Consider the following 72089-nt stretch of genomic DNA (forward strand, 5'->3'; position numbering starts at 1 on the left):
AGTAACGGACACTAAATCATAGTCATTGATCAAAAAACGGTCAAATGATCCTAACCATTGAAAAAAAATACCTAAAAAACCCTCCCGGGGGTTCAAGCCGTTTAAAAAAAAAAAAAAAAAAAATTCTGCGGCTGAACCGCCGGTTAACCGGCGGTTCGCCGGTTTTACATCCAATGAACCGGAACCGGCCCGGCAACTTGCCGGGCCGGTTCCAGGTCAACGGGCAACCGGCCCGTTGACCCGGTTACGGGCCCGGGCCGGGTCCGGGCCAGACCCGGCCCGGGGTCGGGTCTAACTGGACCTGAAGCCGTCAACCTGAGTCACAAGTGTATCCTGCAGTCCTGCACAACTCAAGTATACATATCAAATAACAAGGGTGAACCTAACTTAAACACTTTGCCCAAACACCAAAACACATGGTCGCACGGACCATTGGGATTGCTCCAACAATCTCCCCCTTTTTGATGTTTGGCAATACATTTAAGTTAGGGAAAACAAATAGCAAATAAACATGCTAAAAATAATGGACTTATGATGCCAAGGCTACACACTTGGACTTACAACGCTGAAACAAAATGCAACATGAATTAGAACCTATCCCAAGGCTCCCCCTACACCTATGCTCCGCAATGAGCTAGAATTTTCCCACAAGGATATTTAAGAACCTATCACAAGACTCCCCCTACACAAAGGCACTAAGGTTTTTCCAACTAAACCTTACTTCTCCCCCTTTGCCTAACATCCAAAAAACTTTCGAACAATATCCCAATTGTTGAAAATTTATCATCCAATTGACCCTAAACTCATGTATTTATCCCCCATGGATCCCATACATCTATACGAGTTGATTCAGTCAAAATCCAGTGCTGAAAACACTTTCAGACTGGTATCAGTCGACTGCAAGAAGTACCAGTCGACTGCCCTCATGAAAACGAGCTTACCAGTCGACTGGTAACTGTACCAGTCGACTGGTACACTATTCATGAAAAAATCAACCTTTTTTGGCCAACTTCAGAAATACACCAGAAATTCCACAGACCTCCAAAAATTCTCAAATTTTGTGGAGAGGTCTATTTTATCAATGTCTACTTGGGAAAAATATATATAAAAAATGTATTTATCACAAATCCCAAGATTGATATAAAACACAAAACTAGCTAAAAAGTTCAATTGAAACTTGACCTAAAGTCCTAGTTTTAGCTTACTCTTGATGTATTTGCCCATACTAACCCACAATGCATCCCTGACATTGGTTTATATGACATCTATATATCCAAAACCAATTTTCATGCTATATGACCCCAATTATCATATTTCTTGCATGAAACATAAACCAATTGTGCCAAAACCCTAGGTTTGAGACTCAAGTTCGTCTCCAAACCACTTGGCACATTTCATGGCTTGTCTAGACTCCCAAGTAAAACCCCCTTGAGATCCATTGGCCATGGGTACCAAATTGACTCTTTGACCTCCCCCTAGAGCTCTTAACCTTAGTCACCTCCCTAGGCGACTCATCCACAATGACTAGGCCACATTAGTGCACCTCTGGTGACACTTGACCTACAAATCTAACTTTTTTAACCTTGGTTAGTTTCTCCTTACCTTTAAATGACTTTCCCTTGCCATTTATTAGCTTCTCCTTGTTATAGTCATATGCAACCCTAGCATAAGACTTTCCCTTAGCCTTGGAGACACTAGATCGGTATCCCAAACCTGATCTATCATTGTTGGGTCTTTGGCTACCCAACACCATACCTAAACAGTTAGATCCAACATTGAATCTTTCTAGGATTTTCTCCAACTTATCAAGCTTTGCCTTCAAAGCTTGATTTTCCCTTTCTAGGTTCCTAACCCTAGAATCAACATGTCCACCATGGACATTCCCAGACCTACCCTTTCTAGGCATGTGTCTCCCCTTCTTGGGATTAATGACTTGGGTCTCCTTAGGTCTACCATTACTAATTTTATCATGAGTAGGTCTCCTAGGCTTATCCCTAACATTTACCCTATACCTATCATGATACTTAAATCCAAAATTTTGCATGGGCATACTATGATTATCATTATTTTTCCTAGCATGCATGGAGGAATTTAAATTTGACTTGAAATTTAAATTAGGGTTTACCTTACCCTTTACCTTTGGAGCTCCCCCTTGACATGAGCCTCCATTCTTCCTCCACTTCTTCTCCTCCTTCTTCAAATGTGCCAACTTCTTGATTTCTTTCTTCTTTGGGCATTTAGTGTGGTAGTGTCCTCGCTCACCACACGTGAAGCACACTATATGTCATTTCTTCTTCTTCTTCTTATTGGCACCATCATTCCTACAATCCATATTAGTATCTAAAATAATTTGAGTGAGTTTAGGTTTTACCTTCTTGAGCAAAGGACATCTACTCTTGTAATGCCTCTTCTCATTGCAACCGAAGCAAATTATGTGATCTTTTGACTTTGCTTCGGTGGAGGTGCTCACTAGGTTGATTTTCAAGACTTCTTCTTCTTCTTCACTTATCTTGGATTCTTCTTCAATTCTTGAGGATGTTGATGATGCCTCAACTTCCTTATCCACACTTGTGGATGGCCTTTCTTCATTCTTTTCCTCAAATGTGACCAAATTCACTTCCTCTTCTTCTTTTGATGTTGAATTGGTCTCCACATCCGATTGATCCTTCTCTACTTGAGCTTCTTCATCCGTTTCTTCGGATTTTTCCTCCTCTTGTGTAGACAAAGGTTCTTCCCATTGAACCTTCTTTATCTTGCTCCACAAATCATGAGCGTTCTCGTATTTTCCTACATGGCTCATCATGTCATTAGGCACGATATCAATCAATATAGATATTACCTTGTCGTTTGCCTTTGATCGTGTGGTTTGCTCCTCCGTCCAATGTCGTGGTCGGAGCTTCTTTCCCTTCTTGTCCTTCGGGACTTCGAACGGTTCCTTTACCACCATCATGGTGTCCCAATCCGTATTGAAGAACACCTCCATCTTCATTATCCAATACGTGATGTCCCATAAGCCTCTACCTTCAAGCTTTGGCGGTTCTATCAAGCCGATCATCTTGTGTTTCCTTGGCGGTTAGTCCAACGGAGAGCGTCCTTACTCTGATATCACTTGTTGGGGATCGATGGCCGGCTTGAAGGGGGGTTGGATAGACGGCGCCTCCAAATCGATCGCTTCTCCTACGATGTTAGCTTGCGCAGCGGAAATACAAAACAAACAAGCTAAACTAAAGACAAGAATAAGAAAGAGTGCAAACCGCTAACAAGCTCGTTTACGTGGTTCGGAGATAACTTGCTCCTACTCCACGGATGTCCATAAGGTGGACGATCCCTCAATCCGTCGGTGGATTAATCCCCAGAAACTCTGGCTAGCACAATCCTCCTTGTCGGTGGAGAAACCTCGCCACAACTCAATCAAGAGCACTTGGATTGCTAGGCCACAACTCGATCAAGAGCACTTGGATTGCTAGGGCACTAGTTGACTACTAATTAGAGGTTACCCACCACTAATTTTGTCAACTATAACCAAGCTCCCAAGCTTTGGTTATATAGGTCGCGGGTTGAAAACCCCGCCTACTAGTCGACTGCCAAAACATGCAGTCGACTGTCCTCTGTTGAAATTAGATCGTTACATCCCAACGGCTCGATACCAGTCGACTGCTAAAACTTGCAGTCGACTGGTGCAATCGACTGCTAAAATATGCAGTCGACTGATCCCCACTGACCGAATGAATAGAATCATTCTATTCGCACCCAGTCGACTATGCGGTCGACTGCTAAAACATGCAGTCGACTGCTATAGTATTGCTACAGTAACGCTACAATAACGCTACAGTAAAATCCTAAAACTAGGATTTTACTCCGAGTACAATCTCTCGTGCACTCATACCCTCACCCTTATGACTCACTTGACGCTTCTTTGCAACCTTGACCTCTTGCCTTCAAGCCTACTTCCTTTGACTCTCGTCCCACGGATGCATTCAAGCCCGCGGCTCGTCCCCAATGCCATCCTTCGCGTATGCCTCGAAGTCGCTTCCCTCGACCCTTGTCCTCGCTGCCTTGTCCACGGTCCCTCGGATGCTCCATCCTTCACTGGACCCGAAGCCGTCAACCTGAGTCACATGTGTATCCTGCAGTCCTGCACAACTCAAGTACACATATCAAATAACAAGGGTGAACCTAACTTAAACCCTTTGCCCAAACACCAAAACACATGGTCGCACGGACCATTGGGATTGCTCCAACATAACTGGTCTATATGTGAGCATTGTCTTGCTGGAAAGACGACTAGGAAACCATTTGGTAAGGCTATTAGGGCTGAATTACCATTGCAATTAATTCATTCGGATATTTGTGGTCCGATGAATTTGAAAGCTAGAAATGGGAGTTCTTATTTCATTACATTTATTGATGACTTCACTCGTTTTGGTCATGTGTATTTGATTTCTCACAAATCTGAAGCATTGAATTGCTTTATTCATTACTTGAATGAAGTTGAGAATCAATTGGAACGTAAGGTTAAAACCTTGCGCACTGACCATGGAGGTGAATATTTGTCTGATCAGTTCAAGACAATATGTAATGAGAAAATGATTATTAGACAGCTAACTATCCCTAGAACTCTACAGTAAAATGGGATTGCTGAAAGAAGAAATAGGACTCTTCTTGAAATGGTTAGGTCTATGATGGTGCAGACTAAGTTGTCAATCTCCTATTGGGGAGATGCATTATTAGTTGCGGCCTATATACTTAACAAAGTGCCTTCAAAGTCAGTTCCATCTATCCCACATGAACGTTGGACATGTAGAAAGCCGAATTTAAGTAATCTGAGACCTTGGAGGTCAGTTGCCTACGTTCATAATAAGACTCACGAACATAGAAAATTATGACCCAGAGGTAAGAAGTGTATCTTTATAAGGTACTCTGAGACTTCTAAGGGTTATATTTTTATTGGTGAGCGACAAGATGGAACCATCTCTAAAATAGAGTCAAGAGATGCATTATTAGTTGCGGCCTATATACTTAACAAAGTGCCTTCAAAGTCACTTCCATCTATCCCACATGAACGTTGGACATGCAGAAAGTTGAATTTAAGTAATCTAAGACCTTGGGGGTCAGTTGCCTACGTTCATGATAAGACTCACGAACATAGAAAATTATGACCCAGAGGTAAGAAGTGTATCTTTATAAGGTACTCTGAGATTTCTAAGGGTTATGTTTTTATTGGTGAGCGACAAGATGAAACCATCTCTAAAATAGAGTCAAGAGATGCTACTTTTCTTGAAACTGAGTTCCCAACACGAGGTGAAGTTGATAAGACAATTCCTCTATATGAGATAGAGGAGGAGGATAATGTTCCTTTATCAACAGATCAGGAGATGCCTGAATCTAGTCAACCTAGTGGGAGTAATGTGCCACTGAATGAGTCAGTTTCTCAATAGTCTAACCTTCGAAGAAGTAGTTGTCAGATTATTCCTCGGAGAATATTTGATATTGAGAATGAGGCATTGATGGTTCTCCCAGTTGATGATGAGGAACCTCAAACAGTCGAGGAAGCTTTGAGAAGCTCAGTTAGAAAAGAATGAAAAATTGTAATGGATGAAGAAATGGAGTCAATGAGAAAGAATCAAGTTTGGGATTTAGTCGATTTTCCTCCGGGCCGAAGGGCTATTGGGAATAAGTGGATTCTCAAAGTAAAGAGGAAAGCAGATGAACCGATTAATCGATACAAAGCTCGATTAGTTGTAAAAGGATATACCCAAATGGAGAGTATTGACTTTGAAGAGACATTCTCCCCAGTTGTAAAGTTTGTGTCAATACGTGTCATCCTAGCTATAGTAGCACAATATGACATGGAATTACATCAGATGGATGTAAACACAACTTTTCTTAATGGTAATCTTGACGAAAAAATCTATATGGTACAACCAGAAAGTTATGTTGCTGAAGGCCAAGAGAAAAGAGTATGTAGACTTCAGAAGTCTATATATGAGCTAAAACAAGCATCAAGACAATGAAACATAAGATTTAATGAAGTAATATTGTCTTATGGTTTTGAAATAATCAATGAGGATCATTGTGTTTACCTAAGAAAGGAAAAAGGAAAGTTTGTCATTTTACCATTATATGTTGATGATATGCTAATAGCTAGAAGCGACATAAAGTGTGTGATAGAAGTCAAAAGTTGGCTTTCATCACAATTTGATATAATAGATACGGGAGAAGCAGAGTACATCTTAGGAGTGAAGATCGTTAGAGACTGATTAAAGAGACTTTTGGGTTTGTCTCAAGAAGCTTATATCACTAAGATGCTGCAACACTTCAATATGTTAGATTGCAACGTTGAACAGACGCCTATAGTGAAAGGTACTGTCTTGAGCAAAAGTATGTATCCCAAGACTTCTGAGGAAATATCCGAGATGAAGAAAAAACCATATTCCAGTGCCATTGGTAGTTTGATGTACACTATGTTGTGTACTCATCCTGATATAAGCTATGTTGTTGGCTTAGTTAGTCATTTCTAGTCAAACTCAGGATCGAGACATTGGAAAGCAGTGAAGAGGATATTCAGATATCTCAAAGGAACAACGGATTATTATCTCTGCTTTCAAGGATCGGATATGAGCCTAAGTGGCTACTCATATGTAGATTGGGCAGGAGACCTTGATAACAGAAAATCCACATCTGGCTATGTCTTCTTGCTGAATGGTGGCGCCATCTCATGGAACAACAAGAAGCAGACTCGTGTAGCCTTGTCGACAATGGAAGCTGAGTATGTGGCTTGTGCAACGATTGTGCAAGAGGCTGTCTGGCTAAGAAGGTTCCTAAAGCATCTGAAGATTGCTGAGGATAGTGTGAGTCATGTTACTGTGTACTATGACAGTCAAGCCGCGATAGCTTTTTCCAAGGATCCCAAATATCACAACAAAGGCAAGCATATAAAAATTAAGTATAATTTTGTAAGGGATATTGTTGATAAGAAAAAGATAATTCTTGAGTACATTCCTACACGGAAATATGCTTGCTGATCCTTTTATTAAGCCATTGACTAAAAAGTCATTTCATGGACATGTGAAGTCTTTGAGACTTCGAAGAATGTAACTAATTGTAAAGACATTTTGATAAATGAAAAATTCCATGATCTATTCAGTGTATATGTCTTTGTTACATTCGAATAAAAGTCTCGATAAGCATGTTGGCAGATTGAGATTGGTTCACTCACATGGACAATCATCTCTATTTGTTAAGTACGAATAGAGGTAAGACCGTTGCTTATGTGACAACTTATGTAGCTGTGAATAGAGACATACCCATAAGTTAAGGTCGCCTTGATAATTGTATCAAGATGAGATCATTTGTGTAATTATTCGAGTAAATGCACCCACTATTTACTGAATCTGCTTAAAGGCCAGATTAGAATTCATATGTTGAATTCAGGATTAGACATTAGGTATGTCTAGATCGAAATCTGTACGATGTTAAATTTGGGAAAACATGCGCTCTTTTTAGTAAAGATAATAACATCGTAGCATGTGATTCATACCACATGTGCTATGGCGATAAGAAGGGTAGTAGGAGAATGGATCCCTGCTTCTCTACTATGTGAGACCCTTGAGATTATAAGTTAATCTCAATCTTACCCTAAGTGACTATTTAACTGTCTACTTGAAGTTTTGATTATTGTCTGCTACTTTAGCATGTTTCTTATTGGCTATGGATGATTCGGTCTATGGAGCATAACTAGGAAAGCGACTGATTAGAATGAATAGATTATAGCTAAAAAAGAAGATTAAGATTGATTTACATCTGTGACATTTATTCACTGGTACCAGTTACATTTTAGTTCAGTACATAAAATGTAATTGTGAATAATTTGTTTGATTGGAGATGTTGAACATGCTCTTGACATATAGTCAATATGAGGGATTAGAGATGCTCATAATGATGTAAATAATTTAATCTGGGGTAAAGGTAAGTCATTTATGTCTCTGATTTGTTCTATGGACATATGTCTCTGATTCGTTCTGTGGAGCAGCTAAGTAAGGTATGCTAATCTTCTTAGCAGTTGAATGCTCAATGTGCTTGCTGTCGCACGAACCATTTTCCCTAATGTATGGAATGAATGTTCTTATTTGGGTTTTGTGATTAAATTTTGCTCTGGTCTTCGTGATTTGATCCTCATAAAGTCTATGTGACTTATTTAATTTTTGTGACTAAATTTTGCTCTAGTCTTCGTGACTTGACCCTCATAAAGTCTACGTGACTTATTTAGTCTTTGTGACTAATTTTGCTTTGGTCTTCGTGACTTGACCATCATAAAGTCTACGTGACTTATTTAGTCTTTGTGACTAATTTTGCTTTGGTCTTAGTGACATGATCATCTTGTAGTCTATATGACTCACATGGTTTATGCGACAATATGGATTGACTTTGACGAGTGGGAGATGTTGGGCGTTACTGGAGATGAAGGGGCATAGTTTCCCCTTCGTTACTCTCTTTGCTGCAAACGCCAAGGAGACGAAGGAGCGTCGTTTCCCCTTCGTCTTCCTCAACCTTCTTATAAAGGTGCGTCCAAGCCTTTGAGAAGGGAGTCGATCGTCGATCAAAGAGAGCGCAGCAGATGGTGATCAAATAGGGGCTGCGAGGAGATTTGGCCGAGCAGTAGAGAACGTTCAGAGGTCGGGATTTGGTTCGTGAAAGAGTTTGAGGAGGTTCTATGAGGTGATCTTCTCGGCGACAGCAGCAGCGACGTCTCCGGCGGTTCTTCGGCGATTTCTTCGGGAGGTCACTGTGAGTGATTACCGTATTGTTTTATTACTGTTTCATGCTCTCAAAATTACCAACAGTAGGAATACCAAAAATAAATTCAACCTGTGTTACATCCAAAAAAAAAAAAATCAGATTTGAGTTGAGTTTTTTTGAATTCAAGTTAGGGTTAAAGGATTTTCGAGTTAAAAATTTTCGGATCAAGTTTGAGTAAAATTTGATGGGTGATTTAAATTTTGAGCTTAATGGATTTTTTTGATGTTGAGTTAAATTTTATTTTAAAAATTAAGATATTTTTATGTATATTAATATCAATTGATAATGACTGAGTATTTAGATAAAAGTGAAGAATTATAGGAAAAATAGATAAAAAATTATTTTGAATTAGATTTTCGGATTATTTGGGTCGAGGTTGGATTCAAGTTCGGATTGAATTCGGGTTCGAGTCGAGTTTTGGTTGTGTTTTAAAAAAAAATTACAATCCAACCTGAACCAGAACCCGACCCATTCGAATTGACATCCTCAAATGGATGGGAGCTCCTTAGGAGCTCATATTGGAGATGCTCTTATGATTTATAGTATAAGCTATTATATTTTCTCTGATTTAGAGGGTCAATAAAATTTTATGCTGAATGTAAGTTAAAAAAACATACAAAGATGAAAAGATGTGATGCAGGATTAATATAGGAGGAGTTAAGTTTTAACGAATCATAGCTTTGATTCAGATATTAAAATAAGACACTTTACATGTTAAATCGAAATTTGTTCAGAAATCCCTATGATTGATTATTAGGTAGAACTCATAACATGTCAATTTCAGAATCTCAGAAGTTTCAATTTCTTTTACTATTTTTAATAATGTCTTATTTTGGATTTCAAGGATATCTCTGTCTTTTATAAGTTAAGAATTTGGTCTATTTAAACAGAAACTGTTGAATCAAATGATTCTCGTGTTTTATTTTCTTTATAATTCCTCTTTAAACTTCTATTTATGGAATAATTACTATGTTATTCGACTTTAAGATACGTAGATAAAGCAATCGCAGTGGTTCATGAAGCAGACGACCTATCGTATTCTCAACTAAGACTAGCATTGCTTTGAAGATTTAGCCGTGAGAATATGGCAATGCACAATCGTCTTTTAGCTCTTTTCTCACGGCAAGCTTTTTTTAACCTTGTTCTCGAGTTTTGAAATACGAAGAGAGTATCAATTAGCTAGTTCGTAGCCTCTTAAGAAATCAAATGTGTATGAACAAAAATTGTGATCGGTTCGTGGACAATTTCCAGAAATAAAATTTATAAATTATCTCATCAATAATTTTTTTATCAACTTATAAATAGGCAGGTAAACTGAACAAGTAAATTTATAATATTAAACTCACTAATTAATCAAATAAATTTTAAATATAAAAATTTTAAATAATCAAAGGAACTCAAAATAAGATATTTAATAAATTTAAATGATAAACTTGCAATTTTATGGCGATTCTGCTTGTGGATAGTTGAGATCCGACCGGTTAGCAATGATCCGACAAATTCAGTCACGCGATATGCACGCGTGGATAGCCGACCAATTTGACTCGACCACTGTCAAACGTCGGACTCACACGGTGGGACAAATAACCCCAATAACCCCTTGACAGACAGGCGTTTTTGAAATAGTATTTTTGTAAGGGTTTTTATGAAAATTAGATATAAAAGGGAAAGAACCGAAGAACGAAAAGGGCTTCTTCCGGCTTTCGAATTTGGCGTCGGAAAACCCCGGCGTAAATCCGGAGGCTATCTTCTTGCCTTTGCCCAGATTTGTGTTTCCATTCGTCGCGCTTCAGCTCCCGATTCCCTTTTCGGGTTTAGACTCTTGCTTTCTGTGGCCAAATTTCGGGGTTTATCTTTCTCCACCTTGCCTCTTTGATCCGCGGTGTGGAGGTTGGGATCGGTCTGTTTTGGTTCTCCGAAGAGGGTAAGGAATTAGATTATGGAATCTGATGGCGGAGGCGAAGCAATCCGGCCTTCCACGGCAGCGGAGGAGGCGTTGAAGAGGAATACCGACTGCGTCTACTTCTTAGCTTCGCCATTGACCTGCAAGAAGGTGCCTTTTCCCTTGTCTTGGTTTATGTTTTCTCTTCTTTTGCTAAAGATGCAATTTTTTTTTTTATTTGGGCTATGCGGGTTTACTTGGGTTTCCTATCATTCCTGATCGCCTCTTTGTGGATCTCTGGAAAACTTTTATGACGCGGGATAAATGTCGGGGATCTATTACTTGTTCGATTGTACTTTTTGGTTGAAATTCTCCAAGTATTCCTCGTCTTTGCGAAATTAGAGTTTTGCAAATTTGTGTCGACTATTTTGTTGCGCATGTTTTTTTGAGGTGGTTAAGCTATCAGCTGCTGAACTTGCTTCTCTAATAATTGTTCGGGCTTGGATATCCAAAGGGCTCTATGTTTACTAGCTGTTGAACTTGCTTGTCAAATAACTCTATTGGAACTCGGATATCCACAGGGCTCTATGGTTATTTTATTATTTTTTATTTTTCAAATTGTAGCGTGAATATCCAAATATTAGGAAATATGAGGGCGTCATTTGGAATTGTCATCAAATTAAGAAAAGCTAGGACCTTGTCCAGGGAAGCTTATATTAATTTTCTTCCTTGGCATAGTTCATATTGTGTTGGTGGTATCATATATCTGATCATTTACAGATTATACTCGTTAAATCATTGGCTCGGAAGTTTGCATCTCTTCATACTTTTGTGATACCAAGAAGCCTCCCTCTATTATAACCTGATTCCGGCTTGAGCTTTATGGTTTTAGTCATGGATTTCAACAAACATCATTTGGTTTTAATGAATTGAATGCTGTGCATGTAACATGTTGTAGTGTGTAACCATGTTAATGATAGACCTATGCATTTGTTTGTAAAACTGTAATCTCTATTGCATTTATTTACAAATTAAACTTGTAAACCTTCAACTTTTTTGTCAAACCAAAGTGTTGTTAACACAAACACATAGTCTGAAAAATATATAGTCTCAACAGTGTATGATACTACTTTCCAAATTAGACATTGCATCGAGTCTCTCACAATGGTGTTTCCTCTCCTACTTGAATGCACCTTGAAAATAAAATTTTGACTAAATAAGCATTTGAAGGGATTGAAATGTTGACAGCATATTCTTGTATTGTTAAAATGGTCAAAGCTGTTTCAGAATGTTCCAAAATTGGGCAATGTAAGAGGATGAACAAAAGACAATGAATTTATAGATAATTATCTATAATTGGGCCTAGGTTCACCTGAAGAGTGTAAGTTGTGATTTAAGGATACCTTTTCTATAGGCAGATTCATGTGTTCGGAAAAACTAATTCTAAGGATACTTTTTTTACAGCCAGATTCATGCATTTGGAAAAACTAATTCTGTGGTAGTTTCCATATCATCTTGCAATTTCTTTTTCTAGGGTGCATATAGATATTTTTTTATGCTAGTGTATTGTTGGTGCTTTCTCACTCTCTTTCCTTATTTTTCATGTTAATTCAGACTTATTAGGGTTCTGAAGAAAATTTTAATTAGGTTAGGATTCCTTTTTATGTTGTATATGCACATTAGTGCTTGGCTATATCATTAGGTGTCGATTAAGTTAAGCAACTTTTAAATAGTCGTTGCTAGTTATGGAAACAATAAATTCTTGTTTGAGCTTGTTATGTAAGTTAAAGATTCTTATTTGCCCAACTTTTGGCTTGCTGTTATTGCTCATCATTTAATTATTATCTAAGCAAACTCTAGATTTAAATAGTATACCTGTTGCAGTATTATCCAAACAGCTCCTGGTCTGCCATATCGGAAGTTCACTCAATCCTTTCCCTGGAACCCTTGTTTCTTAGAATAATATTGGACTTCACTCTATTTCTATCCTAATATAAACTCATCTCAAGAGTGAATGCTCAATTTCTAATCTATCTATTGTACTCCATTTTTATGAATTTTCATTTAATCCTCACAAACTTCAAAATTTTATGGTATTTTCAGTCTAAGGAGTCAAGAAGAAGATCAAATCATGTCATTTGTAAATCATCACCGACTCCATCTTTTGAAGCTCTCTCTTGAGGCATTCATCATCCAACTATTGTCTAGTCTTTAATTTAGTGCATTGCATCATCAAGCATTTCATTTTTTTTTCTGTTAATATGTTCTTCGTCATACCCTTTTCACTTGTATTTTTGATGTTTTCTATTTTATGTAACATGCTTGACATGGATATCCCATGCTCTAGTTTGAAAGGGAAGTGTGAGAGTATGTAGTTGTTAATAATGTTGTGTTAATTCTACATTGGATGCTTTAGTCACAGGGTATTATGTCGAGTCCCATATGTATCGTGTGGCAGCCTTTTCTTAATATAGCACCTTTTCTTCTCTCTTATCTTTTACATTTTGCACAATTAGCAACTACCCATTCTGAAACTTTTGAGCTCGTTCTAGCATTGCTAGCATTGGTTTCACATCAAAATTGTTTAATCTAATCAATTGGTTTGTTCCATTGTAGTATCAGTTTTACACCCAAACAAATTGTTTGATATGATCTATTAACCTGTGCTCTCCTCATTTCTCAATCTTTCATATATATTGTATGTACATTTTTTGAATATTCTTCTTCGTGTTGATGTTTGTATTTTGTAATTAAAAAAAAAATATAATCAAATTCTTTTTTCAGGGGAGTGAATGTGATTATCGGCACAATGAGGGTGCCAGAGTGAACCCCAGGGATTGTTGGTATTGGCTAAATGGGAACTGCCTCAATCCAAAATGTTCTTTCCGCCATCTGGTATGTCAGTTGTACATTTCTGTGCTTATTTAGAGTGCAAGTTTATCAAACATGATTTAAATGGGTGCTTTGCATATTATAATGGAGAACAATAAATTGCTAGTTTCTATTCTGCATAAGTTTTGCTTGTATTAATATGATTTTCGCTCTAATGTTTTCCCTTTTGTGCATAGAATTTTCTTTAATGCAATGATTAGGTGTCCAATGTTATCTTGATCAGTTATTAATTATTGTTTTCATAAGAGAAGTAAATGGTTCTTAGATGATCAGGATTACACGTTGAGTGCCATAATAGGAAATCTTCTAATTCAAAACTCACAATGTCATTAACTGCCAGTTTGGGTTCCAAGTTTGGATGAAGAATTATTGATGTCTACATTGGGACAAATAATAGCCACCCTCATCTAATTTGGACAAATAATAGCTCATGATGATATCAATAATCTGTACTAATCTAAGAACGGCAACCACAGTTGCCATGTAGTTTAGAAGCTCAATTTGTTTCCCTTAGTTTGATGCTGTTGTATTTCTATGTCATCACGATATGAATTGAAATAAATATTGAACGGTTGCCTGTACTTTTAGTGCTTTAACTCAGATTAGTTTAGTAGCATTTTTTTTGCTGAGTTCATTGCTGTTGCATGCAATGGTCACCTGTACTTTTACTGCTGTAACTCGATCAATTTAGTAGCGTTATGTATGCGGAGCTTATTACTGTTGTTTGTTCTTCAGCCAGTTGATTCCATCTTCGGAACACCGATGCCCAACTCAACACAATCTCCAACACCAAGTCAAACTGCAGTATCAGCATCAACCCAAGCTGCTCGGGCTCTGAATAACACCAATAAGCAAAGTGTTCCTTGCTACTATTTCCAGTGGGGTCAGTGTTTAAAAGGTGAAAGGTGTCCATTTATGCATGGACCACAGGCTTCAGTCGACTTGGTTTCACAGAATGCGGCGAAGGTTTCAACATTTTCTGCTGAACCACAACAAAGAAATGAGAAAGATGCACAGAAGAAAATCACTAAACAGCAAAATGTAAGTGAAGCTAATCTTGATAATCCAAAGGTGGTTAGCAACAAACATGTTGGCATATCATCTGCAACACCGAAATTTGTTACAAAAGTTGAAAATGTTTCCAAGTATGAACTGCCTGGAAATAAAATTTTGCCCCCATCATTAGGCAATGAGCCTCGTGCACTGCCACAGAATGGTGTAGTTGTTAACAATAGCTACTTGCAAAGCCAACCATGGGATCGGCAGGTGCAACCTACTGATGATGAACCAGATAATGATAGGGATGCTGATGAGATATTGCGGGAACATTCTCCTGGTTTTGATGTGCTTGTAGATGATGATGTTGAAGACCCTGATTACTATCACAGTGAAGATAATTTCAGAAGATTGTCTGCTCGTGGTGGTCAAAATATGGAAGCTGAAGATGAATACGATTATCATCACAGTGATTATGAAACAATGGGAAAGTTTGAAATTGATCAACGCAACGACATTGGCCAATATGAAAAAGACTATGAGCAACCACATAGCTGGTATGGCTTGGAATCAAAGACTTCTCGCAGACTTTTGGAAAGATCACCATCCCTTGAAAAAAGAGTACTTGATAGAGAGAGAAAACATAATGCAATGGATGGGTCAGATTTGCGCAATCAATTAATGAAACGGAGAAGGTTCAATGATTCAAGGTCTACCAGTAATCATGATGGTCATAGCGAGCACAACCGAAAAAATGAACATTATGCTAAGGAGAGACATTATGGTCGTCCTGCCCGAAATAATGAGAAATTTTCTTCTGAGAAGTCCATCAGTAGTCGTCTGCAAGGTCGCATTGCATTTCCTGGGAGATCTTCTGATCTAGCGAGCAATTTGCTCTTAGAGAAGGGAAGAAGACCTCAGAGCAGACTGTCACCAGTAAGGCGAACAGGCTACCAGACCAGGAATCCGGAAAGAGCATGGTCTCAACCAAGTGAGGAATTGAACAAAGATGAGAGGATCCATAGAAACAAAATAACTCCTAGAGATGGCACAAACTCTTTAGATTTTGCTAGCCCCAAGTCTCTTTCAGAGCTTAGAGGTACAAAGATTAAGAATATTCATGATATCAATGCGACTAGTTTTAATCTTACAGTGAACAAAGTCGAGTCCATAAAGGTAGAGGGGGTTCGTGAATCACAAAATCCTCTATCATTCGAGGGTCCAATGCCACTGAGTGCCATCTTGCAGAGGAAGCGGAAGTTAGCGAATGTGGAAGATAAATTTTCTACTGGTCGCCATGAAAACAATCAAAGTGGTGGAGACTCTGCTATCACTGAATCAGTTCCTCGACTGGAAGCCAAAAAGGAATGCAATTTCACAATAAGTAGCCATGAAGCAGGAGTGATCCCTTCAGAAGATGAACTAGCTTACAATGATGTCATAGAAGCTGAAGATGGCATATTTCTGGAGAATGAAGAAGAGGAGCTGGAAGATTGTGACAAGCAAGATGGTGATTTCCATTATGAATCAGGAGAGTACAAAGTGGACGACGAAAACACAATCCACTCTGACGAAGATGATCAAGATGATGATGATGATGATTTTGCTAGAAAGATCAGCGTCATGCTATCTTGAACGCAGATGGAGAATGTTTTGCTTAGCTTATTGTGTTCAAAGAAGCCTCCGACAATCTTCGCACCTGCCATACCCATCAAGCTTTAGAAATAAACAATGCAGAATCTTTTCTTTTCTATCCTTTTTTTCAGTCTTAGCACTGAAAGAAGGCTGCAGATGGAAAAGCTGATGTGTGGTTTGGCTTTGCCAAGATTGAAGTCATGTTTGTATCACTTATCTGGCCCTTAATAACATTATTTTCTTAGCTCCCCGAATGGGTTTATTTAACCACTTTATTCGAAGTGTGTTCGTATAGGTAACAATTTGTTGAGGGTCATAAGTCTCTTTTATTATGAATGCTTTATTAGGTATTCAATTTTTTGAATTAATCTATACAATTTGCTGAGGGTCATCATTCTCTTTTATTATGAATGCTTTATTAGGTATTCAATTTTTTGAATTGATTAATTTTAGATGTGATCGACCTGATTTCAAAATTTTTTTTTTATCGGTTATTAAGATAAATTAGAAGGCGTTAATGGAGGTCAATTTAAATTAGATGTGAAAGTGTTGTTTTAAAAAAACATTAAAACTCATTTTTATCTTTTTTTTTTTAATTCGTGATGAAATCGTGTAAGAAGAAAATAATTGATGGAAGAGTTTCTAGTATTACGTGGATTCTATCCCCATTCTCCACGCGTATACTGAACGTACGCGTGCGACGTTTCTCCTCGCGTAATATTTCCGCGTAGAAGACGCACGTGAATTACCATGCCCTGCCCTATTTTGGTATACCGACGACCGGCGACCATGAAGTTTTCAGTTGACCCTTTCTCATTTCATTCCTCCGCGTTGATTCGCAGAAGGGAAAAGGCTTCTTCGGACGGAATTCCCACACCCCGAAACTCTACGGTGATCTCCATTTCCTCCTCCACATGGACGAAGAGTCCTCCAAGGTAATTGCTTGGATTCTCTTTCTCGTTCTGTTTCTTCTGTTTGAAATCCCGCTTTGTGGGAGATTTTTGAGGCACTTCTTGATTTATGAGGTTTATAGGTCTCAGGGGGGGGGGGGGTCTAGTCTTTCTGCTTCTTCCATAGGAGTCGAGGGTTCGAGATACGCGAAAGCCTGATTTTGTGTGCTTCCCTTATTACCGCGATTAAGAGTTGTTATTCTTGGATTGGAATTAGTTTCGTTCCTACCTTTTCTGCTATATTTTGTTCAATTATATTTTGCCCTTAATATCAAGTTGGAAAATTTAGCTATTTGTGCGAATATCTCGTTTTGGTGATTCTTTACTGTGTTGGGGGTGTAAATTTGGCATTTGAATGCATCGGAAGCTGTATAAGAAGGAAAAAAAAAAGTCATCATGCTAAAAATGATGAAAAGGAAAAAAAAAAAGAAGAGAATTTGGTCCTTCCACTTTATTCAGGTCAGTAAGCTTACAGTGACCTGTTTATCATGCAGTGCCTACTGCATAGTTTACTCGAGGCCGTAAGGGTCTTTCTTTTGTGCTAGTGTGGGTTAGTGAGTGGAGGATTCAGGATTCAATGGTTTTTTGTCCTTCTACTTGATAAGTCTGGTGAACCTTGGTAACTTAGTTATGGAGGTTCACAATCTAGGTATGCCGTTGAATCACAAACTGTTAGGACAAACAAAACAGAATGAGATTGAATCTCTTAGGCTTTGAGGTGTGTTTAGCTGCACTTTCTTATGTGTAATTCAAGAAACTTTGCAAAAATTGTGAAACTTCAGAGAGAGATCAATAGAGAAACTTGACTTTATTTATAGATTCAAGAAATCAAGTTTAAAAAAGTTTCTTTGCCCCTCCTGGAATGACACAAAAAACTGCTTTATTTGAAATTTCAACATAAAATGGCGAGTTCACAACAACTACAAAATTCTTACAAATTATGATTTCTGTCTAACTTATTTCCCAAAATCCAAATTGCTCAAGTGCCCTTCCTCAAAAGTGCCCATCGGTGACTAATTAATTATAATTAGACTCAAGCCTAAACCCATTGTCTCATGATATCTTAAGATATCTTTTAATTCAAATTAGCACTTATAAAGGCTTTTGTAGGCCTTGCACATTCAAATGGGGGACTATACAACATTTTCCCACTAGTTTGTTATTACAACTAGATTTCTCACAATAAACACGATGCGTACAAAAAGGTAGTTTAAGATGTTAACAAAGTACATGGTGTCCTAAGATTAAACCATGACTTCATGCCATTAGGATCAAAAATACCACACACATCAATGCCTATCTATTTTTTCAGATTTTTTTTATCAACCCTAGCACTATTCAGTAGCCATGTGCTAAACAACCCAATTTATGTGAAAACCCTTAGAACTCCTGTTGAAGCATCATAACTTTATGTTCACATAGGTAACAACCTCTAAATCTAACAATAACACTAACCTCATGTCTTATATAGGACTTTGATTATTTAGTGCTAAACAGACATTGCTAGTAACTTAGTTATTACCCATTAAACTTTATCAATTACAATTTTTATAATGCAAAGTTGGGTTATCATAATTGTTGTGGATGTGTTTAGTCCTACTTGCAATCCTCCATAATCTGTCTATCGGCAAGGCTTTAATAAGAGCATCAGATAATTTTTTTGTACACTTTACATAAATAGTTGTAATGGTGCCATTTGAGATTAATTCTCTAATATAACTATATCTCATGCTTATGTTTTTTGACTTTCCATTATAAACATTATTAAAAGCACTAAACATTGTAGCCTCACTATTACAATGCAAGGGAATGGGTGGCCTTGGCTTTGTCCATAAATCAATTTCAAACATTTTTCCAAACCACTCAACTTCCTTGTCAGCAGCGGCCAATGCGATAAACTTAGGTTTGACACTTGAGCATATATGGCAAATTTGCTTCTTTCAATGTAAATAACTAACTTGTGGTTGAAATATTACCATCTGTTATCCAACTTGCATCTGAGTGATCTTCAAGTGCTACAGAAACCCTATATAGGACAATTTTAATTTTTCAGTACCCTTTCAATTGCCTTCCAATGAGCTACACTAGGATTTGTTGTAAATTTAGATAATTTACATACAATAAATCTACAATGCATGACATACATTAAGCTTCCTATATAACTAGCATATTTTAGTTGCTCTATTGGTCTAGCGTTACTTTTTTCAAGTTGTACACTAGTCATATTGAGTACTATATTATTTAAATTTGAGATATTGATATTTTTATATTAGCTTCTTTATATTGAAGTACTATATTCTTTAAATTTGAGATATTGCTATTTTTCTAAAAATTTCTCTATGACATGTTTGACTCAATGTAAATCCACTATCATGCTTGGTTTATTTGATACATGGAATTGTATCCACCCCATTAAGATCCTTCATCTTAAATTTTAAAGATAGAGAGTTCTTTGTTTCATTTATTCTAAGTAAGTTAGTTCCAAATATATGCATTACCTACATAAAAACTAAACAATTACTCCATAGTCACTAGTGAATTGAGAATGAATGCAATTATCATTAGTATATGCCTAAAGACGAAAGACAAAATTGTTGAATCAAATTTTTTTATGACTCTTTGGCACCTTGTTTAAGAGCATACAAGGCATGCCCTTCAACAATGTCGCATGTTGTATCCCATCTTATACATGCTGAGTAAATAATATAGCTGATGTGTCCATTGATTATGGAGTTTCTTTGGGGGCATTCATTCACATGGGCACACTCTTGTTTCCCTTGATTGCTTTAGCTAAGGAAAAGTTTAACATGGTGGTTCATGGTTAGGCGAACTTACAATGTTACCCATAAAATATATTTTTCTTTTCTTTTTTTTATTAGTCTCTTTTTTTTTTGACACTTTCTAGTCTTGACTGAAAATCTGCAGGGTTCACAAATAACTAGCATCATAAACTTTCTACAAATCCTACATGAAACATTTTATTCTTTCTATGATGCAAAATTTATCAATATTTATGGTAAAATATTGGTCAACTTACGTATAACTTTGGGTTCTTAATTTTTTCCATTTTATTCACCAATCATTATGGTAACTGAATGCACGTCTGGAGGATTGGTATCTCTTTCTTCCTGTTTCTTTATCTAAATAGGTTGTAGAGGATGTTTGCCTGTACAATGCCCCTAGTAGAATGATTTGTTTGCTAAGTTTATCATTCTATATGAATGCTCTTTAATTTTTTCTGCTAAATTTCTTCGAACAGTAAATGCTGTTTATTACTGGAAAGTTGATTTTTATCCTTAAACACTTGTAGGAAGAGCACTATGCTTCTTCAAGTTTGGATAGTCACAAGGTAAAATGTTGGGGATGTGGATTAAATCTTCTCCTTGAATCATTTTCCCCAATATTTAAATGTGGTTGGTGCGGAGCGATAACAGATCAAAGCAGAGCTTTGAGGAAACCTGATAGTGCTTGTTTTTCACGGTGGAGATGTTTACGAGACCGCCTTTTTGTTACTCTTCTTCTTTGCTTCATGCTATTTGTGATATGTAAGATGCAAACCTATCTTTTTTGAGATGCATTCTACAGTCCTAATTAGAAACATTAACTTTGTAAATTATCTTCTGCTTTTATTGGATGTGAAGATCAAGTTACATTTGGAAACATTGAATTATTTATCTTTACCCATAACAGGTGCTGGTGTTTGGGCAATCTATCCCATTATTTTCTCCATCAGCATGTTTTATGGAGTTTTTCACTGCTTATTAACAGCCATCTTATCCATCCTTACCATCACTTATTTTTGCATGGCTTCCTTTTTCCCTCCTGGTTCACCACCAAATATAACATGGGGAAGCTATCCAGTAGTAGGGAAGGATGGTCTAGACAACTACACATTTTGTGCTTATTGTTCCAAGCCAAAGCCTCCAAGGGCACACCATTGCCGTTCCTGTAGAATGTGTGTTCTGGATATGGACCACCACTGTCCATTTGTAAGTATCATGAAACTCTAAGTTTACATTTTTCTTTAGATCATGATATTTGCTTGAATATGGATCATCTTTGGTCATTTTCAAGTACCAAAGATGTGACTTTTGTTTTTCTTGAGATTCATTGCACTGAATTTTGATGAATATTGAAACCATGGGATGATAAGCACTGGCATGTTTTGAAAATTGGTTTAATGGGTCTGATCCAAAAGGTTAGCAATATATTCTCATATGTGCATTTAATGGTCATTAAGGTTAGACAATCGTCAATTGACAAGCACAATGTGCATTTTGAACAAGGAGAAGACAATCGTCAATTAAATGCACAATGTGCATTTAATGGTCTCTTCGATCGTTTGACATGTTGTACCAATCAAAATATTCTTCTATTGCTGTAAGCCAATCAACAAATAAAGTGGGGTTCACTTTTCTTTCGAAATATGATACCTCAGTTCGAACCTTCTCTGAGATATCTTCAGTAGTATCTTGGTAATTATTTTCTGCTTCAAGAAATCCTCTAGCCCACTCAGAAAAAGGTTGTTGTTGTTGAGCTGTTGATTTCTTGAATCAAATTGTTGTTTGCTTGAGACGTTTCTCCTTGCTTTCCTTGGACTTGATCACCTTTAGATTGAGAAATCATGGCTTCAACAACATTTAGACGAATTTGCATACCATCAAGTTGTTCCATCACGCGAATAAGTATCTCATCACATTGATTTTTAGTCAATTTTCCTCTAAAGCTGCTCCCATATCTTGTAGACATATTAACTTAAGCTCTGATACCAAATATGATGTAGCACTAGTGGAGATTGAAGGTTGGGTGGTTTGGGGAGTAGAAATATGGAATGAAGTAGTAAAGGGATTGTAGAAACTTAGGTATCACACCTAAGGGTTTTTAGGCATCACATTATAGGGAGATGGTATAAAGAAATGTAGAAACTTAGGTATCACATCTAAGGGTTCCTAGGCATTACACCATAGGGAGATTGTATCACACAACCAAAGAGAACTCTCAAAACTTTGATATCTATTCCATACTCCAGCATTACAGAAGTACACATATTTATACTAGGACTCACAAAGGACTCAAGCAACATAAATGCTAGTAGATGGACTCATTGAAAATATAAAGGACTCATAAAGACACATATGAAACATAAAAAGACTCATAAATATGCTACAATTTTCCAAGTATGGGAAATTAAAGCACATTGGAATTATTGGACATTAAATGTTGGCTTTTGACTTTTGACTTCAACCGGTACTGATGAATTTTGTATCATTTCCCAAGTAGGTTTATCATCTTCCAAGACATGTCAGGTGGCGTTTGGTTTAGGGTAATAGGAGTGGGGAATGGGAATGGGAATCATTGATTCCCATTATTAATGTTTGGATTATAGGAATAGGAATACAAATAAGGGAATGAATCATTGAAATTGGGTAATGACTCATTCCCATGTACCTCCCCTTCAATGAGTCATTACCCTATTTTCATCAATCAAAATATTCCCTTATTCCAAAAATACCCTTGACTTAAAACTAAAATTTTCTCCATTAATATCAAATATCAAAATATATTTATTTATTTTTTTTTTCATATCACTTATCTCTCTTTATTCTCTCTCATTATATTTTCTCTCTCATCATTTTATCACACACTTTCTCTCTCATTAATCTCTCCTATCACACTCTCTTTCCTCTTTTTTCGCATTACACTTTCTCTCTCATCATACTTTCTCTCTCCTCAATCTCTTCCATCGCACTCTCTTCCTTCTTTTGTTCCTCATCACACTTTCTCTCTCCTCAATCTCTCCCATCACATTCTCTTTTCTCTTTTTTCTCATCACACTTTCTCTCTCATCACATTTTCTCTCTCATCATACTTTCTCTCTCCTCAATCTCTCTTATCACACTTCCTCCTTTTTTCCTCAACACACTTTCTCTCTCAGCACATTTTCTCTCTCATCACACTTTCTCTCTCCTCAAACTCTCTTATCACACTTACTCCTTTTTTCCTCAACACACTTTCTCTCTCATCATACTTTCTCTCTCCTCAATCTCTCCCATCATATTCACTGTTCTCTTTTTCTCTCACCATACTTTCTCTCTCCTCAATCTCTCTCATGACACACTCTCTCCTCATTTTTTTCTCACTATTTTTCTCTCTCTTCATCCTCTCCTATCATACTTTATCTCACATCATATTTTCTCTCATCATGCTCTCTCCAATCACACTCTTTTTTTTCATTTTCTCTCATCACACTTTCTCTCTCTTCATTCTTTCTTATTACACTTTCTCTCTCATAATACATTCTCTTTCATCATTCTCTTTCATCATATTCTTCTCTCACATCTCATTTTTTCTCTTATTTTCCTTTAAGGGTAAAAAAGGAAACTTTGATTTATTCCGATAGAAGATATACAACTAACCAAACATTGCTTTTAAGAGTGATATCCATGCTCATACCCATTCCCATTCCACAATACAATGATTCCCATTCCGATTCCTATTCCTAGGAAAGAACCAAACGCCCCCTCAAATTAATAGTAGAATTTTAGAATCTTTATTTCTGCTTTATAGACTTTTTATGGAGTTTGCCACTTGTCTCCGTCACCTACTTAGCTTCATAAAACATGGTAGCTGTTTGATATAGTGCTGAAACTTTTTTTTTGGATTGAGGGAGCATCAAACACTGTAGCTTTGCTCATAATGTGATTATGATCTTTTCTGAATGCTTGATTTACATGAAGAGATGTAGTGGGCGTTGTCAAATAAATCATGTCTAGATCATCATTTATCTGGCCAAGGACTTTTGTGTCAGCTGGATGCTTTGTTGGAATGATCTACATTGTTGCATTGAGCCATAACATTCAACAAACCTTTTGTTCTAATTCAGAAAAGAGGGGAAGGGGGTCTAAACATGAGCATTTTATGAGGTGAAAAAAATGCCACTATCTTCCCAGTTGAGTTTGAGAATTATTGTCATCCATAACTAGGTGCTTCCAGTCTTAGTTCCTTCTTCGCTTGTTGTCATAACTGTGTTAAATTTGATGGTATATGGTGTCTACATTTCTACAGACAACTTAACAAGATAGTTTGAGGATTTGAGCTTCTAAAAGGATCTTAATGGTTATGGTGATTGGACTTGTTGGTCAATCTTTACTTGTTAATGTTGCAACAAAGTGATGTATTACCAAAGATTGAGAGGGAGCATGATCATATGACCATACTTTTGATGCACAATTTGCAGTTAGTCATGTGGTCAAATTCATATTCAACTTTTGCTGGTGTGGTGTTCTATATTACTGATGGACCTATATTTAGCAAAGCACCCAACATATATATTTTTAATCACACTTTTAGTATAAAATTATATTAATTTTGTACCACTTGACTGTGTCACAATGGAATATCATGTTTGCGCATCATTGGAATTCAGTTTATTTGCTTCTTGTTATTTTGTTAGTGAGATCAGTAATGTACTAATATTTTTTAACCATAGGATGAAAGGGTGTTTGAACAATATTACTTGTATGTAACTTAAAAACAATCTTAACCACAAGTGGCTAAACATGTAATTATTCCAATTCAAATTGTTTCTGCTCGCATCTGCTCTGGAATAAAGCAACAACACACCCTTGAGTCCTGATTCCCGACCATGGATTATGTGTCTTTTCCTGTATGATCGCATGGATTTTTGAGGATAAGCCCTCAGTGTCAGTACTATAGTTGAGCAAAATTCCATCTGGAAGAGCAAATTCTAGACATTTCGGTAATCTTTTGAGCAGTTGTTTTTAGCTATCTTGTTCTTATTTCTAATTCTTGGTACACTAAGTTTTCCATTTTAGGATACTTGTTTTCTAATATTCCAAAAACAATTTCTAGTGTTTGTACGGACTTCTGGTTTTTAGATGGCACTATTGTTAGAAGAATCAGATGTTCACCTTATACTGATTAGAGAATATGTGTTGATTTAATTTTGTTGCATTTACTTATAGTCAAATGCATAATGATCTAAGTACTAGATTTCTTTCTAGTCAGATACATGAAAATTGCAGAAACTGTCAGCTTTAGGTAGCAGTTGAACTATCATCTATGAATTTACATTACTTTAGTTTACCAATTCTCATGCTTATTGTTGCTGTTTTACTTTCTGAGCAGATAGGAAATTGTGTTGGATCTGCAAATCATTGGTACTTTATAATGTTTCTTATTAGTGTAATCATTAGCTGCACCTATGTTTTCATGATGACACTATATGCTGGTTTTCATGTATGGCCACCATTGGTACTGAGAAAGCTCACCATATCATCCTCTGGCCCTCGAATTGCTGCCAGTATTCTAAAGGAGATAGTTGCTGCATTAGCTAGCTCAGCACTTCTTTTATCTGCAAGAGGTCTCGTTCTTATGTATCTGGCATTTGCAAGTGTCAGCGTGGAAATTGGTATAGTTGCATTATTGTGGCAGCAACTCCATTGGATATATGAAGGTAACACGTATATAAACCAAATAACTTCACATAACAGTGCACGTAGACAAGGGGGCTGCCAAAATCTTTTTCGTTTTTTTGGTTGCCCACACTCAGTTCTTAGAGTATTTTTGGGTTCTGGAAATTCTGGAAAACTGCAAGATATATCAAGCTCCAAGCTCTTGTAGAGGTATGTAATTTACATCACTAGCTTGGTTGCATGCACTTGATTATACATCTTTTTGGTGTTTTTTCCCTCCAATTCCAATTCATATCTTAGTGAAGCATAATTTTTTCTTGTCATTGAGAAAATAAAAAACTCTTTTAAGGATAGTTAATGGGAGTGAAATTCTTTATCAATTTAGCATGTTACTTACCCATATTTATGTTACAGCTAAATGAACTTAACGTGCATCAATGTTGAGTAGTTTAGGTTCATCAGAAGTCATAGTTAAGTATTAACCCAATTTAATTCGTTACTTCAGGATCCTAACTATGCATATTTCAGTTTTACTGGGGGTTGTTGATGGAAGTTTCTTTGTCTTAATACTACTACAATATTACGAGCACGGTCCAAAATTTCGTTCTGTGCAGGGCGGAACGGGCGAAACTTAGCGCCGAAAGCGTCACGGGATGCTTCTGGCGCCGGATGTATCCGGCGCCGTTTGAGGCATCCGCAGGGAGTCGGAGGTGGCGTGGGTGAGTTGCGGGCGTCGGGCGTGGGAGTTATTGTGCAAAATTATAAATCAAACAATTCCCACTCCCACTTAATTGTGATATTTTAAAGAGGTTTTAATAAACCCTAATTAAATTATCTCAATAAAATATAAAAAATATATTTAAAATTAAAAAATATATTTAAAATTTAAAAAATTAATAAATTTTATTAAATAATATTCTGAAATTGTTTTTACTATTTTAAAAATTCTATTTTTTTTTAAATATTTATAAAAATTCTAATAAATCAAATTTATATTCTTATATATATATTTTAATTATTTTATATTTTTTTACTATTTTATTCTAATTTTTTTACTATCTTAAATATATATTATTTAAATTATTAATTAATTAAATAAATAAATAGTTAATTTATATGATTCTTATATATAAAATAGTATTTTGTATTAATTTATATAATTATGATCATTTAATCTGGACATTGGAGAACTATAAAGGTTATCTAAGTAAAATATTATAAGAACCATTGCTTCCATTTGATTCACGCTATTCTTTTGTTAAGTAAGGTAACATATTAGGATATTATGATGAATCAATTTTAATTCAAGTTATTTATACATCAATTGTTTTTTTGTAAAAAAATTATATTTAATTATTTTTTATAACAATATTAAGTTATATAATAATGGAAGGTTACGAATTGATGACCACTTAAGGAGAGCTAGTATAATAATCTCTATTGGAAGAGCATCACTATATCATATAATATGGTTCTAATAACATGATTCAACTTGATTTTACCTCTAGTTTTACTCGAGTCTAACCAAGATTGAGCCTGCTTGCCACATAATCCTAATTTCGCCTATTGGTCTAATTAAGTCACAAGTTGACACTAAATTAGTGCTCATGTCCAAGATTTAGAACTTGTATATGTGACTTCTGTTCATGGTTTAAAATTTTGTAGCAGTGGTATTTCTGAAATGTAACGTTCTAGTTAATTATTGAAACTCAATATTGATCAACACAACTAATCGCTCTAGTAAATTATTGAAACTCAATATTGATCAACACAACTAATCCCTCCTATAATATTTTTGCTGATCGTGCCAATGATGATTTTGTGGTGTCGACAAGTTACACACATGTAGAAGAATTCATATAGTAATTGCTGTTTTTTATACCATGTCAAAAATAGTATTGAGACTTTACCACTCTACCCAATGACAAAAACTTTGGTACATAATGATAATTTAACCTTGCCCTTATGTATGTAATTATTTTATCTTCTTTTTCTTTTCTTTCCATCTCCAATTCATTATCTACATCATATGTTGACACTTCGACATGGTATGGAGACCATATTGTTTCGGTTAAAGGCTGAAATTCTGATGAAACTCTGATACAGCTTGAGAATTCCAATCTCGTGCACAGTTTGAAATCTTATACCACATTGTTGTCGTGGTCGACAAGTATTGATTCAATAATTTCCCAAAATTCAATAACACAAGCAATCTCTTCTATATGGTTTGTTTGGGCTAGTATTGCTGTTGGGAATTAAAATTTCAATCTTTAATCACCGAAAGCGATAATAATTTGCGCGAAAGAAAAATAACAACACAGAAGAATTTTTGTGGTTCACCCTCGATGTGAGAGCTATGCCCACATACCATTGCTGCAAATTTCACTATAAGGAAAACAAAGATTATAAAGAGAATTTCCTTACAAGAACCAGTTCTCTACAAACTCTTTTCTTGTGACTCTCTGTTATTCTCTCTTGCACTCCATGTCTCAAAAAAAAAAAAAAAAAAAAACCAAGAAACCACCTGCTACCAGAAAATATAACTTATTTTAGGGCTACAACACAATATATGTCAAATGCCTAAAATATCCTTAAATAAATAATTAGGGTCCACATATATTAACAATCTTCCACTTGGAGACTAATCCACCATCAACCGTTTCCATTTGTAGCGGCAGCGACTTCTCAATCTTCAGATTGAGAAGTCCAACTGAAGTTGCACACAACTTCAGTTTCTCAGTCTTTGTCAACATATCAGCTGGATTACGACTTCCCTCTATGTTGTCAAGAGTCAAATTCCATCCTCCAAAGCTGATCTTATGGAGTGATATCAAACCTGTATATGTTTAGCCCTGGCTTGATTTACAAGATTCTTTGCCAAATGATAGCACTCATGCTGTCACAATATAACACACTTTTATCATATTTGTGACCCAACTCTTCCAAAAAAGACCGTAACTACATCATCTCTTTACTAGCCTCAGTTATTGCAACATACTCTACGTTAGTGGTAGAAAGTGCAACTATCTTTTGCAATTTAGAAACCCAACTAACTGCCGTACCGCCCAAAGTGTAGATAAATCTAATAGTACTCATCCTCCCATCCACATCGCCGGCCATGTTCCCATTAACATATCCATGCAAGTCAAAATCCAACTTTTTAAAACATAAAGTGGAACTCTCAGTGCCTTTCAAATACCTGAGAATCCATTTAACTGCCTCCCAGTGTTGTTTTCCTAGATTGCTCATAAAATGGCTTACAACTCCCATTGCATGTGCTATGTCCGGTCTAGTACATACCACAACCAATTGCAAAGGCATACAGTACCTTGTTCATGTTGGCTTGCTCCTCTTCAGACGAAGGTGACTGATTCTTGGATAGACAAAAATGACCAGCCAAAGGTGTGTTCACTTGTTTTGCTCTATCCATCCTGAATCTGCAAAGTACTTTATTCACATATTCTTCTCAAGACAACTTTAGGACTTCTTTATGCCTGATAATTCTCATTCCAAGGATTTGTTTTGTAGCACCCAAATCCTTCATCGCAAATTTATATGCCATTCTCTGTTTCAATTTCTGAATCTCCAGTAGACTGGCTCCAACAATCAACATATCATCAATATTTAACAATAGAATAATATAAGAGCTATCAAACCTTTTGATGTAACAATAGTGATCTGCGTGACATCTCAGAAAGCCATTATTGCACATAAAACTGTCAACCTTTTTATACCACTGTCGAGGCGTCTGTTTTAAACCATATAGACTTTTTTGAAGTTCATACACCATGTCCTCCTTTCCTTTTACCTCAAAACCCTGTGGTTGCTGCATGTAAATTTCTTCCTCCAAATCACCATGAAGAAATGTTTTTACATCCATCTGCTGGAGATGCAGATTTTCTTGTGCCACTAACCAAAGTATGATTCTGATTGTGGTCAATTTCACGAGAGAATTTCAGTGTAATCAACTCCTTTCTGCTGAAAACCTTTTACCACCAGTCTTGCTTTATAACGCTTATTGCCATCATGTTCTTCTTTTATCTTGTAAACCCATTTATTTTGCAATGCTTTCTTTCCCAGAGGCAACTCTGCTAACTGCCATGTCTGATTAGACATCAAAGAATCCATCTCATCTTGCATGGCTAACTCCCATTTGATTGATTCTTCAACTTGCACCGCCTCCTCATAATTTTCTTGTTCACTTTTGTCAGTCAACAGAATATAATTAAGTGATGGAGAGAATCTAAGTGGTGGCCTTACAGTTCTCGAAGATCTCCGTAATTCCGGCAGAGGAGTGGTTTCTGGGGCTACATTCTCTTGGTTTGTTGGGAGTATATTTTCTTCATTTTGAGCATTTTGTTGCAAATTATTCATTGGAAAATCTTTAAAGTGAAATACCCCAGACTTATTTTCTACAGAATCAGCAATTTCTGAAGATTTACTTAGTCTGTCTTTATACAACACCTGCTCACTGAAAATTACATCTCGGCTTCTGATAATCTTTCTATTTTCATCATTCCAGAAACAATAATCGAACTCAGTATCACCATAACCAATGAAGAAACATTTCTTAGATTTCGGATCAAATTTATTTCTTGCAAAAGCATCAATATGAACATAAGAGAGGCAACCAAATACTTTCAAAAAAGAATACTTTGCGTCTTTGCTGCTCGAAACTTCCTTTAGTATGCTATAATTCAAAGGTACTGAAGGACCCCTATTAATCAAATAAGTAGTTGTGTTGATTGCATCAGCCCAAAACACTTTAGGCAACTCAACATGAATTCTAATGCTCCTTGCACGCTCGTTTAGAATCCTATTCATTCTTTCTGCCACACCGTTTTGTTGAGGAGTTCCAGGAACAGTTTTCATCATCTTGATCTCATTCTCAGCACAATACTGTTTAAAGCCATCAGAAATATTCACCCCCATTATCATATTTCAAACACTTCACTTTTAAATCTGTCTCATTTTCTACCATAGCTTTCCACCTTTTAAAAGTAGCAAACACATTAGATTCATTTTTTATAAAATAAACCCATTCCTTTATGGTAGAATCATCAATGAACATCACATCAAGAGAACTAACAGACGAAGGCCCCCAAACATCAGTATGCACCAACTCTAATTTTCCTTTTCTCAGATCTTTTCCTGACTTAGAGAAACTGACTCTGTTCTGTTTTCCAAGAATACAACTTTCACATTATTGGAGATCAACTGATTTTAACTTTGGTATTTTACCATTCGAGACAAGCATCTTCATCCCTCTTTCACTCATATGCCCGTCTGTGATGCTATAAATCTGACTTGGCACAACTATCAGCAGTAGCAATCATATCTTAGAAGTCATATAAAGAGTTCCATTTTTTCTTACCATGTGCGACCACCATAGAACCCTCACAAAAAGTGGCATTATGCCCTTCATCATCAAGTTGTCCCACCGAAATTAAATTTTGCATCAATTTCAGAACATGTCTAACCTTTTGTATTTTCCATACAACCCCATTTGACATTTTCAAACGAATACTTCCAGTACCCACAATATCCAAAGGTTCTCCATCAGCTAGATATACTTTCCCATGATTTCCAGCAACATAATTTTCCAGAATTTCACGTTGAGCAGTAGTATGAAAAGACGCACCTGAATCTAAGACCCAAGGATCAATAGGACTGTCGACTGACAAAAGTAATGCATCCTGAACTTATTCAGTGACTGCATTTGCAACATTGCCTTTGTTTTTGTTTTTCTTTGATGTCGTGCAATCTTTCTTCATATGGCCTAGTCCCCCACAGTTCTAACACTATATTTCTTCCAAATCTGGAATTACATCTACCGGTCCTTGTCTTTGATTGCCTCTGGTATGATTAAAGTTTTTGTTACTCCCTTTGCCTCTACCTTCAATGTTTAGGGCAGAATTTGATGCCAACATTTCACCAGAATCAATTATGCGAACTTCTTCTGCAAGAATTCTATCTCGAACATCATTAAAATTCAGTTTTGTGTTGCCAACAGAATTACTAACCACAGCTTGCATTGGTTCCCAATTGTTTGGTAGAGATGCCAAGAGTATTAGGGCACGAACCTCATTGTTAAAATTAATTTCAACAGAAGATAACTGATTGACAATTGTGTTAAACTCGTTTAGATGTGTCACCACAGAAGCCCCTTTTACCATCTTCAAATGAAAAAGCTATTTCATAAGAAATACCTTATTATTTGCAGAAGGTTTCTCATACATTATGACAGAACCTTCATCAGACCCATCGATGTCTCCTTTGCTACGTTATGAGCCACGTTCTTTCATAGTGTTAATCGAATAACCCCCAACACTTGTCTATCAAGGAGATTCCAGTCACTGTCTGACATATTTTCTGGTTTCTTTCCTGCAAGCGGTAGATGCAATTTTTTAATGCCATCAAATTTTCCAATTCCATGTGCCAACCTTCTTCGCTAGCCATCACTTTCAAATTCAACTTGGCTTTGATGCCAGTTGTTGGGAATTAAAATTCCAGTCTTTAATCATCGAAAGCGACAATAATTTGTGAGAAAGAAAACTAAGAACACAGAAGAATTTTTGTGGTTCACCCTTGATGTGAGAGCTATGTCCACATACCACCACTGCAAATTTCACTATATGGAAAACCAAGATTACAAAGAGAATTTCCTTACAAGAACCAATTCTCTACAAACTCTTTTCTTGTCACTCTCTGTTATTCTCTCTTGCACTCCACGTCTTGAAAAAAAAAAACAAGAAATCACCTGCTACCATAAAATATAACTTAATTTAGGGCTACAACACAATTATATGTCAAATGCCTAAAATATCCTTAAATAAATAATTAGGTTCCACATATATTAACAACTGTGTCATGCTGATGCTTGACACCTCAAGCTGAATTCAAGTAATTTTTTTTATTATTTTTTATCACTTGTATCCACGCAACACAATATTGAAACTATAACATAGCTGATGGATAGAAAGTCCAACGTGTAGAATGTTACCTTAAATTCTTATGTAGATATTTTGTGCATGATTATCTTCTTTTTGTTCTTAAACTCCTTCCTCTATCCACTTTTCATTCTCTACTTACAATATAAGTTGGGACACTTAGGTATCATTTAAATTAACGACCAAAACTCTGGCATAATGTGAAATTTTAAAACTTTTGATACAGGGCAAACATATTTTTATTATCATTACCATCATCATTATAATCATCATAACCTGTTTGTCTCTATTATTTGGGGTCAGGTATATGAATTTTATCTCTTAGTGGAGGGATAATAGTGATTTAATTAGTGATTTGTATTTATAATTGTTACTTAAAGCTTCTCAGTTTGACTAGTATATTGGTTTGAATCGATTAATCCACTCATCCTCACTGGCTTGACCGTTTATTCGCTTGGTGAAAATAAGGAAGTTGTCCTACTTGTTTTTGTGCGTTTATACTCACTAAGTTTTCCACAATTATGATTATTCACTTTGATGAAAGGCTTTGGTATAACTTTTCTTTATTGCGAGGTTGTACAACCGCGCATTTGCTCAAATGACCTTTCTGTATAACGAGGTTGAACTTTGCTTGCATTTGACCATTTTAACTTGCACTGGCATAATAACCTCATTTGCTGGTTTGGTAGATCATGCATAAAAACTAATTATGCTACAATTGACGCTTATTATCGATGCACATGATAAATAGTTATGCTTAATTTATCAACAACCACAACACGTAACACCTTTGCTATATCTATTCGTCTTCAGTTGGTGATGGAGGATGTATGCTCAGGTCACTTCACAGATCATGGAGTCTCAGCTAGTCAGTGACGATCTTCACTGTCACCTCTCCACAGTTCTTTCGGCGCAAGAATGATGCGGACGACGAGTTTTGCTCGAGTTAACATCTGATGCTGCTGGGTCCAGCTAACCCTGCATCAGATTCACAGGTACAAAAATATTCTCTCACAAAGTCATTAGGCAGCAATTTATATACTCTATTTGTTGAGTATTTGAGTTTAATGTACTCAACCAGTTTTTAGTATTAGGATGAACAGCATATGTTGTGTTTAATATTATCTTAAATGCACATATATATATGTATCTCTGGAAAGTAGTGTATACTCGTGTACAAAATTCATGGCTTCGATAATCACTTTAGGGATGTGTCGTTTTACGAAATGCAAACTTGCTCCTGTGATTAAATTAGGGTTTAGGGTCTTTCTGTATAGAGCCCAAGATCACTAGTTGATGATCCATAGACCTTTAATAGCATCACTATGTCGTCTTGTTTGTCTTGGGTTCTACTTGGTTATTGTCATATTTTGATTTTGTTTAACATTTAAGTTCTGTACATTGCTAATGCAAATCATTGTATAATGTGAAATTTTAAAATTAATGGTTGTGATTTTGTAGTCTGAATTGCCTATTAATATCATATTTAATTAACTCATCTCAAATTTTGGTGACTTATCCTCATCAGCAATGTTTTTCTCAGCAATCTCATCATCCTGAACGATCTAACTCATAGCAATTGAAAGAAGGATATAAAGTTAGTTCATTGTATCTATTTTTTTTTAAAAATGGTTTTTATATCCATTAAAATAATATTTTAAAATATGTAAACAAATATGTTTTTAAGATATTTTTTTAAATAAGTTTTAATTTTCAACTATAAAGAGTCTGCTTTGGCGAATTTTGCCATAAAATTCTTTTCTCGTCGACTTAATCAATGGAATGACGAATTATGCTCTTTTTAATAGAATTGATCTACCAAAATAGCTTAAATAATTTCTTTAAAATTAACTAACTCAATTTTTTTTTATTATTTTAAATGATTTCTCAAATTTAAAATCTTTTCATTTTTTAAAATTTTGTATATATTAAAATTGAAAATTCGTTAATCTTCAGTTCATCAATTCGTCCTTAAGGCATCTTGCTAACTTTAATATAGTTTTATAATAATTTAGTTATATCTATAGAATATTTTCTTTTATAAATTATAGAAGTAAAGCGTAGTATTTTAAATTATGAGAGTAAAATAAAATGTTTTTAAAATGGCAAAAACTATAAAGCGGCTTTATGTTTATTCTAAAAATTGTATGCTGTTAAAAAATATATATTTATTCTTTATCTTAAAATATTCTTATTCTAAAATCATAATTGATATGGGTCGTTAGACGTAGTGGTTAAAGTTAAGGTGATGTGTCAATTAAAGTCAAAATGGATGAACATTCCATATCTAGTTGTATTGATTGTTCAATCTCAGAGTTCTCTGATCTTGTCTGTGTAACCCCACAGCAGAACGTCCAGATAAGGACGACTGGGGCTGAACTTGGTTGAATATAAGGATTTTAGAGTTTTATTCTGGAAATAAAAAGGTAGTGTATTTAGTCAGTTAATGACCTGTCGAGTTCAAGGAAAGCTAAGTCGGGCAAAGGGTTAGCCGAGCTTAGCAACACTTAATCCCACAAAAATATAAGATTGGTCGGATGAAGGCTGATAGAACACAAGGATGTCTGTGTACGCCTGGCCGGGTAAGGATCGGACGGACTTAAAGATATTTGGCCTTTTAAAGCTCTTAGTATAAGATCGGTCGGATGAAGGTCGATCGAACATAAGACTGTCTATATACGCTCGACAAGGTAAGAGATCGAGCATGTTTAAAGACACTTGGTCTTATAAATCTCTTAGTATAAGATTGGTCGGACGAAAGCTGATCAAACACAAGGCTGTCTGTGTACACCCGATCAGGTAAGGACTGGGCGGACTTAAAGATACTTGGCCTTATAAAGCTCTTAGTATAAGATCGACCTGATGAGAGCTGATCGAATACAAGGTTGTTTGTGTACACCCGGTCGGGTAAGGATCGGGCAGGCTTAAAAGATATTTGGCCTTATAAAGCTCTTAGTATAAGATCGGTTGGATGAAGGCCGATTGAACACAAGACTGTTTGTGTACACCTGGTTGGGTAAGGACCAGACTAGCTTAAAGATATTTGGTCTTATAAAGCTCTTAGTATAAGATCGGCTGAATGAGGGCCGATCGAACACAAGGTTGTCTGTGTACGCCCTGCCAGATAAGGACCGAGCGGGCTTAAAGACACTTGGTCTTATAAAACTCTTAGTATAAGATCGGCCGGACGAGGAACAATCGAACACAAGATTCTTCGTGTACGCCCAGCCGGGTAAAGACCGAGCGGGCTAAAAAAACACTTATCCTTAGAAAACTCTGCATATCAGGCACAGGTTAACCGAGTTTTAGTTACTTAATGTCATCTTGTCTCTAAAATAAAGCTCTAATATACATAATCTACCATGTGATTTCTTGAATGAAGCTTTGACACACTGTGGATATATTAGAATAGCTTCCTACAATATTTAACAATTGACAGGGCAGATTGATACAATGACAACTAATATAGCCAGCCTTATGGACTGACCGAGATACTATAATAGAATACAATGACAAGCAATATGACTAGTCTTGCGGACTTGTCAAGATATATTCAGCAGATAAACAATTGACAATATTTTAACAGTCTGACATAGTTGTTGGGGAATATTCCTTTGGAAACTCCTTCGGAGTCTATCTGGTTTTTCATTGATGATTTATCTATAATGACATCTCCCTTCAACGATTTCAAAAAAAGTTTAAGTTATAAACAATAAAAGAGGTACATATATGGGTATAAAAAAGATTCCTCGGAAGTTCTACGAGGAACTACCTAACAAACTCTGACGCATAAAGCCATCTCATGGTCATAGAGATCATGGGAGGTGGTATAAAAATGGGGGTCATCTCCGTTGGTAAGGTACATAATTTTCACATCTGAAACTTTCATTCGCGCATCCACTACTATTTTTCTTCTTTCACTTGCAAGAAAATTGTACTGACTTGAGCGTCGGAGGACCTTACTAGGAGCCCCTTCTCTGGTCTTTGGTTATTAACGCTTCATTAGATCGGCTAATTGTGCGTAGGATTGTTGAGGGGTTTCATCCCAGATGAAAGAATCAATTATTCGTCAGCAAACCATCCACCTAAGCCAGTGCGCTATATATCTCATCAGCCTTTAGACAAGATCAATAATATTTTTTGATTAAAATTATTTATCATCAGTTAAATTTATTTACTACTAATTAAAATTAGTATAACCTAATTATAATTGATTCTATTTGGTTAAAATTTATTAAATATCGTTTTAGTAATTTTTGATGTAATATTGAGTCGTCTTAATCACGGCTACACTTGATTAAATAGATTGAATTATTTTGTAAAAATTTAAATAGCTTTAGTTAAAAATTTTATTTTAATTAAAATTATTATAATATAAAGTATTTTTTTTATAAAATAAGATTATGTTAAAAGTAGTTTAGTTAAAGGATTAATCAACACGACATTCCTTTTAGTGGAATTTAGATGTCTTTGTGATTTATTATCAAAATTATTCAATTGTTAAGGTTAATGGTCATCTATAATTTTTTTTTTTTTTTTGGTTGGCATAGGATGGAGTTACGAAGATATTAAAGATGAGCAAATTATCTTTTACCACAAAAAGAGCATCCTATTTCATCTCTATCTATTTTTTTTTTTTAAAATTATCCTTACTTTTAATACTATTGTAGTAGCTACATGTCATAGCTACTACTACAACTAGAGGTGTAGTCACAACTAGAGGTGTAGTCACGATTTAAAATTATTCAGGTTGACAGTAACTATGGGGGTTGCTTATCTGAGATTGGCTAATGGATTTGTGAAGGAACTAAAAAATTATTATTATTATTATTATTTTAAAAAAAAATAGGCTACGCTCTCCTAGCAAGGTGGCTCCGCTCTTATTACAATATAAACATTTTAATTTTGATCAATACAATACAAAAAAATATATTGTAGTAATTATGAATATAGACACTTCAATTCTAATTAACACTAATAAACTGTATTGATATTGTAGTAGCACTTTAACTCTGACCCGTACTAATAATACTCATTATAATTCTTGTATTTCATTTTTAGTCAATATTGACCAACATTACTTAGTTAGTCAATATCATATTATAGCAGCTAGAGGATCATACTACAATTATGTAATTATTGTTAGGATACTTGAGAGCTAGAGGGAGGGTACTTTAGAATAACTGGCACTTCCAAAATTAACCTATCTGACAGGGTAATCCTAACCAACCTACTCGAAAATGGTAACCCCAACCAACCTACCCGATAGTGTAATTAGGACAAGTTAAAGAGGGTTCAAGTTTAACTTGAAAAATGGTACTGGTGAAGTTTTGGATGATAGTACGTTAGGGAAGCTTAGTCTATGCATGTCTAGGAAGATATGGCTTCGGCCTGGTGCATCTGGCTAAGTGGAACTGACCGAAGCTACCCTTAATGAATCCTAACCAGTTAGACCAAGGTTTTGTACTAAGTCCAGTGAATAGGACTATTTGGAAAACCTCGAAGGCATGATTATTTTAATGATGTCCGAGTGACTCACCATAGCCCAGAAGTTTATCCAGAGAACGCCTATTTGTTGAACCCAAAGCTAAACCTGAATCTAACACAAGTTAAAAACAAACCCTAAAATTGAACCTAATTCATCTCACAAAATTATAGGATTCCCTGATTGAAAATATAGATCGGGTGAGATTACTAAGGACTTAAATTAAATTAAAATTAAAATAAAATAAATTAAAATTAATATTAAAATTAAACTTAAAACTTATTTTTTTAACCAAAAAAAAATTATTTTAAAACTTAAACTTAAATTTTTTTTAAAATTTTTTTAACTTATAAATTATTTTAAAAAATTATTTTAACTTAATAAATTACTTACAAAAAATTATATTTTAATTATTTTAAAAATTATATTAGCTTAAAAATTATATTAACTTAAAAATTATTTTGAAAATTATTTTAACTTAAAAATTATTATTTTAAGACTTTTTTTTTAAAAAAAATTATTTTAAAAATCCATTTAAAAATTATTTTAAATATCCTTTTAAAAATTCTTTTAAAAAGTATCTTAAAAATCATTTAAAAAAAAAAAATTAAAAATTATTTTAAAAAATCATTTTAAAAATTCTTTTAAAAATATTTTAAAAAAATATTTAAAAATTCTTTTAAAAAATATTTAAAAAATTCTTTTAAAAAAATATATTTAAAAATTCTTTTAAAAATTATTTTAAAAAAATATATTTAAAATTTCTTTTAAAAATTCTTCTAAAAATATTTAAAAATCATTTTATAAATTTTTTTAAAAATATTTAAAACACATTTTAAAAATTCTTTTAAAAAATATTTTAAAAATATTTAAAAATTCTTTTAAAAATATTTAAAACTCTTTTTAAAAATTCTTTTAAAAATTATTTTAAAAAAATAATTAAAACTCATTTTAAAAATTCTTTTAAAAATATTTAAAACTCATTTTAAAAATTCTTTTTAAATATTTAAAAATCATTTTAAAAATTCTTTTAAAATTTATTTAAAAAAATATTTAAAACTCATTTTAAAAATTCTTTTAAAAATATTTAAAAATCATGTTAAAAATTATTTTAAAAAATATTTAAAACTCATTTTAAAATTCTTTTAAAAATATTTAAAACTCATTTTAAAAATTCTTTTAAAAATATTTAAAAATAATTTTAAAAATTCTTTTAAAAAAATATTTAAAACTCATTTTAAAAATTCTTTTAAAAATATTTAAAACGCATTTTAAAAATTCTTTTAAAAATATTTAAAAATCATGTTAAAAATTATTTTAAAAATATTTAAAACTCATTTTAAAAATTCTTTTAAAAAATATTTAAAAATCATTTTAAAAATTCTATTAAAAAATATTTAAAATTCATTTTAAAAATTCTTTTAAAAAATATTTTAAAAATATTTAAAAATCATTTTAATTTTTTTTTTTAAAAATTATTTTAAAAATTATTTAAAACTCATTTTAAAAATTATTTTAAAAATATTTAAAAATCATTTTAAAAATCTTTAAAAAATTATTTTAAAAAAATATTTAAAACTCATTTTAAAAATTCTTTTAAAAAATATTTTAAAAATATTTAAAATCATTTGAAAAATTCTTTTAAAAAATATTTAAAACTCATTTTAAAAATTCTTTTATAAATTATTTTAAAAATATTTAAAAATCATTTTAAAAATTCTTTTAAAAATTCTTTTAAAAAATATTTAAAACTCATTTTAAAAATCCTTTTAAAAAGTATCTTAAAAATCATTTAAAAAAAAACTAAAAGAGTAAGTGAATGAAAAACAAAAGACAAATGATAACTATTATCCATTGATATTAAGATAATTAATACGAAATTTAATCAGATAAGTTAAGTGAAATAAAAGTTAATCAATAAACTATTGATAATGATTAACTATTATTAAGTTTGCAATAAATTACTTATTACTTATTATTAAGAATAATTGATTATTCATTAATTTCAATAATCTTATTCTTATAAAAAAACTATACCAAGTATATAAAAATACTTATATAAATAATATACTCGATAAAACATAAGTGTTACTAACACTTAGGTACAAAAAATGTATTGAAGCTATAAAATTTAATATAACAAAACCTTGGCATTAACTTAAGGGGGAGATATTAAATTAAGGGGAATAACAAATTCGGGGGAGGTTCAATTTTTTCTTTTTACCAAACTTTCTATTTAAATCCCCTAGAAAAATTAATAAATTAAGGAAGAGTAATAAATTAAAGGAGTATCAAATTTAGGGGGAGATTTATTTTTTTAAATCTCCTTAAGTGTTATTTTTTTCTCTTTAAAATCTCTTTAGAAAATTCTACCCCAATTACTTTCAAAAGCTTTATTTTAGATATCAGGTTTAGGGGGAGGATTCTAAATTATTTTCTCCACCTTAAACATATTTAAACTCAGTCTTGAAAAGTAAATTTATTCAAACTCAGTCTTGAAACTTTGAGTTTGAAAACTCATGGTTGAAAAGTGTTTCAAAGTTGAAACGTATTTTGAAAATTTAAACCTTGAAATTTTGGTTTTAAAAAACACATGTTTTAAAAGTGTTTTAAAAGTTGAAACTTACTTTGAAAATTTGATCTTAAAATTTGTAACTTATAACCCTATGTTTGGAAATTAGAATATCTAAACTTAGCGTTCCTAAACGTAAGCTTGAAAATTAGCTTTTAAAAATTTCTCTTAAGTTTACAAAGTCAATTAATTTTGCAGATATTATCTTTCAAAATTACTCAAAATGTACTAAATACTAAGTTATGTTGCTAAATTAGTTATTTTCAAAACTTAGTTATTTTACAAAAGTTAAGAAACAAAAGCTAAATTACTATTTAAACTCCCCCAAGTTACCTTGACATTTTTTTTTTTGCAAATTTTACTTTGTCTAAATTCCAAAATTACTTGACTTACATCCTTATTTGATGAATGTCAAAGGGGGAGGGATAGGTGGTTAAGTTAGAGAAACAAATTTGACAATTTAAAAACTAACTTAAATCTTAAAAATCATGCTGGTTTCTTTTACTAGCATATTTTTCACTAACTTAACCAGGTTGTCATTCCATTAAAAAGGGGGAGATTGTTGGTGCGGTTAGCACTAACGGTCTAACTCAGGTTTTGATGAATGACAAATCAGGTTAAGTTAGGTTTGTTGTGATCTAACACTCTGACCGAGTGTGCAGACGAAGTCCAAGCGGGTCGACGGGCTGACCGGACACTTGGCGAGAAGTCCAGCTAGGTCGACGGGCTGACTGGATAGCTGGCGAGAAGTCCAGCTAGGTCGACGGGCTGACCGGATAGCTGGCGAGAAGTCCAAGCGAGTCGACGGGCTGATCGGACGCTTGGCAAGAAGTCCAGACGGGTCGAAGGGCTGACCGGACGTCTGACAGGTAAGTAAGGTAAGTCACTGGAGGGGAGTGACTGTGAGGACGCGTTCCCGGGAAGGGAACATTAGGCGTCGATCCGGCTTAGATCCATTTCGGATATCTAAGTCGAGATCGTGACTATATTCCGGTCTCGGAAAGACGAAATCTAAGTCATACTTCTTATACTGAACTCATAAACTGTGCTAACACTTTATTTTGCAGGATCTATTTGTCTCGGACTAACCTTATTTTGCAGGAAAGCTGTTCGCTGGAAAAAGGTGGTCCGGGCGCTGGGGGGGGGGGGGGATCCGGGCGCCTGGGAGGCACCCGGGCGCCCTGGAGGCACCCGGGCACCCTGGAGGCAAAAATTATCCTGATCGCGCGTTGCCACTTGGAGCTCGCTGGTTGGACTTGCCACGTCTAACCAGGGCGCTGGAAAGGGATCCAGGGCGCCCCGAGCTTCATATAAAAGATGGGGCGGAGGCAGAGCTGAAAACACAATTCAGAACTCTTAGATTGCTTGCTCTGCTGCTCTGCGCTCCAACGACGCTAACGAAGCTCCGACAACGCGCTCTTTTCCTTGTAGCTTTCCTTTTGTCGGTATGGCTTTGTTTTACTGTTTATTAGCATTTCTTGTACTGCCTTTGTAATTATCATTTTGAATTACTAGTAAATTACCCAACGAAAGTACTCACGGAGTACGGGCCTTCGAGTAGGAGTCGTCATAGGCTCCGAACGAAGTAGAAACACCATTCATTTGTCTATTGTTTTTAATTCCGCTGCGCTTAACTCTTTACAACGTGGTTTTTCGAATCGATATTCACCCCCCCCCTCTATCGACGTTTCACGATCCAACATAAGGTTGATCGGACACCTGCTGTTCGGAAGCCCAAGTAGGTCAAAGGATTGCCTGGATACTTGACACGAGAAAATTTAGATGGGTCAAGGGTGACTGAACATCTGGTGGAAGTCCAAGTGGGTCATGGAGGACCGGACACTTGACAAGAGACAGTAAGTCCAAGTGGGTCAATGTTGACCAGACACTTGGCACAAAGGAAAAAGTCTAAGTGGGTTAAGGGATTGACCGAACACTTAACGAAGAAATCCCAGCAGGTCAAGATTGACCGGATGCTAGGCACGAGGAGTCCCAATAGGTCACAGTTGATCGGATATTGGGCTTGGGGCACCTTAGACTTGACTCGGGCAAGCTAGGGTTGGTCAATTTGATCAAGTGATCAAATTGGACTAAGCCCAATCGATCAGCTGATCGATTGGCCACAGTGCTGTGACAAACAGCAGCCCAATCGATCAGCTGATCGATTGGGAAAAAATGTCGCAAGCATAGAACGGTCCCCAATCGATCAGCCGATAATCGATCAACCGATTGATTGGGGATTGGAAATCGCGTGTGACGCAAGAGAGCTGAATCAATCGGGCGATCAATTCATGTCATTTTTCAGAGAGCATAGAAGAAGGTTGAATCGATCAACCGATCAATTCTGCCTTCCCAATCGATTGGCCGATCGATTGGGAGACGACTGTTGCACAAGATAAAGCCATTGTCGAGCGTCTTCCTCAGCATCTCTTCCTCTCCACTTCTTACAACGATTTCTCATAGGTTCATGCTAGATCTTGAAGCTTCTTGGAATAAAGTGTTGCTACACTTCCAAGATTAAGAGGTGTTCCACACAAGGAGAAGCAAGCTAGGGTTTTATAAATCTTGTAAGATTTGTATTGTATAAGCTTGTTTTTCTTTCTTCTTATATTGAGAGATTGTACAAGGCTTCTCCGCCTTTGGTAGTTACTGAGAAGGAGTGTTTTATTAGTGGATGAGTGAGTGAGGGTCGGATCCTTGGATTAGTCACCTCTTCTTGAGGTGGATACCAAGTAAATCCTAGCGTTAGCGCTGTGAGTGTGTTTTGTGTGTATTTCCACTGCATATCATCATCATTAAAGCAAGACAACGAAGCGCGACGAGCTATTCACTCCCCTTTAGCTACAAATCGACCTTAACAAGTGGTATCAGAGCTAGGTCGCTCTTCACATGAATCATCGCCGGAATGGGCAATGAGTTAGAGGGAGAAGAAGTTGAAGCAAATTTCAACAAGTCGAAGACTTCATCAAAGACTCAACTTCAAATGGAATTCCAAGATGGACTTGGATTCGATACGAGGGTGCCTCCACCATTTATATCAATGAGCTTTGATTCTTGGAAATCAAGGATCGAAAATTTCCTCATGATGGAGATAGATCAATGGTTTACTCTAATGGAAGGCTTTGAAGCTCCAAAAGATTCAAAGGGAAAAATTCTCAAGAAAAGCAAATGGAGCAAGGAGCAAATTCAAAGGTGCGAGGCGAACGACAAGGTAACCAAATTATTGGTTAGTCTATTGCCAAGCACAATCATTTGTAAAATTAGAGAATATAAGGATGCAAATGAACTATGGAGCAAATTTGCTAAGCTTCATGAAGAACCCTCCACTGCAACAAACCAAGAGAAATTCAAAGAGGGTGACTCATTGGAGCAAGACCAAGAGGAAGAGGACTCCGAACTTGAGAGATGCTCAACTTCCGAAGATGAAGAAACTTCCACCTCTAGGATTGAAGGGGAGTATAGATCATTGACACCGGAGGAAGAAGAGGCTTCTACTTCCGGGTCAAGTAAAGAAGAAGATGATGAGGCAACCTCCACAAGTCAAGTGAAATCAATTGGAGGATCGAGTGCCATCCCTACACGTGAAGGTATAATTAGTTCAATTAATAATAAAAATCATATTATATGCTTTGAGTGTAGGGAAAAAGGGCACTACAAGAGTAATTTCCCTAAATTGGCAAGAAAAAGGGCCAAGTGGCACCAAAAGATAAGGAGAAGCCCAAGAAGACCACCCCCACAATAAAGAAGAGCAAGAAGCACATTGTGTGTTTTTCTTGCAACCAAAAAGGACATTACTGGAGTCAATGTCCAAAGGGGAAGAAATCAGTCAAGCCTAAAGGAAGAAGCACAAGTCAAGGGGGAACTTCCAAGGTAAACCCCAAGGTAGCATTTATTGAGCCTATCCCTTTGAGTAATGATAAAAATCATGCTAGGAATAGTTTATATTATTTTAATATTATTTATCATGAAAATAGAAGGCATGATAGAATTAAAGAAAAACATGTGACTTATCATGCTAAAACAACTCAACCTAGGGCTAGGAAAGTAGATACAAACTTAGGCAATAACTCTAAGGATTTTAGTTATAGGCCTAAAAATAGAAATGCTCATAGGAATCAAGAAAAATCAAAATCTAAGGATTTAAGGTTGGAAAACCAAGCCTTGAGGTCAATGCTTGATTAATTAGAAAAGACCCTAAGAAGGATGGAAAGTATCCTTAAGGGGCAAAAAGAGCATAACCTAGATTTAGGAAATCAAAAGTCATCCAATGGTTATAGAGGTTTGGGATACAAATCTAAAACCAAGAAGGATGTTCCTTCCTATCATAGAGTTCTATATAGTTATGAAACCAATCCTAGGTCCAGGAGTCAAGTCAAGGATACAAGGGAAGTTATTCCTAGGAGTATCTTTGCAACAACAAATGTGACTAAGACTTCTAAGAAGTTAAAGAAAGTCACCAAGAAGGTCACAAGGGAAACTGTCCCTAGAGTTGACTTAGAGAAAGTGACCAAGACTTATAAGAAGCCTAGAAAGGTCATTAGGAAGGTATCTAGGGAAGTTATCCCTTGTGAGTACTTAGAGCATCCAAGGAGCACTAATAGATTTTGGGTTCCGAGGAGCATATTCTCTACACCCTAGATGAGTTTAGAGAGTGTTAACTCAAATTGGAAGGGTGCTTAACCTAACCTTGATGTAGTTGACACTTGGAGAACATTTTCAATGTTTTTGTAAACCTTTGAAAATGAAATGAATCATATGTTTACTCTTTGGAAGAGTAAAATATGTCAAAATTTGAGGAATTGAACTTAATTTAAATTGTCACACTTGAGAAAAGCATAAGAAATGCTAAATTGGGATTTTGGTATTTTCTTAAGGCGTTAAGGGCAAATTTAAGTCTTAATTTAAGTGATTACTTTTTGGAAGAGTAAAATATGTCAAACCTTAAAAAATTACACATAATTTAAATTGACACAACTAAGGAAAGATAAAAGAAATGTCAAGTTGAGATTTGACATTTTCTTGAGAAAATATGGGCAAATCTAGGATCAATTTTAGGTTTAGCTAAAGATTAAGAATACTCAGATAGAATATCTAGGTATATTTTATTTATGCTAAATTGGCATGTTTTGTTTGCTTATCATATACCATGAGATGATATTTTACATTCATGTTTATTATGAAAAACTAACAAAAATACCATGTCATGTCATATATACATCATGTAGCAATAGTATATTTTCTTTTGAAAATTATTTCTTTGTGATGTATGTCATAAAGCATCATGCATTATTTTTAATTTTCTTGTGATTAAGGACAATGCCATTTACTAATAAGTGACATCCTAGGTGGATGTTTAATATTCAAAATGCCTAGATAGATATGCATGATCCCTAGCTTAGGGCAAAATCAAAATCTACATCTCACAAAAGTTATAAGGTGACTTGTATGTGATTTAGTACACATTAAATACAAGTAAGATATTAGGGTGATGAACAAGACTCAAGATGTTGATTTAGTACATCTAGTTGAGTTTTGATTTCATCAAAATACATAGTTATGTGTACTTCAATCATTGGGAAAGCTAATGTATAAGTCATGTGCATTGAGCCCAAAGTGTTGGGACCTTGACGTCCACTAGAGGGGGGTGAATAGCGTCTCACCCAATTCAATCGCTTCCTATAATGTTAGTGCACAGCAGAAATACAAAAACAAATACTAACAAGAGAAAGCAAACCTAACACGTTGATTTAACGTGGTTCGGAGATAAAGCTCCTACTCCACGGCTGTCCGTAAGGTGGACGATCCCGATTCGTCGGTGGATGACTCCCCGGAAAACCTTCGGCTAGCTCAAGCTCCTTGTCGGTGGAGAAACCTCACCACAAACACTTGAATACAAGCACACCGATCACACGAGGGCTTGGGAGACTCTAATAGGCTTTAACCAAGTCTATTTCGTCAACCATGCCCAAGCACCTCGAGCTCTATTAAATAGAGCTCGAGAGGAAAATACTAAGCTGTTTTCCCGCTACCAGTCGACTGGTGTATGCACCAGTCGACTGGTCCTTGAAGTACCAGTCGACTGCTACAGTACTGCTACAATGTCACAACAGTACTGCTACAGTGTCACTACAGTACTGCTACAGTAAATCCTAAAACACATAGAATTTTGCCCTGAGTACAATCACTCAGCACTCGTCCTCGCCCCGACCAACCTAGACCTAGCCTTCTAGCCTCCTCCATCAGCCTCGCGTCCCTCGGATGTCTCCTCATCCTTCATGTCTTGCCTTCTGGAGCTTCTTTCGGCCTTGTCCATATTGTCGGGTCTTCCTTTGCCAAGAGGCTCCTCACCTCCGGGACTTCATCCATTGCCAAGTCACACTTGGACTTACATTGCCAAGACTACATGCTTGGACTTACACCGCCAAGACTCATCCTTGGACTTTCCTCCTTTGCCAAGATCACACTTGGACTTTCTTTGTTGTACCTGTATCCTGCACACTCACAATGCATATCAAATACAACAATAAACCTAACTTAAACCTTTGCCCAAACATCAAAACTTAGGGCACCTAGATTGCTCCAACAATCTCCTCCTTTTTGATGTTTGGCAACCTGTTTAAGTTAGGGAAACATAAATGCAATACATATGCAAATAAATATGCAAATCAACTCATGCATAAATAATGGAACCTAAATCCCTAGGCTCCCCCTTAACCTAAGCTCCCCCTTGAGCTAGGATTTCCCGCAAAGGTAAACTTCTCCCCCTTTGCCTAAACAATCGCTCCCCCTTCACCTAAGCTCCCCCTCGAGTTAGGATTTCTTGCAAAGGTGTATAGGTTTCCCACTTAAACCTAGACTTCTCCTCCTTTGCCATACATCAAAAAGAGTTCCAACAATATCCCAATTGTTGAAAACATGTCATCCAAATTGACCCTAAACTTATGTATTTATCCCCCATGGATCTCATATATTTAAACGTGTTGACACGGTCAAGAACAACGTTGAAAAATACTTTTAGGCTGGTATCAATCAACTGAACTAGGTACCAGTCGACTGTCCCCTTCGACAGAACCTTACAGAAGCATTCTGTGGTCGAAATCTACTATTACCAGTCGACTGGTATCGGCACCAGTTGACTGGTATCGACAAAATGAGCTTACAGAAACATTCTGTGCTCAAAAACACTGTTACCAGTCGACTGGTATCTGCACCAGTCGACTGACACCCTATTTCTGCAAAAATTAACCTTTTCAGGCCAACTTCAGAAATGCACCAGAAATTCCTTAGACATCCAAAAATCTCCAAATTTTGTGGAGAGGTCTATTGTACCCTTGTATACTTGGGAAAAATATATATAAAAATATATTTATCACAGATCCCAAGATTGACACAAAATTCAAAACTAGCTAAATAGTTCAATTGAACATTGACCTAAAGTCCTAGTTTTGGCTTCCTTTTGATGTATCTGCCCATACTAAATCACAATACTTCCCTAGCATGGGTTTATATGACATCTATACATAAAAAACTAATTTTTATGCAATATGACCCCTAATGTCATATTTTCATGCATGAAACACATCCCAATTGTGCCAACCCACTAGGTTAGAGACTTAAGTCTGTCTCCTAACCACTTGACACATTTGATAACCCATATATCATGGGTCCCAAAATCTCTTCCTATCCTTAGGAATCTTAACCTTAGTCACCTCCCTTGGTGACTCATCCACTATGGCTAGGCCACTTCGATGCACCTCGAGTGACACTTGGCCTACTAAACTCACCTTCTTAACCTTAGACACCTTGTCTTTGATTAATTTCTTCTTGTCCTTAATCTTGGACACCTCATCCTTGCTATAATTATATGCTACCCTAGCATATTCCTTCTTATTGGCCTTAGATGACTCTCCCTTGTCCTTGGTAACACCTCTCATACCAATGTCATGTGCTACCTTAACACTTGACCTCCTTTTGGTCTTGGAAAAGATTTTTATGTTTTCAAAGAGTAACTCCCCCTAAAAATATGGTCAAATTTCTATCATTGCACCAACAATGACTTGGGGTTCTTAAATAATTAGGAAAATCAAAACTCGAAGTTTTGAGGTTCAAAATTCAATAATGAAACTAAACTTCAACCGAAACTTCACTTTAGTTTTTCTTAACCAATCCATACTTGTTTTCATCATGAAAACTCATGTAGACATTATTTAGGGTATACTTTATCAGGAAAAAATAGTTTTCTATGAAAATACTTTCTATTTTCAAAGATTGACACAAATTTGAAAACTCTTGAAAACTTCAATGTTTTCTCCTAATTTGTGTCTAACTTTTCAATGATGATTACTATCAAAAGATAGTCTTCACAAAGGTTTTTCAAAAGTATTTTGAAATCATTTTCAAAACCAATATCCAACCACGTTCTTTGGGCTCAATGCACATGACTGTTGGTGCGGGTAGCACTTGTTGGTTGCTACTCGGAAAACCTATAGGTTCCACTGTACAAAAATTTTGTACAAAGGTCTGAACCTTTTCCTAGCTACCATGTGTTCTTTTAAATTAAATTTTGGATCGCCTGCGGAACTTAACACGTTTGATCCAAAACTTAATCTATTTGTTCTTTTAGGTTTTGACTTGGATCTCCTGCGGAACTTAACACGTTCGACCCAAGTCTCCTTAAGTTATTAATTCCATTAAATATTAATTTCCATAAAAGGTTCCCAGTACTGACGTGGCGAGGCACATGACCTTCTTGGATATGGGAACAACCACCACCGACTAGACAAAACCTTTAATAGAAAGCTAATATTTAATTTCCTAAAATAACTTTAGGTTAACCAAAGAGAACAATCAAATCACAAGGAAAAGAAAGAAACAAAAGAACACAACTTCGAAAAACATATTCGAAATTCTAGAACGTAAGCCTCTTGTATTTGGTATTATTTCCATAAATAACTAGCATGATGCGGAAATAGAAATTACTAGTTATACCTTGTAGAAAAAACCTCTTGATCTTCTACCGTATTCCTCTTCTAACCTCGGACATTGTGTGGGCAACGATCTTCCAAGATGAGAAACCACCAACCACCTTCTTCTCCTCCAAGCAAGGTTCGGCCACAAAAGAAAAGCTTCACCAAGGAGAAAACCAAAATACTAACCAAGCTCCAAGAGATGCTAGCTTTCTCTCCTTCTTCTTCTTCTTCTCGAGTAGTATCCGCCACCACAAGAACTCCAAGGGGAGAGAGAGGTTCGCCACCACAAGAGGAAGAGAAGGAGATGATGGCCGGCCACACCAAGGAACAAAAGAGGAGAGGAATAATAGATGTTGTGTCTTGTGAAGGCACCCTCACCCCTTCTTTTATATTCCTTGGCCTAGGTAAATTAGGAAATTTAATTACAATAAATTTTCCTTAATTTCCTTGACATGATTTAATTGAGAAAAATAAAATAATATTTCCCCAATTAAACAATGATGGCCGGCCAAATCAATAGGAAGCAAATTGGACAAGTTTCAATCAACAATTAAAACTTTCCTTATTTGTTTCCGGAAATTTTAAAAATTAGAATTTCTTTAAAATCTCTTCATGGTTAATAAAAGGAAATATCTATAATTTTAATTTTATTAACATGTGAATAATTTTAAAGAGAAAATAAAACATCTCTCCAATCTACAAATAAGGAAAGAGATCTAATCTCTTTCTTTAATCTTTTGTAAATCTTTTACAAGAGAGATATTTTAATTTTAATTCTCTTTTAAATTAAATCTTCCACATAATAATAAACATTAAAATTAAATTTTCTTTTTAATTAATTATGGCCGGCCCTACTAGCTTGGGTTCAAGCTAGGGCCGGCCACCTTAAACCCAAGCTTAGGCCGGCCCTAGCTTGGTTCCCAAGCTAGCTTGGCCGGCCCCCTTTAGGTGGGTATAGAAGGTGGGTATATGTGGGTATAGTACTCTATAAATAAGAGGCTACGATAGGGACCGAGAGGAGGAATTGGTTTTGGTCTCCCGATAAAATTAAGTATCCCATGTTCGAACACACAACTTAACTTTATCAATGATAATTCATTCCACTAGAGAACTATCATTGAACTACCGCACCAATCCCAAATTACATTTTTGGGCTCCTTCTTATTATGAGTGTGTTAGTCTCCCTGTGTTTAAGATATCGAATGTCCACTAATTAAGTGAGTTACTGACAACTCATTTAATTAATATCTAAGTCCAAGAGTAGTACCACTCAACCTTATTATCATGTCGGACTAAGTCCACCTGCAGGGTTTAACATGACAATCTTTATGAGCTCCTCTTGAGGACATTATCAACCTAGTATCACTAGGACACGGTTTCCTTCTATAATCAACAACACACACTATGAGTGATACCATTTCCCAATTTATCGGGTTTATTGATTCATCGAACTAAATCTCACCCATTGATAAATTAAAGAAATAAATATCAAACATATGTGCTTGTTATTATATTAGGATTAAGAGCACACACTTCCATAATAACTGAGGTCTTTGTTCCTTTATAAAGTCGGTATAAAAGGAACGACCTCAAATGGTCCTACTCAATACACTCTGAGTGTACTAGTGTAATTATATAGTCAAGATAAACTAATACCTAATTACACTACGACCTTCTAATGGTTTGTTCCTTTCCATTCGGGTCGTGAGCTACTGTTTATATAAGGTACTGATAACATCATCTTCGTATGTGACACCACATACTATGTTATCTACAATATAAATTAAATGAACAACTACAAACAAATGTAGATAATTAGACCAAATGTGATTCTTTATTCATAATGAATGTTTACAAAGCTTAGACTTTCAGTATACACTCCAACAATCTCCCACTTATACTAATGACTAAGCTGCCATATCTTCTACCATACATCCGATTCCCATTCCTCCACATGCCGATCGAAAGCTTTCGCCGGAAGGGCCTTAGTGAAAGGATCTGCCAGGTTATCCGATGCAATCTTGGCGATGACAACTTCTCCTCGCTTCACGATATCTCGTATCGGGTGGTACTTGCGCTCTATATGTTTACTCGCCTTATGAGCTCGTGGTTCCTTCGAGTTTGCAATCGCTATTATCACAATAAATTGTGATGATCTTGGGCAAACCAGAATCACATCTAAGTCCATTAGAAAGTTCCGAGCCATACTGCTTCTTTAGGCGCCTCGAGGTTGCTACATACTCGACTTCCATGGTTGAGTCCGAAACGCATTTTCGCTTAACACTCCTCCATGAAATGGCTCCACCTCCTAAAGTAAACACATAGCCTGATGTAGACTTACTATTGTCCCTATCTGATTGAAAATCGAATCCGTGTAACCCATGGGGAGCAAATCATCTGCTTGGTAAACTAGCATATAATCCCTAGTCCTTCTCAGGTACTTTAATATATGCTTTACCGCAGTCCAATGTCCTTGTCCAGGGTTACTCTGATATCTGTTGACCATGCCTACGGCAAAACAGATATCAGGTCTCGTACATAGCATTGCATACATTAGGCTTCCTACAGCCGAAGCATAAGGAACTGCTTTCATGTCCTCTATCTCTTTTGATGTCTTTGGAGACATCTCTTTAGATAGAGCTACTCCATGTCTAAAAGGTAAGAAACCTTTCTTGGAGTCTTGCATGCTAAAACGAGCAAGGATTGTATCTATATATGAAGCTTGGGATAGACACAACATTCTTTTCTTGCGATCCCTTATAACTTTGATCCCAAGAATGTGTGCACATTATCCTAAGTCCTTCATATCAAATTGTTTGGACAACCATACCCTTACGTCTGATAATACCTTGACATTGTTGCCAATTAACAAAATATCATCTACGTATAGTACAAGAAATACCACCACGTTTCCGTTACACTTCTTATATACACAAGACTCATCCGGACTTTGAATAAATCCATATGGTGGATTACTTCATTAAACCGGATGTTCCAAGACTTGAAGCTTCAGACCATAAATGGACCGATTGAGTTTGCATACTAGATACTCTTTGCCTTTTCAATAAATCCTTCCGTTGCTTCATATGGATGTTCTCTTCAAGACTTCCATTAAGGAAAGTCTTGACATCCATTTGCCAAATCTCATAATCCATATGAGCAAGAATGGACAAGAGTATCCGGATAGACTTAAGCATGGCTACGGTGAAAAGGTTTCCTCATAATCGATTCCCTCTTTAGTGTACCCTTTCGCAACAAGCCTAGCTTTGAAGGTTTCTACCTTCCGTCATCCCTCTTTTCCTTTGTAGATCCACTTGCATCCAACGGCTTTTACACCATCGGTGGTTCTACAAGCTCAGACCTTATTCGAGTACATAGACTCTATTTCGAATTCATCGCCTTTTGCCAAGATGTTGCATCTGTATCTTGGAGTGCTTCGTCATATGACCGGGATCAGGTTCATTTACCCGGATCAAGTTCAAGACTCTCCCAAAATATGAATCTCTCAGTTGCCTCACAACCCTCCCACTACGACGAGGCATTTCCGTGGTTGTGTATCATGTGTGACACGTGTTGCGTCTCTTGTGGTACTTCATCTTGTCTTGTTGGTACTCAAGTAGACATGTCCTCTCTAAGTTCTTCTAAAACGACTTTACTCGGGCTTGTGATCCATTATATAGTCTTCTTCTAAAAGCGGGCATTGGTGCTAACAATGACCTTCTGTCTTTAGGACTATAAAATAAACCACCTTCGTTCCTTTGGGATATCCTACAAACACGTGAACTTCAGACGAGATTCTAACTTATCAAGATCTGGTTTCAGTGCTGGACTACCCCAAATCCGAATATGTCTTAGACTGGGTTTTCGCCCATTCCATAATTCTATGGGAGTAGAAGAAACTGATTTAGAAGGTACTAAGTTCGAACGTATACTGCTGTTTCGGAGCATATCCCAAAACGAATTTGGTAATTCAATAACTCATCATCGATCTAACCATCTCCATAAGAGTCCTATTCCTTTTACGCTGCCACACCATTACATTGGGGTGTTCAGTGCGCAATTGGGATTGAATCGACCTCGATAAGTAATTCCTAAACTCTCCTAAGAGGTATTCGCCACCATGATCAGATCGTAGTGTCTTGATACTTTTACCTAATCGTTTCTCCACATCGCCTTGTATTCTTTGAACTTGTCAAAGCATTCGGACTTCGCGCATTAGGTAAATGTATCCATATCTTGAATAATCGCTATGAAAGAGACAAAATATTCAAAACCTCCTCTTGCACGGACGGACATAGGACCACACAAATCGAGTGAACCAACTCTAACACTTCTTTGGCTCTATACCCTTGGCCTTGAGCGGCCTCTTGGTCATTTTACCTTCTAAGCAAGATTCACAAGTTGGAAAATTTTCCAACTCTAATGAACTCAAAGTCCATCGGCTATAAGCCTCTGAATTCTACTTAAATTAATATGACCAAGTCTTAGATGCCAAAGATATGCTTGGTTCATTTCAAGGTTCTTTTCTCTTATTAGAATTAGAAGATGAGTTATAAATTTCCATGTTTTGCTTTGTGGAAGAAATTGGATTTAAAATATACAAATTGCCAACTAATGCACGAACAGATAATCACTTTATTTCTTTTAATAACTACATCGTTATTGAAAGAAACTGAATATCCATCTAAAAGCAGTTTAGAAACTGAAATTAAATTCTTTCTAAACGGGTACATAAAGACAATTTCTTAAAATCAAATTTCTATTTCTACTAAAAGACAAGTAGGCGTCTCCCACAACAATGCCACCTTAGTAGCATTGCCCATGTAGACGGTAATCTCCCCTTCCAGATAGTCGTCGGGTTTCTGGAACCCCTGCAGGAATTGCAGACATGATCGATGGCTCCCGTATCTACACCAGGTGCCGGTAGATAACACCACTAAACATGTTTCAACAACTAGAGTATGAGATATACCTTTGTTTTGGTTCTTACGAGGACAGTCCGCCTTCCAATGTCTTGCAGATGAAGCACTTGCCCTTGACTTCTTCATTCCACTTTAAATCCTGTACTGAGATTTATTCACTTTCTTTGTTGAACCAGTTTGTTTCTTCTTCTTCTTTCCTTTCGGTTTAGAAGTAGAACCATTTTCGATAGTGAATTTGAGCATTGTGACGAAATAACCCTTCTGCTGAAGTTCTGTCAGTAGTTTCCCTAATGAATAAATCCTTTTATTCATATTATAGTTCAAAGGAAGCGCTCAAAACTTCTAGGTAGGGTTTGGAGGATCATATCGATCTGGGTTTCCCATCAATTTCTCCTCCAAGGATCTGTATTTCGTTCAGATAAGCCATCATCTTTAGGATATGATCCCTTACAGGAGTACCCTCTTGCATGGTGGCTGTCATTATCTTTCTCATGGCTTCTTGCCTAGAAGCCCTATCCTGATGACCAAAGAGTTCCTTGAGATTGTTCATGATATCATAGGCTGTTGGTAAATCTTGATGCTGATGTTGCAATACATTTGACATTGATGCCAAAATGTAACACCGCGCCATCTCATCTGCTTTTACCCATTTCCTATGATATTCAATCTCCTCTTGGGTAGATTCACCAGTAGGTGCATCAGGGCAATGCTCAGTCAGTACAAATTTATAGCTTTCAGCAGTAAGAACAATGTCCAGGTTTCTTTTCCAATCTATGTAGTTAGGTCCAGTAAGTCTATTCTGTTGAAGTATGATGGACAGTGGGTTGAAAGACATCCTAAGAATCACAAATAACTTTTGGTCAGAACTCTAAATTTAGAATAATATTGATTCCTCAAACAATACTATTTTAAATTAACCAACACCTTAAAACACCGTGAATTTTGTATGCCACGTTAGTGTGGACGTATACAAATTCAACATTTGTAAAAGGAGGGTTTTAACCCATTAATTTTATTATCTTGTCAACCTAACTTTTTGACAAATAAAATTAATAGTTGGTATTATTTGGTCACACAAATAATAGCAGTGACTCCGTTGGGGAGGATACTATTAGATGTGTCTAAGTGTACACCATTACTTGACACTAAGTCCATTAATAAGATTATGCCCCTTCCGTTGGGGAAGATCACACGCTCTTAATTAACTTCCTATAGTCATCCAAAAATGGAAGTCTGTTCTAGTGATCCGCAAACAAGCTCATCCGTTATGGAGGAAGGCACTCAGAGCCAACGCACAAGCTTGTTTGCATCACTTACAAACCAGTAATGGAGACCATGGGATTTATTTAAAAATCCCTCTCCCACTTAGTTATTTATAAATGAGGAATTTTAACTATGCTAGCCTACTAAACTTGTAAACTAACATGCACACACAGCACAATATAAAAGCAATAAATAGAAAATCTAATTTTCAACTATTATGGCTTTTATCTTTAATTGTCCTCCGTGTGTTGTCATCCGAAGCTGCTGCCATATTTGGCCACCGCCATCGGGTCTAACTGTCGCATCCATCTTGCTCCGAGTTCCGCTGCGCCTCTGGTCCTTAGAAGGTTCCACGCCTTGCAAGATTCGATCCGCGACATAAATAGAATTTTACATTTTGATCCTATATTCCATAAAAGGAATGTACATGTATCTAGATCAAAAATAAAATCCTAATAAAACTAAATACGGCTTCTGTATTTTAATACAATCATGCACACACATATAAATTGCCCTTGACATGTCCAAGGGTCCAATCACACACATAATTAATTAAAAGCCATAATAGTTGGATCCTGCATCCACAAAGTTAGCACATCCTACTATTATCCTGCCTAAATTATGTATGACATGTGCATAATTAAACTAAATACCAAATACACAGAGGCAAAACCCTAGCTCTGATACCAATTGTTGGTTGCTACTCGGAAAACCTATAGGTTCTACTGTACAGAAATTTTGTACAAAGGTCTGAACCTTTTCCTAGCTACCATGTGTTCTTTTAAATTAAATTTTGGATCGCCTGCGGAACTTAACACGTTTGATCCAAAACTTAATCTATTTGTTCTTTTAGGTTTTGACTTGGATCTCCTGCGGAACTTAACACGTTCGACCCAAGTCTCCTTAAGTTATTAATTCCATTAAATATTAATTTCCATAAAAGGTTCCCAGTACTGACGTGGCGAGGCACATGGCCTTCTTGGATATGGGAACAACCATCACCGACTAGACAAAACCTTTAATAGAAAGCTAATATTTAATTTCCTAAAATAACTTTAGGTTAACCAAAGAGAACAATCAAATCACAAGGAAAAGAAAGAAATAAAAGAACACAACTTCGAAAAACATATTCGAAATTCTAGAACGTAAGCCTCTTGTATTTGGTATTATTTCCATAAATAACTAGCATGATGCGGAAATAGAAATTACTAGTTATACCTTGTAGAAAAAACCTCTTGATCTTCTACCGTATTCCTCTTCTAACCTCGGACGTTGTGTGGGCAACGATCTTCCAAGATGAGAAACCACCAACCACCTTCTTCTCCTCCAAGCAAGGTTCGGCTACAAAAGAAAAGCTTCACCAAGGAGAAAAACCAAAATACTAACCAAGCTCCAAGAGATGCTAGCTTTCTCTCCTTCTTCTTCTTCTTCTCCAGTAGTATCCCGCCACCACAAGAACTCCAAGGGAGAGGGAGAGGTTCGGCCACCACAAGAGGAAGAGAAGGAGATGATGGCCGGCCACACCAAGGAACAAAAGAGGGAGAGGAATAATAGATGTTGTATCTTGTGAAGGCACCCTCAACCCTTCTTTTATATTCCTTGGCCTAGGTAAATTAGGAAATTTAATTACAATAAATTTTCCTTAATTTCCTTGACATGATTTAATTGAGAAAAATAAAATAATATTTCCCCAATTAAACAATGATGGCCGGCCAAATCAATAGGAAGTAAATTGGACAAGTTTCAATCAACAATTAAAACTTTCCTTATTTGTTTCCGGAAATTTTAAAAAATAAAATTTCTCTTTAAAATCTCTTCATGGTTAATAAAAGGAAATATCTATAATTTTAATTTTATTAACATGTGAATAATTTTAAAGAGAAAATAAAACATCTCTCCAATCTACAAATAAGGAAAGAGATCTAATCTCTTTCTTTAATCTTTTGTAAATCTTTTACAAGAGAGATATTTTAATTTTAATTCTCTTTAAATTAAATCTTCCACATAATAATAAACATTAAAATTAAATTTTCTTTTTAATTAATTATGGCCGGCCCTACTAGCTTGGGTTCAAGCTAGGGCCGGCCACCCAAGCTTAGGCCGTAGCTTGGTTCCCAAGCTAGCTTGGCCGGCCCCCTTTAGGTGGGTATAGAAGGTGGGTATTTGTGGGTATAGTACTCTATAAATAAGAGGCTACGATAGGGACCGAGAGGAGGAATTGGTTTTGGTCTCCCGATAAAATTAAGTATCCCATGTTCGCCCCGAACACACAACTTAACTTTATCAATGATAATTCATTCCACTAGAGAACTATCATTGAACTACCGCACCAATCCCAAATTACATTTTTGGGCTCCTTCTTATTATAAGTGTGTTAGTCTCCCTGTGTTTAAGATATCGAATGTCCACTAATTAAGTGAGTTACTGACAACTCATTTAATTAATATCTAAGTCCAAGAGTAGTACCACTCAACCTTATTATCATGTCGGACTAAGTCCACCTGCAGGGTTTAACATGACAATCTTTATGAGCTCCTCTTGAGGACATTATCAACCTAGTATCACTAGGACACAGTTTCCTTCTATAATCAACAACACACACTATGAGTGATACCATTTCCCAATTTATCGGGTTTATTGATTCATCGAACTAAATCTCACCCATTGATAAATTAAAGAAATAAATATCAAACATATGTGCTTGTTATTATATTAGGATTAAGAGCACACACTTCCATAATAACTGAGGTCTTTGTTCCTTTATAAAGTCATTATAAAAGGAACGACCTCAAATGGTCCTACTCAATACACTCTGAGTGTACTAGTGTAATTATATAGTCAAGATAAACTAATACCTAATTACACTACGACCTTCTAATGGTTTGTTCCTTTCCATTCTGGTCGTGAGCTACTGTTTATAATTTATAAGGTACTGATAACATCATCTTCTGTATGTGACACCACATACTATGTTATCTACAATATAAATTAAATGAACAACTACAAACAAATGTAGATAATTAGACCAAATGTGATTCTTTATTCATAATGAATGTTTACAAAGCTTAGACTTTCAGTATACACTCCAACAGCACTAACGGTCTAACCCAGGTTTTGATGAATGACAAATAGGTTAAGTTAGTTGTGTTGTTGTTTGACACTTTGATCGAGTGTGCAGGAGAAGTCCAGACAGGTCGACGGGCTGACCAGATGTCTGGCACGAAGTCCAGCTAGGTCGACGGGCTGACCGGATAGCTGGCGAGAAGTCCAAGCGGGTCGACGGGCTGACCGGACGCTTGGCGAGAAGTCCAGCTAGGTCGACGGGCTGACCGGATAGCTGGCGAGAAGTCCAAGCGGGTCGACGGGCTGACCGGACGCTTGGCAAGAAGTCCAGACGACGTCTGGCAGGTAAGTAAGGTAAGTCACTGGAGGGGAGTGACTGCGAGGACGCGTTCCCGGGAAGGGAACATTAGGCGTCGATCCGGCTTAGATCCATTTCGGATATCTAAGTCGAGATCGTGACTAGATTCCGGTCTCGGAAAGACGGAATCTAAGTCATACTCTTGATGCTAATTTTTATTACTTAGCGTATCTGTAAGAATGTGCTAACAAACTGTGCTGCAGGGTTTATTTGCCTCGGACTAACTGCTTTTGCGGTAGGAGCGATGAGGTCGGCGCCGAAGGATCCAGCGCCCGAGGCAAATTTTATCCCAGACGACGTTGACACTTGGAGCATGCTGGTTGGGAGTGTTCGTCACATTCCGGTGCGGGCGACATATAAAAGAAGCCCGGTGAGCTTCAATATATCGGTCTTGAGAACTCGAGTCCAATCACTCTGCTCAGCACTCCAACGACGTTCACAAAGCTCCGACGACTCACTCGGCTCTCTTTTTAATTCATTGTTTGTCGGTTAGCTTTGTTTCTTTCTTTTCATTAGCAATATTTGTACGTAAATTGTAATTATCCGAATTGCTAGTGAATTACCCAACGAAAGTACTCAAGGAGTACGGGCCTTCGAGTAGGAGTCGTCACAGGCTTCGAACGAAGTAAAAATCAACAGTGTTCATCTCTTTACTTCTTTACTTTTCCACTGCGTCTTAACTCGAGATTTCGAATCGATATTCACCCCCTCTATCGAATCTAACGGTCTTACAAGTGGTATAACCGATTTAGTATGACCACCAATCAGACAAGGGGTGAAATCATTTTTTTAACAATTCCAAACTGATATTATTATCTTTTTGGAAGATTTTTTCTCGTTGCATTTAAAATCTAAATTGGTACAACACCAACTTAGAGTTTCTATTTCTCCCGCATCGCTAATCCAAGACGAAGTCTTGGGATTTTTTCCAGTTAATTTAGTGTGTGCAGGATAAGATGTCTCAACAAGAAGGCTTCAGACAGACGTCCTCCCTATTCAACGGGGATGACTTTTCGTACTCGAAGAGGAGAATGGAGGTCTACATGAAGACAGACTACGACCAATGGATGAGCGTCACAAGGGCTTACAAAATTCCAGTAGACAACTCCGGGAACATAGTAGACCCTGAAGACTGGACAAATGATATAAAGAAAAAGGCATCAATTGAAAACAAAGCCATCAATACTCTACACTGCGGACTAACACGAGAAGAACTGAACCGGGTCGCATCAAAACGCTAAGGAGCTTTGGGATAAACTGATCGAGCTGCACGAAGGAACAAGCGACGCGAAGGTAACAAAAAGAGATTTGCTGTTAAATAAAATTTTTAATATAAAAATGCAGGAAGGAGAAACGGCAAGTCAGCTCCATGCGAGGGTCAAAGATATCCTCAACGGTCTCCACGCGATAGGCCACCAAATGGAGAACCGAGACTTAATCAGGTACGCGTTAAATGCTTTTCCGCGAAACAATTTGTGGGCATCAATCGTAGATGCCTACAAAATTTCAAAAAATTTATCTAAATTAAAATTGGATGAACTCTTTTGTGAATTAGAAGTTCATTAGCAAACTAACGCCGGGGTCGAGAAAGGTGTAGCTTTATTTGCAGGTTCCTCTAAAGAAAAGAAGAACAAGCTCGAATCTGAAGAAGATTCCGATCAAGACTCTGAAGACGAAGAACACCTGGTGAACCTGGTAAGGAAAATGTTCACCAGGAAAAAGAGAAGCTTCAGCAAACAGGATCTTCAGAAGATCAGTTCGCCAGCCGACTCAAGAAATGTCACATGTTTCGGATGTAACAAAAAGGGGCACTACAAGAACGAATGCCCAAGATTGAAACTTGACAAACCAAAGTAAACAAAGAAGAAAGCCCTCAAAGCAACATGGGATGATTCCTCCTCAGACGAATCGGAAGGAGAAAGGCAAAAGCACCAAAGTCACCTCGCGCTGATGGCTCGCGAAGCTGAAACAGAAGACGAATCAGAGGAATCGGAAGACGGGTCCGAACCCGAATCGAGCCACGAGTCCGCACTCGTTTCCAAAGGTTCCGAAGAGGTATACCTAAACTTAAATCGTAAATTCTTTAGAATTATCTCGTGTTTAAATAAAAAATTAGTTAATTTGGAAAATAAAAATAAATCGCTTCTTGAGGAAAATCAAAACCTCAAGGAACAATTAAAAAATTCGAATCCAACTCAAGATCGAACACTTGAGGAGGAGAATTTATCATTAAAAAATGAAATTAATAAGTTAAAAGAATTGTTGGAAAAATTCACAACAAGATCTAAAAATTTAGATTTAATTCTAAATAACCAAAAGACATGCTATAATAAAACCGGACTTGGATATAAGTCAAACTCAAACAAAACCTTTAAATCATTATTAACCCAACACAAAGCAACTAAACAAGCTTGGGTCCCGAAAGCATGTTTAACCTCGCAAGTAGGACTTAATCAATTCTATATACCTAAAGATAAAATACATTATATAAACTTGAATAAATCAGATCAAAAACTAAAATATAAATCTAAATTAAAATCAAAATTCAAAACTCAACAAAATTTAGATTATCACCAAGTTGATTATAACTATAAAAAGAATCGACACAAACCTAAAATCTAAATGGCCAATAATTCAGGGGGAGGCTCCAGAATAGCTGGCACCTCCAAAACTAACCTACCCGACAGGGTAACCCAAAACAAACTAACCCGGCAGGGTAATTAGGATTAGTTAAAGAGAGACCAAGTTTAACTTGACTCATGGTACTGGTGAAGTTTTTGGATGATAGTACGTTAGGGAAGCTTGGGCATCGCATGTCTAGAAAGATATGGCTTCGATCTGGTGCATTTGGCCAAGTGGAACTGACCGAAGCTACCCTTAAACGAATCCTAACCAGTTAGACCAAGATTTAGTACTAAGTTCCGTGGATAGGACTATTCGGAAAACTTCGAAAGGTTGGTTACTTCTAATGATGTCCATGTGACTTACCAAGCTTAGAAATTTATCCGAAGAATGCCTATTTGTGGAAACCAAAACTAAATCTGAATCTAACACACGTTAAACCAAAACTCCATAATTAAAAATCTAATTTCATCTCACAAAATCATAGGATTCCCTGATTGATAATATAGATCGGGTGAGATGAATAAGGCTTAAAAATTAATTTCAAAATTTTAATTTTAAACTTAAATTTTAAACTTAAAATCAATTTCAAAATTTTAATTTTAAAACTTAAATTAATGTCAAAATTTTAATTCTAAAACTTAAATTAATTTTAAAATTTTAATTTCAAAAACTTAAATTAATTTCAAAATTTTAATTTTAAAACTTAAATCAATTTCAAAATTTTAATCTTAAAACTTAAATCAATTTCAAAATTTTAATCTTAAAACTTAAATTTCAAAATTTTAATTTTAAGACTTAAATTAATTTTAATTTAAAAAAAAAAAAAAGGTCAAAAACTAGGGGCGGGCGCCCCTGGTATTCTCGTCGGGGGCGCCCGGAAGGGATTCCAGGCGCCCCGCCCCAGCAACCCCGGGCGCCCGGAAGGGATCCGGGCGCCCGGAGTCCCCTATAAATAAGGGGCAGCAGGCGCCCCCAACCTCTGCCCCACTCATTCTCACTTTTTTGCCAAGGTTCACTTTGAACCTCAGTGCGAAAGTACTCTAAATCAAAATTTTCTTGCGGTGAAGACGCTGTTGCGATTCAACCGAGGTCGTCAAATCTATATATTTTTTCGATGGCTCCTCGGTAAAACATTCTTCCCCTCTCTAAAATTTTTTTTGTCTTCTAAATTTTTTTTAATATTCTTTATATATAGTAGGAAACGAACAAATACTGGTGCTGGACCCTCCAATGCTAGTACAGACCCTAGGTTTCCCACAGACGAACTTAGGATTAAATTTGAGTCCACCATTTATAAGGCCATTAGGACTACCTGCATAGATAAAGCGTTCTTCCTTAGGTCATGTCCCTCTGCTTTAGAGGTTATAGGCCACTATAATTTAAGGAACCTTGTCGAATGTACCAGTCCAATAAACATAAGTCTATTTGCCGAATTTTGCAATAACCTAGTAAAAGTAGACGACTTCACCTACACCACTAGGGCAGCAGGCACGGATATCGTATTTTCCCCTACGACTATCCGAGAGTTTTTAGAGTTGCGTCCATCTACTTGCTCCTTTTTGTGCTACCCTCCGAGGGATCTACCGTTCGACGATCCCTACTCACATATTACTCTCGATACGATGTATTCGTATTTTTTTGAGGGAGAGAGAGATCCCACTGTGACACAGTTTAGGTCAGTAGAACTTAGAGTCCAGGACTACGCTCTTTATAGGGTTGTAGTTCTTTGCATTTTACCACTGACTACTCGGGACATCGCTGTAATGCGCCCATTCCATTCATTCTTACTTTATGCCCTGATTCATAGGTTAGAAATTGACATTAGCCTACATATCTTCTCCACCATCATTTACTCAGCCGGATTCGTGACTGACAGTCGAGTCCATATGCCATTTGGTCACATTCTGACAGCCTATATGTCCTCGTTGCACATTGATGTCACTAGAGGAGACGTTGCCCATATGACCGAGTTCGATGTTATATCCTCTCGGAACTTTTCCCTAGCCGGCATCCAGGTAGATAGAGATGACGGGACTATGACTTGGCGGAGGGGGGCACAGCACCAGCCCGATCCAGACGCACAGATGGACGAGTTCATGCTCGCACTATTTCCGGAGGAAGCCGCACCGGCTCCACCACCACCCCCAGCTCGAGCACCACGACACGCTCCCCGCACCCTAGCCGACCGTATGACCGAACTAGAGAGAGCCATGGCGAGTCTCCAACAGGAGAACTCCGATTTTCATCGGGACATACGGCGAGAGGTTGCCGAGTTACGAGCTGCCGGGGACACCCGCCACACTAAGCTGATGGCACTTCTTCGATCTTTGGGATCTGGACCACCCCCTTCATCATCTCAGTAGCTTTAGTGATGACCTACTTCTGTAGCTACACTATTTGTAAAATATTTTGGATTTATCTAGTGGCATTTCAAACTTACATTGAATATGTTCTATCTTAATAGACTAGGATCTTTCAAAAATACTTTCAAAAATGATTTTATCAACTTATAGGCTAAACGTGATTGTTTTCAAACTTTCCATTTTTAGACTTTCAAAAATAGTTTTGGCCTTAGACTAGTTTTGAATCCTTAGAAAGCATGTACCCATAGGTTTAGTTCTTGAGCATCTCACCAACATCTTAGGTTTACCTTGCTTGTGTTTGATAAACATAGAAAGGGGTGAGATGCATAGGCCAACTGTCTGGACTTAAGATGCTTATTTCAGTGCATCAGCATAAGTCTGGACATTAAATACAATTCAGATATTAATCAGATTAAAGTTCATCAGTCAAGTCAAACACTGACTGATCATAATTAACTTAATCTGACTAATCAAGTGAAAGCTACTATCTTCTGATAGTTAGTTAGTACCAAATTGGTTAGACAGCTGGTAAGAGTTAAGTATCAAATTCAGGGGGAGAAATAAAACTACTTTAGTTTTCCAAATTGAATTTTAAACTTAATTTTGAAAATCAAAATTTAAAAACAACTTGTTTAAAATTGTGAAATTTTTTTTAATTCACAAACTTTTTATCCTTTTTACCTAGTCTTTGAAAACTGAACTTTTCAAGTATTTTAAACCATGATTTTGAATCTAGTACGTTTAAACTTTGAAAATTTGATTTTGGAAAATAAATTTTATCAAAACATTCTAAAAAGTAAAGATAATTTAACTTTACTTTGAAAATGTTCCTGCATCTAGTTCTTAAAATTTGATTTTACTTAGTTTTGACAATTTGATTTGAAGGTTAAATTTTACAAAAATTATTTTACAAACTAAGCTTCTCAAAATCATTTTCCTTGATTTTGAAAATTGAATCTTTTACAAACTTCGTGTTGAAAAATAAATTTCAATTAGTTTTGAAAAATAGATCTTTCAAACTTAGCTTTGAAATTTTGGTTTTGAAAACTTATGTTTGAAAAGCGTTTCAAAGTTGAAACTTGTTTCAAAGCATTTCAAAGTTGAAATTTAATCTTGAAATTTAGACCTTATACACTTATGTTTGAAAATTAAACTTAAAAGTTTTCAAATCTTTATACTCCCCCCAGTCAACTTGATCTTTTCTTGGATTTAAAAATTGTACTTTTGTCCCTGAATCCTGAACCAAACTCAGTCATTTTTCAAGATTAAGTGTTATTGTTTTAAGTAACTCTACACTATGATTGTTTACCCTTGTTTTTTTGATGAATGCCAAAGGGGGAGAAGGGTTAGGTGGTTAAGTTAGCTAAACCAATCTGAAAACACAAACTAACTTTAAAACCACACAAATGCATGTTGTTTCGTACATATGCTTTCACTAACTTAACCAGGTTGTCATTCCATCAAAAAGGGGGAGATTGTTGGTGCGGGTAGCACTAACGGTCTAACCCAGGTTTTGATGAATGACAAATAGGTTAAGTTAGTTGTGTTGTTGTCTGACACTTTGATCGAGTGTGCAGGAGAAGTCCAGACAGGTCGACGGGCTGACCAGATGTCTGGCACGAAGTCCAGCTAGGTCGACGGGCTGACCGGATAGCTGGCGAGAAGTCCAAGCGGGTCGACGGGCTGACCGGACGCTTGGCGAGAAGTCCAGCTAGGTCGACGGGCTGACCGGATAGCTGGCGAGAAGTCCAAGCGGGTCGACGGGCTGACCGGACGCTTGGCGAGAAGTCCAGACGGGTCGACGGGCTGACCGGACGTCTGGCAGGTAAGTAAGGTAAGTCACTGGAGGGGAGTGACTGCGAGGACGCGTTCCCGGGAAGGGAACATTAGGCGTCGATCCGGCTTAGATCCATTTCGGATATCTAAGTCGAGATCGTGACTAGATTCCGGTCTCGGAAAGACGGAATCTAAGTCATACTCTTGATGCTAATTTTTATTACTTAGCGTATCTGTAAGAATGTGCTAACAAACTGTGCTGCAGGGTTTATTTGCCTCGGACTAACACTGTTTTGCAGGTAGGGAACAGTGAGGGTCCGGGCGCCCGGAAGGGATCCAGGCGCCCGGAGGCAAATTTTATCCCCAGGACGACGTTGACACTTGGAGCATGCTGGTTGGGAGTGTTACGTCACATTCCAGGCGCCCGGAGCAGCATATAAAAGAAGCCCCAGGCAGGAGCTTCAATATATCAGTCTTCTGAGAACTCTGAGTCCAATCACTCTGCTGCTCTGCACTCCAACGACGTTCACAAAGCTCCGACGACTCACTCCGGCTCTCTTTTTAATTCATTGTTTGTCGGTTAGCTTTGTTTTCTTTCTTTTCATTAGCAATATTTGTACGTAAATTGTAATTATCCGAATTGCTAGTGAATTGCCCAACGAAAGTACTCAAGGAGTACGGGCCTTCGAGTAGGAGTCGTCACAGGCTCCGAACGAAGTAAAAATCAACAGTGTTCATCTCTTTACTTCTTTACTTTTCCGCTGCGTCTTAACTCGAGATTTTCGAATCGATATTCACCCCCCTCTATCGAATCTAACGGTCTTACAATGACTTGTACATTAGCTTTCCCAATGATTGGAAGACACATAACTATGTGTTTTGATGAACCTAAAACTCAACAAGATGCACTAGATCAACATCTTGAGTTTTGTTCACCATCTTAACATCTCACTTGTATCTAACGTGTATTAAAACACATACAAGTCACCTTATAGTTCTTTGTGAGATGTATATTTGGTCTTACCCTAAACTAAGGGAGCATGCATCTCTATCTAGGCATTGTAAAAATCATGATCATCCATCTAGGATGTCACTTGATATGATCCATCTTGTTGGGACACTTCCATACATAATAAATGCCTTTTGTTCTTAATTACAAGGAAATTGACATACTGCATGATGATTAATGACATACATCAAAATAAATAATTTTCAAAAGCAAAGCATGTTATAGCTACATGATGTATGTATGACATGACATGGTATTTTTGTATTTTTCATAATAAAATGTGAATGCTAAATATGATGTCATGGCATATGATGGGCAAACAATCATGACAAGTTAGCATAATTAAAATTTACCTAGATTACCTATCTAAGTATTCTTAACCCTAGCTAACTCAAAATTTAACCCTAGATTGCCTAATTTCATCAAAAAAATGTCAAACCCCAACTTAACATTTCTTTAATTTCTTTCTAAATTTGTGCTATTTTAAATTAAACAAATTCCTCAAAGTATGACACATTTTACTCTTTCCAAGAGTAAATGAAATTAAATTAAGACTTAGATTTGCCTTTAACCTTCTAAGAAAATGTCAAAACTCCAACTTGGCATTTCTTATCCTTTTCTAAATGTGTCAATTTAAATTAAGTTCAAAACCTCAAAGTTTGACACATTTTACTCTTCCAAAGAGTAAACATTTTACATTAGTACCTAGATTTTCCTTTAATTACCCTAAGAAGATACCAAAACCCCAATTTGGTATTTCTTATGTTTTTCTACATTGTGTCAATTTAATTCAAACATAATTTCTTAAGATTTGGCACATGTTACTCTTTCCAAGAGTGACAATCTGGATTAAGGTTTACATTTCCCTTAATTCCATTAGAAAATGCCGAATTCCAAATTTGGCATTACTTTTGCTTCTCTCTAGTGTGTCAATTTAAATTAGATTTAACTCCTCAAATTTTGACACATTTTGCTCTTCAAGGCTTTAATCACATTTGATTAAAGCATGAGTTTTCTCTTAATTTCTTAAGAAAGTATCAAAATTTTAACTTGATTTTCCTTATACTTTTCTTAAGTGTGCCAAGTTAGATTAAATTCAACTCTTCAAATTTTAGCACATATATTACTCTTTCAAAGAGTAACCCTACAATCCTTTTTATTTTCAAAGGTTAATAATAACCTTGAAAATGCTCTCAAGTGTCAACTTTAACAAGTTTGAGTTAACTACCCTTCCAATTGGAGTTGACACTCTCTAAACCTATCTAGGGTGTAGAGAATATGCTCCTAGAAACCCACAACCTATTGGTGCTCCTTGGATGCTCTAGGTACTCACTAGGGATGACTTCCCTAGATACCTTCCTAAGGACTTTTTTAGGCTTCTTAGAAGCTCTGGTCACCTCTACTAGGTCACTTCTAGGAATAACTTCCCTTGTAACCTTCTTTGTGACTTTATTAGACTTATTAGAAGTCTTAGTCACATTTATCTTATCAAAAGTACTCTTAGGGATTCTTTCCCTAGTATCTTTGACTTGACCTCTACACCTAGGGTTGGCCCCATAGCTATATGGAACCCTATGAAAGGAAGTCACATCCTCCTTGGCTTTAGGTTTGTATCCCAAACCCCTATCGCCATTGGATGGCTCTTGTCTAGCTTTTCCTAGGTTATGCTCATTTTGACCCCTAAGCATGTTTTCCATTCTTGCTAAGGTCCTTTCTAAATTATCAAGTCTTGTCCTCAAGACTTGATTTTCACTCCATAAATCCCTAGATTTTGGTTTTTCATTTAATCTTTGAGCATTTCTATTTTTAGGCTTATATCTAAAATCCTTAGTGTTATTGCCTAAGTTGTTATTTACCTTCCTAACCTTATGTGTGGTAAATCTAGCATGAGGAGGAATATATTTATCCTTAAGGTTATCATGCCTCCTATTCTCATGATAAATAGTATTAAGATGATAAGAGTTATTTCTATCATGCTTTTTATCATGTGTCAACTGAATGGATTCATTAAATAATACCTTGGAAGCTCCCTTCTTCTCCCACTTCTTCAAGTGCTCCAATTTTTTGAACTCTCCTCTCCTTGGGCACTTTGTGTGGTAGTGACCCCACTCACCACATGTAAAACACCTAATGTGCTTCTTCTCCTTCTTCTTCTTCCTACAACTCACATTAGTTTCTAAATTAACTTTAGTGAGTTTAGGGTTTACCTCCTTTACCTTCTTGAGTGAAGGACACCTACTCTTGTAGTGCCCCATCTTACCACACTCAAAACATTTGATGTGGTCCTTTGTGCTCTTCTTGGTAGTTGAGGTAGAGGGTTGAGCTTCCAAGATCTCCTCTTCCTCGGATTTCTCTTCTTCCTCTTCACTTGAAGATGTGGACTCTTCCACTTCTTCATCTCTTGAGGATGTGGAAGATCTCTCCTCTTCCACCTCTTCCTTCTCTTTCTCTTCCTCCTCTTCCTTTTCCTCCTCGAATGTTGATCTCTTGTCAACATCGGATTGGTCCTTCTCTTCTTGGACCAATGAGCCATTCTCCTTGGGCTCTTCCACTCTTTGGATTTTTATAGGGTCTTCATGATAGGCAATGATCTTTTTCCAAAGATCACTTGCATTTGTGGTTTCACCTACACTCAACAAAATATTAAAAGGTAGTAAATTATGTAAAATTCTCGTTACCTCCTTGTCCGCCTCCGATTGCTCTCATTGCTCTTCGGTCCAATGCCGAGGTCGGAGGTGTTTACCCTTCTTGTCCGTAGGAGCTTCAAATGGGTCACTCAAGACAACCCATTGGTTCCAATCCATTTGGAACCATGTCTCCAACCGCTTCCTCCAATAATTGAAGTCTTCTTTGTCGTACGGAGGTGGAATTCGGATATCCCATCCGAGCGGTCCTTCGGACTCCATCTTCTTCTTCCTCTAGCTTCTTGCTCTCTTGGCGGTTAGTCCGTAGAAGAGCGACCTTACTCTGATACCACTTGTTGGGACCTTGACGTCCGCTAGAGGGGGGTGAATAGCGTCTCACCCAATTCAATCGCTTCCTATAATGTTAGTGCACAGCGGAAATACAAAAACAAATACTAATAAGAGAAAGCAAACCTAACACGTTGATTTAACGTGGTTCGGAGATAAAGCTCCTACTCCACGGCTGTCCGTAAGATGGACGATCCCGATCCCGATCCGTCGGTGGATGACTCCTCGGAAAACCTCCGGCTAGCTCAAGCTCCTTGTCGGTGGAGAAACCTCGCCACAAACACTTGAATACAAGCACACCGATCACACGAGGGCTTGAGAGACTCTAATAGGCTTTAACCAAGTCTATTTCGTCAACCATGCCCAAGCACCTCGAGCTCTATTAAATAGAGCTCGAGAGGAAAACACTAAACTGTTTTCCCGCTACCAGTCGACTGGTGTATGCACCAGTCGACTGGTCCTTGAAGCCGACCGTTACCCAACGTTCGACTACCAGTCGACTGCTACAGTGTACCAGTCGACTGCTACAGTAACCAGTCGACTGTTACAGTACTGTTACAGTGTCACAACAATACTGCTACAGTGTCGCTACAGTACTGCTACAGTGAATCCTAAAACACATAGAATTTTGCCCTGAGTACAATCACTCAGCACTCGTCCTCGCCCCGACCAACCTAGACCTAGCCTTCTAGCCTCCTCCATCAGTCTCGCGTCTCTCGGATGTCTCCTCATCCTTCATGTCTTGCCTTCTGGAGCTTCTTTCGGCCTTGTCCATATTGTCGGGTCTTCCTTTGCCAAGAGGCTCCTCACCTCCGGGGCTTCATCCATTGCCAAGTCACACTTGGACTTACGTTGCCAAGACTACATGCTTGGACTTACACCGCCAAGACTTATCCTTGGACTTTTCTCCTTTGCCAAGATCACACTTGGACTTTCCTTGTTGTACCTGTATCTTGCACACTCACAATGCATATCAAACACAACAATAAACCTAACTTAAACCTTTGCCCAAACATCAAAACTTAGGGCACCTAGATTGCTCCAACACAAAGAACATGGTTGAAAATTGGTTTTGAAAAATATTTTAAATATACTTTGGAAAACCTTGGTGAAGGCTATCTTTTGATAGTAATCATCATTGAAAAGTTAGACACAAACTTGAAAGAAACATTGAAGTTTTTGCAAGTTTCTAAGTTTGTGGCAATATTTGAAAATAGGAAGTATTTTTTAGAAAACTATTTTTCCATCATAGTAAATACCCTAAATAATGTCTACAATAATTTTCATGATTTTTAGAATTTTGTAGAATTTTTAGGACATTTCTGAATTTTGCTGAAATTGAATTTCAGGAAATCAAAGCCCCAATCAATCAGCCGATCGATTGGAGACCCCCAATCAATTAACTGATTGATTGAGATGTGTTTCTCGTGAGTAGTAGCACACGGAATCAATCAGTTGATCGATCCATTCACGCCTAGATCGATCGTGCAATCGATTCAGAGGCAGGTTCTGTGAACAGAAACTCTCTGAATCAATCAGTGAATCATTTAAACCAGTTTCAATTGATTGAGCCCCAACCCAATCAATTGAAAAGGTTGATTTTGGCTTGAAAAGTCTGATTTTAGTACTTTAAGTCATTTTTAGCCTCTTTAACCATTCATAACCCCTTGAAACATATTTGTATACATTTATGAGTAGTTTTCATGTTGAAAACAAGAGAAATGGTTAAGGAACACTAGGTTGAAGTTTAGGATGAGGTTAGTTTCAACATTGAATCCTTTAAACCTCAAAACTTCAAATTTTTGGGTTTCCTAAATATTTAGGAACTCCAATTCATTATTGGTGCAATGACAGAAGTTTGAAGCATATTTTTAGGGGGAGTTACTCTTTAAAAACATGAAAATATTTTTTCGAACCCATTGAAGGTGGTAAATCCTTCATTTGGAAAAATGTTCAAGGTTGAGCATTGGAGAACAATGGAAGATTAGATATCTTCATTGTAGAAAAGGAGTATGCTCAAGGATAAACATTGAATATAATGAAGGGTATGGAACCTTCATTGTGAGTGTGAAGTGGTAAATGCTCAAGGGTGAGCATTGGATACAATGAAGGGTATGTGGCCTTCATTGTGGTGTTGTGAACATCATGTGAGGTTGTGAACAACGTTGAGTAA

The 72089-nt window shown here is 36.5% G+C and overlaps 2 protein-coding genes across 4 annotated transcripts; both read left to right on the forward strand.

Annotated features, from left to right (window-relative positions):
- The first annotated feature begins 10471 nt into the window (after nucleotides 1–10471).
- On the forward strand, nucleotides 10472–16479 carry LOC122046820 (zinc finger CCCH domain-containing protein 32-like). Its single transcript, XM_042607715.1, has 3 exons — nucleotides 10472–10852; nucleotides 13466–13576; nucleotides 14309–16479. The coding sequence occupies exons 1-3, from the start codon at nucleotides 10739–10741 to the stop codon at nucleotides 16202–16204; spliced, it is 2121 nt and encodes a 706-aa protein (XP_042463649.1). The 5' UTR covers nucleotides 10472–10738; the 3' UTR covers nucleotides 16205–16479.
- Nucleotides 16480–16985: 506 nt separating this feature from the next.
- On the forward strand, nucleotides 16986–34017 carry LOC122046821 (protein S-acyltransferase 11-like). 3 transcript variants are annotated; one of them, XR_006130391.1, is made up of 6 exons: nucleotides 16986–17139; nucleotides 20465–20699; nucleotides 20845–21143; nucleotides 25300–25799; nucleotides 29801–29909; nucleotides 33353–34017. XR_006130391.1 is itself a non-coding variant. In XM_042607716.1 (5 exons), the coding sequence occupies exons 1-4, from the start codon at nucleotides 17119–17121 to the stop codon at nucleotides 25795–25797; spliced, it is 1053 nt and encodes a 350-aa protein (XP_042463650.1). In that variant the 5' UTR covers nucleotides 16986–17118; the 3' UTR covers nucleotides 25798–25799; nucleotides 33353–34017. The 3 variants fall into 3 exon arrangements, 2 of the variants coding, with proteins under 2 accessions (XP_042463650.1, XP_042463651.1); XM_042607716.1 differs by lacking the exon at nucleotides 29801–29909; XM_042607717.1 differs by lacking the exon at nucleotides 29801–29909 and having other exon boundaries at nucleotides 25303–25799.
- Nucleotides 34018–72089: the final 38072 nt, after the last annotated feature.

This window comes from Zingiber officinale, chromosome 2B, assembly GCF_018446385.1.
Source record: "Zingiber officinale cultivar Zhangliang chromosome 2B, Zo_v1.1, whole genome shotgun sequence".
Lineage (NCBI taxonomy): Eukaryota > Viridiplantae > Streptophyta > Magnoliopsida > Zingiberales > Zingiberaceae > Zingiber > Zingiber officinale.

What these genes read in the sequence shown, in the direction of transcription:
- LOC122046820 (XM_042607715.1), top strand. Translation starts at nt 10,739, where the DNA reads ATGGAATCTGATGGCGGAGGCGAAGCAATCCGGCCTTCCACGGCAGCG. An exon ending in CGCCATTGACCTGCAAGAAG is followed by an intron (nt 10,853 to 13,465) that starts GTGCCTTTTCCC and finishes TTCTTTTTTCAG; the next exon opens with GGGAGTGAATGTGATTATCG. An exon ending in AATGTTCTTTCCGCCATCTG is followed by an intron (nt 13,577 to 14,308) that starts GTATGTCAGTTG and finishes TTTGTTCTTCAG; the next exon opens with CCAGTTGATTCCATCTTCGG.
- LOC122046821 (XM_042607716.1), top strand. Translation starts at nt 17,119, where the DNA reads ATGGACGAAGAGTCCTCCAAG. An exon ending in CTTCATGCTATTTGTGATAT is followed by an intron (nt 20,700 to 20,844) that starts GTAAGATGCAAA and finishes TACCCATAACAG; the next exon opens with GTGCTGGTGTTTGGGCAATC. An exon ending in TGGACCACCACTGTCCATTT is followed by an intron (nt 21,144 to 25,299) that starts GTAAGTATCATG and finishes TTACTTTCTGAG; the next exon opens with CAGATAGGAAATTGTGTTGG.